This window comes from Oncorhynchus masou, chromosome 32 (genome assembly GCF_036934945.1).
Source record: "Oncorhynchus masou masou isolate Uvic2021 chromosome 32, UVic_Omas_1.1, whole genome shotgun sequence".
Classification (NCBI taxonomy): Eukaryota; Metazoa; Chordata; class Actinopteri; order Salmoniformes; family Salmonidae; genus Oncorhynchus; species Oncorhynchus masou.
In genome coordinates, this window is record NC_088243.1 from 24,957,440 (window position 1) to 25,029,528 (window position 72,089).

The following is a 72,089-nucleotide window of genomic DNA, read 5'->3' on the forward strand; positions in this document are numbered from 1 at the left end:
CAGTCGGAAGCTTAAATCCTGCCTGATGTTACTGCTGTTCATGAAACCATTGACATAAATTAGCCTACTGTAACCACACACAGAGAGGATGTGTGTGTGTGTGTGTGTGTGTGTGTGTGTGTGTGTGTGTGTGTGTGTGTGTGTGTGTGTGTGTCTTTCTCTTGAGTGCTAAGACTTGAGACTTACTTGTGACTTGTAAAACAATGACTTGGTCCCACCTCTGGTATGAATTGTCATGGCGTAGAGCAAATGACATGAATCATTATGTCATGTTGATTGATCCTCTTTAATATGCCTGAATGTAGAAGTCAGGCCAGGGTCTTGGTTGTTGTAAAAGATGCTTTAGCATTCCAGTCACTCAACCAGAACAGCTGCTTTGGGGTATCTGAGAAAAATGTTAGATTTCATAAAATGTCAACAAATGTCTATGGAAGGACCACCAGGGGGCAGGCTGATCCCCCAGATAGTAGCCCAGCCCGGCATGTGAGTCAAGGTGATCAGAGGCAATTAAGCACAGCTGACAGTACTAATGACCTATTCTCTTCCCCCTACAAGAAGTGGGGGAGAGAGGAGTGAAAAGGCAGTGGGGGAGAGAGGCGGGAACCGGCAGTGTGGGAGAGAGGCGGGAACCGGCAGTGGGGGAGAGAGGAGGGAACCGGCAGTGGGGGAGAGAGGCGGGAACAGGCAGTGGGGGAGAGAGGCGGGAACCGGCAGTGGGGGAGAGAGGAGGGAACCGGCAGTGGGGGAGAGAGGAGGGAACCGGCAGTGGGGGAGAGAGGCGGGAACCGGCAGTGGGGGAGAGAGGAGGGAACCGGCAGTGGTGGAGACTGGAGAAAAGAAAGGAGTGATTGCTTCTCCAAAGGTGAGGACTTCCCAGACGAAAGGGAGAAGAAGAGGACAAACTACCTATTGGGAATGACAACCATGGATCTGCACCACAACCCGAAGGGAGCTCTCCACGAACAGATAGTTAAGGCGGGAACACACCCGTATTTTAAGTAGTAGTTAAGTTACTCACCTTGTGTTCCTTGTTCCTGTATAGAAGAAGATTTGTGTTTTCCTGTTAAGATCATCCTTGCTTGTGTGGGATTGTTTGAGAAGAAAGAAATATCTCAATAGAGAACTTTGTTCAATGTAAGAAAACCTGCTCCCGACTCGTTTGTTCCACCTTTATGCTTTACAAATTTGGCCAAACGAAACAGCACGTTTCCCCTTTTGCAATAATTGGACTAATCGGAAAATTATTCAGCAGCAAACTTAGCACACCAGCTTTTTGGTATAGTGTGTGAAACAGTCCAATAATTAAGCAAAGCACCAAGTCCCATGAAAGTGCAGAGCTGTAGTAAAGGAAGGAGTAATAAACACATGAGAAACAGAATCAAACTATTCCTAAATGTCTGCCTATGGCGTTGAGAGTAGGTTCAGGCGGAGGGAATAGGGCATCTGAACTGCCTGAACACATGAGGAATCAGCTTCTTTGTGTCTCACTGGGACTCACTAAAGTATGCGTGGTGTGCCAGATACGTTGAATGCTGTGTGGGGAGTTACTTCTATGATATTTATACTCTTATACTTCATATGAACTAAGCTTAAATAAAGTAATACAGTTTGGAAGTCAGACAAGAGCCTCCACATCCCATGGGTCCACATAACTAGGATTGAAGAAAACGGCTGTGGAATAAAAATATATATATATGATTTCCAACAAAAATCTTATATTTGTCTGGCATGAACTTTGAGGTTTCATTGTACTGCTTTCCTGTGCTTGGCCCTCCTATGTTGAACATAATAAACGCCTCTCTATCCACCGGATGTGTACCAAACTAACTAAAAGTGGCAGTAATAAAGCCTCTCTTGAAAAAGCCAAACCTTGACCCAGAAAATATAAAAAACTATCGGCCTATATCGAATCTTCCATTCCTCTCAAAATTTTTTGAAAAGGCTGTTGCGCAGCAACTCACTGCCTTCCTGAAGACAAACAATGTATATGATGCTTCAGTCTGGTTTTAGACCCCATCAAAGCACTGAGACTGCACTTGTGAAGGTGGTAAATGACCTTTTAATGGCATCAGACCGAGGCTCTGCATCTGTCCTCGTGCTCCTAGACCTTAGTGCTGCTTTTGATACCATCGATCACCACATTCTTTTGGAGAGATTGGAAACCCAAATTGGTCTACACGGACAAGTTCTAGCTTGGTTTAGATCTTATCTGTCGGAAAGATATCAATTTGTCTCTGTGAATGGTTTGTCCTCTGACAAATCAACTGTAAATTTCGGTGTTCCTCAAGGTTCCGTTTTAGGACCACTATTGTTTTCACTATATATTTTACCTCTTGGGGATGTCATTCGAAAACGTAATGTTAACTTTCAATGCTATGCGATGACACACAGCTGTACATTTCAATGAAACATGGTGAAGCCCCAAAATTGCCCTCGCTAGAAGCATGTGTTTCAGACATAAGAAAGTGGATGGCTGCAAACGTTCTACTTTTAAACTCGGACAAAACAGAGATGCTTGTTCTAGGTCCCAAGAAACAAAGAGATCTTCTGTTGAATCTGACAATTAATCTTAATGGTTGTACAGTCGTCTCAAATAAAACTGTGAAGGACCTCTACGTTACTCTGGACCCTGATCTCTCTTTTGACGAACATATCAAGACCTTTTCAAGGACAGCTTGTTTCCATCTACGTAACATTGCAAAAATCAGAAACTTTCTGTCCTAAAATGATGCAGAAAAATTAATCCATGCTTTTGTCACTTCTAGGTTAGACTACTGCAATGCTCTACTCTCCGGCTACCCGGATAAAGCACTAAATAAACTTCAGTTAGTGCTAAATACGGCTGCTAGAATCCTGACTAGAACCCAAAAATTTGATCATGTTACTCCAGTGCTAGCCTCCCTACACTGGCTTCCTGTCAAAGCAATGGCTGATTTCAAGGTTTTTCTGCTAACCTACAAAGAATTACATGGGCTTGCTCCTACCTATCCCTCTGATTTGGTCCTGCCGTACATACCTACACGTACGCTACGGTCACAAGACGCAGGCCTCCTAATTGTCCCTAGAATTTCTAAACAAACAGCTGGAGGCAGGGCTTTCTCCTATAGAGCTCCATTTTTATGGAACGGTCTGCCTACCCATGTCAGAGACGCAAACTCGGTCTCAACCTTTAAGTCTTTACTGAAGACTCATCTCTTCAGTGGGTCATATGATTGAGTGTAGTCTGGCCAGGAGTGGGAAGGTGAACGGAAAGGCTCTGGAGCAACGAACCGCCCTTGTTGTCTCTGCCTGGCCGGTTCCCCTCTTTCCACTGGGATTCTCTGCCTCTAACCCTATTACAGGGGCTGAGTCACTGGCTTACTGGGGCTCTCTCACACCGTCCCTGGGAGGGGTGCATCACCTGAATGGGTGGAGTCACCGATGTGATCATACTGTCTGGGTTGGTTGATGTGAGACAGAAGCCATCAGAGAGAAATGAATCCTCTACACCACATATGTCAGAGTCAAGGCCCGCGGGCCACATCCGGCCCGCGAGAAGGTTTTTTACGGCCCCTGGGATGATCTTGATTTATTATTAGAACCGGCCCGCAGACCGCAGCAAGCCGGCAGCCCGCAGATCTTTTACACGCACCAATACTACATTTCCCACAATGCAACGGTGACGCACCGAGCAGTAGGCTGCTTCATTTCAATATTTATTGGCACAGCAGTCGTCAGCATCACAGTAAAATTAACTTTCAGATACCCATCAAAAATGGCAAAACGGAAGGTGGACACTGAGAACCGGGGGTTTCAAACAAGGTGGGAGTCGGAGTATATGTTCACGGAGGTAGCTGGAAAACCTGTGTGTCTTCTGTGTGGAGAAAGTGTGGCGGTACTGAAAGAGTATAATCTGAGACGACATTATGAAACGAAACACGCGGACAAAAACAAGAATATGGACATGGAACAAAGGCTACAAAAGGCAGAGGAATTAAAACGAGGCCTCAAATCTCGACAGGCTCTGTTCAAAAAAGCCAAATCACAAGGCCAGGCTGCTGTCAAGGCCAGTTTTATTTTGGCAGAAGAGATCGCTAAATCAGCCCGGCCATTTACGGAGGGGATTTCATCAAAAACTGCATGATTAAAGTTTGTGACGAAGTTTGCCCAGAAAAAAGGCAACTCTTTTTAAATGTGAGTCTGAGCAGAAACACCATTGCCGAGAGAGTAGACCAGTTGTCCATCAATCTAAAAGAGCAGCTTGTGAAAAAGGGAAAAGATTTCATTGCATATTCCTTGGCTGTGGATGAGAGCACCGACATTTCTGACATTGCCCAGTTGTCAATTTTCATCCGCGGAGTGGACTCCAGCCTAAGCGTGACAGAGGAGTTTTTGGCTTTACGTCCTATGCATGGCACAACTACGGGGCATGATTTGTATGAAGAGGTGTCAAGATGTGTAAATGAGATGGAGCTGCCTTGGGAAAAACTCGTGGGTTTGACAACCGACGGAGCACCTGCGATGTGTGGACACAGGAGCGGACTGGTGGCGAAGATACGGGAAAAGATGCAAGAGGAAAACGCGACAGGTGAGCTGACAGCTTATCATTGTATCATACACCAGGAAGCGTTGTGCGGTAAAGCCTTGAAAATGGAGCATGTAATGAGCATCATCACGCTCACAGTTAACTTTATCAGAGCCAAAGGTTTGAATCACCGCCAGTTCAAGGCATTTCTGACGGAGTTAGAAACGGAGCATGGTGATTTGCCTTATCACACAGAGGTGCGATGGCTAAGCCAGGGAAAGGTGCTTCAAAGATGTTTCGAGCTTCGTGAGGAACAAAGTGTTGTTTTTGATTAATAGATTTTTGCACTTTATTTTATTGTATTTCAATCCAATTATATTTTAAAAATATTTCAGTTGAGTGGATGATAGAAAATTGCTATTATTGTTTTTTTCTTTGAAGTAAATTTAGCCCACTTTTGCTAAAATAGAAAATATAGGCTACTGATGGTGCCTTGAATACCGGTTTCTTTCATTTAATGTTCATGTTATGGGGATTTTTATATAAAGGAAATTTGTCTTTTGTGTCTGTTGAAAATTAAAGATTACTGACAGAGCCATAAGAAAATATTGCTTTATTTATCTGATCATATTGGAATATATTTGTTAGGTTTTCAGTAGGTTCAATTAGGTTCACTAGACTATATGCGTCATTTAAAAATTTTTCAATGAACATTCGAACAGTCCGGCCCTCGGCTTGTAGCTAAATTTTTTATTTGGCCCTCCGTCCATTTGACTTTGACACCCCTGCTCTACACAATACCTTCTATAACTCATGTTTCATGCATCAGAAGTGAAAGCAGATTTTTCTGTGGGTGCAATATGTAGCAAGATCATAACAATTTCTGTGTTGACCAATAAAAGCATAGATTAATCATAGCCGCACTGTCATAAAGCCATATTAATTGAAGGTGCCTTCAGAAAGTATTCATACCCCTTGACTTATTCCACAATTAGCTGTGTTAAAGCCTGAATCCGAAATGAATGAAATTGATTTATTTATATTTTTTTTATCTCACCCATCTACACACAATACCCCATAATTACAAAGTGAACTTTTTTTCTTTTTTTTTTACTTTATTGAAAATTAAATACAGAAATATCTCATTTACATAAGCATTCACACCCCTGAGTCAATACATATTAGAATTACTTTTGGCAGTGATTACAGCTGTAAGTCTCTAAGAGTTTTTCACACCTGGATTATACAATATTTGCACATTATTCTTTTTTAAATTCTTCAAGCTCTGTCAAGCTTGTTGATCATTGCTAGACAGCCATTTTTCAAGTCTCAAGCCGATTTAAGTCTAAACTGTAACTATGCCACTCAGGAACATTCAATATTGTCTTGGTAGGCAATGTCAGTGTATGTTTTGGAATATGTTTTATTCTGTACACGTTTCTTTTTACTTTGTCATTTAGGTTAATAACTACAATGTTGTTGATCCATCCTCAGTTTTATCTTATCACAGCCATTAAACTCTAACTGTTTTAAAGTCACCATTGGGGGTGGCAGGTAGCCTAGTGATTAGAGTGTTGGGCCAGTAACCGAAAGGTTCATAGATAAAATCCCTGAGCTTACAAGGTAAAAATATGTCATTCTGAGCAAGGTAGTTAACCCACTGTTCCTAGGCCATCATTGTAAATATTTGCCTAGTTAAATTTTAAAAATTGGTATCCCTGAGCAGTTTCCTCCCTCTTCTGGCAACTGAGTTAGAAAGGACGCCTGTATCTTTTTAGTGACTGGATGTATTGATACACCAAAGTGTAATTACTAACTTCACCATGCTCAAATGGATATTCAATGTCTGCTTTTTAAAATTTTAACCCATCTACCAATAGGTGCACTTTTTGTGAGGTATTGGAAAACCTCCCTGGTCGTTTTGGTTGTATCTGTGTTTGAAATTCACTGCTCGACTGAGGGATCTTACAGATAATTGTATGTGTGGGATACAGAGATGAGGTAGTCATTTAAAAACATGCTAAACACTATTATTGCACACAGAGTGAGTCCATGCAACGTATTATGTGACTTGTTAAGCGTAATATTACTCCTGAACATATTTCGGCTTGTCATAATAAAGGGGTTGAATACTTACTGACTCAAGACATTTCAGCTTTTCATGTATTATTCATTTGTAAAAATTCATTAAACTTTGACATTATGGTGTATTGTTTCTAAGCCAGTGACACAAAATATAAATTAAATTCATTTTAAATTCAGGCTGTAACACAGAAAAATGTGGAAAAGATTTCTGAAGGCACTGTGTATGGATATCGAGACAATGTTGCTCAATATTCTGTGTGCTCCACAGACAGATAAGCATGCTAGGATTTGTAGACAGACGCAACGGATATGATTGGAAAGAAATCAGATTTTATTAAATGTTCGAAATAGATTAGGTAATTTACAATCATAAGGCCCTAAAGCCCTCATAATAGTATCACTAACATTACATATATTACTTTCAGCTATTCACCATAAACAAAACTAGATACTGAATCATGTCATATTTAGATACATGTCGGATGTTATTAGATGTATACAGTGATGTTATTAGATGTATACAGTGATGTTATTAGATGTATACAGTGATGTTATTACTTCATAGACCCAACATCTCCCAAGCTGCCTTTCCTGCAGCTCAAATCAGTTGTGACATGTTCAGTGCTGTATACACATTTCTCCTGAGGGTAAGAAGCCTTTTGCTTATAGGGTCAGACTGAGAATCTTATCCTTCTGCATTAATGGAATCAGGAACAGACACGGATTGAGGGAATTTCCCTTTCAAATAATTCCTCAGGGTGAAAGGTGTAATCTATAGCAATGATTTGAGTGCCTTGTATCGCACTTGTATCGAATTGTAATCACACTTCTGCAACAGTGTCACAGCCACGACTTGTTTAGGCTACAGTAATTTGAGCATTCGCTTACAGTAGTGACAAAAAAGGTGAAGCTGTAAATGTCGAGTGCAGAATCTATTGTTAGCTTATTTCAGCTCTGCCATGGACTGCCATAGCATTCAGAGAGACAGAGTTTGAGGCAGATTCTAGGTCAGCATTGACTCATATGCACGTCTCTAATGCCACAATTTTGATCGCATATGTTCCTAAGTAGTTTGTTGTGCAGTTTGATTTGGTAGCCAGACAAATACATTTACATTCCAATTTATTTTCACCCAGGTAAGCGGGGACAGGGGCTGGGATTAAATATATATATAGGACAAAACACGCATCATGACAAGAGAGACACCACGACACTACAGAAAGAGAGACCTAAGACAACAACATAGCATGGCAGCAACACATGACAACACAGCAAGGTAGCAACACAACATGGCAGCAGCACAACATTGTAACAGCACAAAACATAGTACAAACATTATTGGGAACAGACAAGAGCACAAAGGGCAAGAAGGTAGAGACAGCAATACATCACGGGAAGCAGCCACAACTGTCAGTAAGAATGAACATGATTGAGGCTTTGAATGAAGAGATGGAGATACATTGGAAGATGGAGTTTGCGTCACTGAGCAAGAAATAATTAAATCAAATTGATGGATGTTTCCCCCCCCCCTCCAATCTAAATCAAACATGGATGCCACAGCTGTGCAGTGGCAGCATGCCCTCGCCTCTAGACAACTGTCTGTACTCATGCCACTTCCCGTCTGTGGTTCACCAGCACAAACCTCACAAAATTGGAGCAGTGCTGCCACCCACTGCTCACCAAAATAAAATATATGTGTATCGCAGCCACTGCAGAGGTCAAATAGTCCGGTGGCCATTTGATGAATTGTTCAGCAGTCTTATGGCTTGGGGATAGAAGCTGTTAAGGAGCCCTTTGGTTCTAGACTTGGCACTCCAGTACCGCTTGCCATGCGGTAGCAGTCTATGACTTGGGTGACTGGAGTGACTGACAATTTTATGGGCTTTCCTCTGACAACGCCTATTATATAGGTCCTGGATGGCAGGAGGCTTGGCCCCAGTGATGTACTGGGCAGTACGTACTACCCTCTGTAGCGCCTTATGGTCAGATGTTGAGCAGTTGCAATACCAAGTGTGATGCAACCGGTCAGGATGCTCTCGATGGTGCAGATGTAGAAGTTTTTAAGGATCTGGGGACCCATGCCAAATACTTTAAGTCTCCTGAGGGGGAAAAGGTTTTGTCGTGCTCTCTTCATGACTGTCTTGGTGTGTTTGGACCATGATAGCTCATTGGTGATGTGGACAACAAGGATCTTGAAACTCTCGACCCGCTCCACTACAGCCCCGTCGATAAGAATGTGGGGGCCTGTTGGGCCCGCCTTTTCCTGTAGTCCACGATCAGCTCCTTTGTCTTGATCACATTGAGGGAGAGATTGTTGTCCTGGCACCACACTGCCAGTTCTCTGACCTGCTCCCTATAGGCTGTCTCATCATTGTCGGTGATCAGGCCTGCCACTGTTGTGTGGTCAAACTTAATGATGGTGTTGGAGTCGTGTTTGGCCATGCAGTCGTGGGTGAACAGGGAATACAGGAGGGGACTAAGTACACACCCCTGAGAGGCCCCCGTGTTGAGGATCAGCGTGGCAGCTGTGTTGTTACCCACCCATACCACCTAAGGGCAGCCCGTCATGAAATCCAGGATCCAGTTGCAGAGGGAGGTGTTTAGTCCCAGTGTCCTTAGTTTAGTGATGAGCTATTAGGGCACTATGGTGTTGAAAGCTGAGCTGTAGTCAGTCATTCTCACGTAGGTGTTCCTTTTGTCCAGGTGGGAAAGGGCAGTGTGGAGTGCAATTGAGATTACATCATCTGTGGATCTGTTGGGGTTGTATATTAATTGGAGTGGGTCTAGGGTATGCGGGAGGATGCTGTTGATGTGAGCCATGACCAGCCTTTCAAAGCACTTCATGGCTACCGACATGAGTGCTACGGGGCGGTAATCATTTAGGCAGGTTACCTTCACTTCCTTGGGCAAAGGGACTATGGTGGTCTGCTTGAAATATGCAGGTATTACAGACTCGGTCAGGGAGAGGTTGAAAATGTCAGTGAAGACACTTGCCAGTTGGTATTTGCAGGCTTTGTGTACATGTTCTTGTAATCAGTCTGGTCCCGCAGCTTTGTGGACATGTCCTGATATTCAGTCTGGTCCCGCGGCTTTGTGAACGCTGACCTGTTTAAAGGTCTTGGTCACATCGGCTACCGAGAGCGTTATCACACAGTCATCCAGAACAGCTGGTGCTCTCGTGCATGCTTCAGTGTTGCTTGCCTTGAAGCAAGCATAAAAGGCATTTAGCTCGTCTGGTAGGCTTGTGTCACTGGGCAGCTCGCGTCTGGGTTTCCCTTTGTAGTCCATAATATTTTACAAGCCCTGCAACATTCGATGAGCGTCAGAGCCGGTGTAGTAGGTGTCACGTCTAATCAAGGTGGGTGGAATCAGGCGCAGAGAGCAGATAGCGATATGAAAGTTTATTCTCCGGTGAACAAGAAACACGGTCAACCCAATACACACAGGGTGAACAATCCAACACAGGATAAAGACGAACCAGAGAATATGAACACAAGATACACCGACTGACATGAATGACAAATAAACAATCCCGCACAAAACAAGGGAGGGACAACCTACTACATATACAGACAATAATTAACTAAACAACACACAGGTGAAACCAATCAGACAAAACCAACAGATACACGAAAAGGGATCGGTAGTGGCTAGTAGGACGGTGACGACGAGCGCCGAGCACCGCCTGAACAGGCAGGAGAGACAACCTCGGCGGAGGTCGTGACAGTACCCCCTGACGCGCAGCTCCCGCAGCGCGCCGCCACCGTCCTCGAGGACGGACCGGAGGACGAGGTGCTGGGCGATCCGGGTGGAGGCGGTGGAATTCTATCAGGATAGAAGGGTCCAAAATGTCTCTCACCGGAACCCAGCATCTCTCCTCCGGACCGTAACCCTCCCAATCCACGAGGTACTGTAGGCCCCCCACCCGGCGTCTCGAATCCAGAATGCCTCGAACTGTGTACGCCGGGGACCCCTCGATGTCCAGAGGGGGCGGAGGGACCTCAGGCACCTCACCTTCTTGCAGGGGACCAGCCACCACCGGCCTGAGGAGAGACACATGAAACGAAGGGTTAATACGGTAATACCTAGGAAGTTGTAACCTGTAACACACCTCGTTTATTCTCCTCAGGACTTTGAACGGCCCTACACACTGCGGCCCCAGCTTCTGACAGGGCAGGCGGAGGGACAGGTTTCGGGTCGAGAGCCAGACCCTGTCCCCCGGTGCAAACACGGGTGTCTCACTGCGGTGCTGGTCAGCGCTCCTCTTCTGCCGTTCTCCCGCTAACCGTAATGAGTCCTGAACGGCTTTCCAGGTGTCCTTGGAGCGCTGTACCCATTCCTCCACCGCAGGAGCCTCGGTCTGACTCTGATGCCATGGAGCCAGGACCGGCTGGTAACCTAACACACACTCAAAAGGAGACAAGTTAGTAGAGGAGTGGCGTAAGGAGTTCTGGGCTAGTACGGCCCATGGAACATACCTTGCCCACTCACCAGGCCGGTCCCGACAATAGGACCGCAGAAACCTGCCCACATCCTGGTTTACGCGCTCCACCTGCCCATTACTCTCGGGGTGAAAACCTGAGGTTAAGCTAACCGAGACCCCAGTCTCTCCATAAACGCCCTCCACACTCTGGACGTGAATTGGGGACCCCGATCAGAGACGATGTCCTCAGGCACCCCATAGTGCCGGAAGACATGGGTAAACAAAGCCTCAGCAGTCTGCAGGGCCGTAGGGAGACCGGGCAACGGAATGAGACGACAGGACTTAGAAAACCAATCCACAACGACCAGGATCGTAGTACTTCCCTGGGACGGGGGAAGGTCGGTAAGGTCGTTGTGGAACGGGGAGGGGTTGTAATTTCCCTCTAGGCAGGTGCCGAGGAGCCTTGCTCTGAGCACACACTGAGCAGGAGGAGACATAAAATCTCACGTCTTTAGCCAGTGTGGGCCACCAGTATCTCCCTCTCAGACTCTGCACTGTCCTCTTGATACCAGGATGACCCGAGGAGGGAAGAGTATGAGCCCACCGAATCAGCTTGTCCCGGACCACCCTCGGCACGTACTTGGTCCCTACTGGACAGTTAGGAGGAGCCTGCTCTGACCGTGAGGCCCTCTCTATCTCAGCGTCCACCTCCCATACCACCTGTGCTATGAGACATGACGGTGGAATGATGGGAGTTGGCTCAACTGACCGTTCCTCGGTATCATAGAGACGAGACAGTGCGTCAGCTTTGGTGTTTTGGGAGCCTGGCCAATATGTGAGGGTAAACTGGAACCTGGTAAAAAACATGGCCCATCTAGCCTGACGTGGATTTAGTCTCTTAGCTGCCCGGATGTACTCAAGATTACGATGGTCAGTCCAGATGAGAAAAGGGTATTTAGCCCCCTCAAGCCAATGTCTCCACACCTTCAGAGCCTTGACTACAGCTAACAACTCCCGGTCCCCCACATCATAGTTTCGCTCCGCTGGGCTGAGCTTGCTCGAAAATAAAGCACACGGGCGGAGCTTGGATGGCACGCCCGAGCGTTGGGACAGCACGGCTCCAACCCCAGCCTCGGACGCATCCACCTCCACTATGAACGCTAAAGAGGGGTCCGGATGCGCCAACACAGGCGCATTGGTGAACAGCTCCTTCAGACGACTGAAAGCTCTGCCCGCCTCTGCTGACCAGCGCAAGCGCACCGGTCCTCCCTTCAGCAGTGAGGTGATGGGAGCAGCCACCTAACCAAAACCCCAGATAAACCTCCGGTAGTAATTGGCAAACCCTAAAAACCGCTGCACTTCTTTCACCGTGGTCGGAGTCGGCCAATTACGCACGGCTGTAACACGATCATCCTCCATCACCACCCCGGAGGTGGAAATACGATACCCCAGGGAGGAAACGGACTGTTTGTAAAACTCACATTTCTCCGCCTTGCAATACAGGTCATGCTCCAGTAGTCGCCCAAGTACCTTACGCACCAGAGATACATGCTCTGCGCCTGTGGCAGAATAGATCAAGATGTCATCAATGTACACTGTCACTCCCTGCCCGAGCAGGTCTCGGAGAATCTCATCTACGAAGGATTGGAAAACGGCTGGAGCATTCTTCAACCCGTATGGCATGACGCAGTACTCATAATTACCAGAAGTAGTACTAAATGCGGTTTTCCACTCATCTCCTCCCCGGATACGTACCAGATTATACGCGCTCCTCAGGTCCAGTTTTGTGAAGAAGCGCGCCCAGTGAAATGATTCCATTGCCGTAGCGATGAGAGGTAGTGGGTAACTAAACCCCACAGTGATGGAATTTAGACCTCTATAATCAATGCACGGACGCAGACCTCCATCCTTCTTCTTCACAAAAAAGAAGCTCGAGGAGACGGGTGATACGGAGGGCTGAATGTACCCCTGTCCCAGCGATTCAGAAACATATGTTTCCATCGCAACTGTCTCCTCCTGGGACAATGGATACACGTGACTCCTAGGAAGTGCAGCGTTTTCCAGAAGGTTTATCGCGCAGTCCTCTCGACGATGAGGCGGTAATTGGGTCGCCTTCCCTTTACTGAAGGCAATAGCCAAATCGGCATATTCAGAGGGAATGCGCAATGTGGAAACTTGGTCTGGACTCTCCACCGTAGTCGCACCAAAGGCAACTCCTATACACCTACCTGATCACTCCTCGGACCACCCCTTAAGAGCCCCCTGTCGCCAGGAAATCACCGGGTTGTGTTGAGCTAACCAGGGAACCCCCAACACCACTGGAAACGCAGGTGAATCTATAAAGAACAGGCTAATCTGCTCCTTATGATCACCCTGCGTTACCATGTCCAGCGGCACCGTAGCCTCCCTAATTACTCCTGACCCTAATGGTCGGCTATCTAAGGAGTGCACGGGGAAAGGTCGATCTAACGACACCAGGGGAATCCCTAGCCTTAACGCAAGCCCACGATCCATAAAATTCCCAGCTGCGCCTGAATCGACTAGCGCCTTATGCTGTAGAGAGGGGGAAAACCCAGGGAAATAAATCAATACAAACACATGACCGACAGGAAGCTCTGAATGAGTTTGGTGCTTACTCACCTGGGGTGATCGAGCAGTGTTCCGCCTGTCCTCCCGACTCCTAGACGAGTTCCTCCAGCACCGGTCGGACGTGTGCCCTCGTCGACCACAACTGGTGCAGGAGGACACTCGTCCTCCGGTCCCCCTCAAAGCCGTACCTCCTAATTCCATAGGGATAGGGACAGGGGGGCAGGGGATTGGAAACGACAGGACCTGATCCGAAAGCCCGCGAGCAGCCAGCAGGTTGTCGAGACGGATAGCCAGATCGATAAGTCCATCCAGTGTGAATGTGGTGTCCCGACCTGCCAGCTCCCTGCGGACGTCCTCACTGAGACTACATCTGAAAGGATCAATCAAGGCCCTGTCGTTCCATCCTGCTCCTGCTGCCAAAGTCCTAAACTCCAAGGCAAAATCCTGTACGCCCCTCGTCTCCTGACGCAGGTGGAACAGCCGTTCACCCGCCGCCCGACCCTTGGGTGGATGGTCAATAACAGCTCGGAATTGGCGGGTGAACTCTGGGTAATTATCCTTAGCCGAGTCCGGACCATTCCACACTGCATTGGCCCACTCGAGGGCTCGCCCAGTCAAGCAGGAGACGAGGGCGCACACGCTCTCCTCTCCAGAGGGTGCAGGACGCACGGTAGCCAGGTATAGTTCCAGTTGAAGGAGGAAACCCGTGCACCCAGCCGCCGATCCGTCATACTCCCGTGGGAGTGTCAGCCGAAGAGCCACAGAGCCAGATGTGGTCGCAGAAACAGGAGGTGCTGGAGAAGGGGTTGCTAGAGATGAGGTGGGGAGGCCACTCCTCTCCCATCGATCCATTCTCTCCATCATTTGGTCCATAGCAGAACCAATCCGGTGAAGCACGCTGGTATGATGGAGGACCCTCTCTTCCATCGATGGGAGAGGATACGCTGCTGCTCCTGCTGATTCCATGGCGGGTGCGGGATTCTGTCACGTCTAATCAAGGTGGGTGGAATCAGGCACAGCGAGCAGATAGCGATATGAAAGTTTATTCTCCGGTAAACAAGAAACACGGTCAACTCAATACACACAGGGTGAACAATCCAACACAGGATAAAGACGAACCGGAGAATATGAACACAAGATACACCGACTGACATGAATGACAAATAAACAATCCCGCACAAAACAAGGGCGGGACAACCTACTACATATACAGACACTAATTAACTAAACAACACACAGGTGAAACCAATCAGACAAACCAACAGATACACGAAAAGGGATCGGTAGTGTCTAGTAGGACGGTGACGACGACCGCCGAGCACCGCCTGAACAGGCAGGAGATCCAACCTCGGCGGAAGTCGTGACAGTAGGATTCATTCTTAATCCTGTATTGATGCTTTGCTTGTTTGATGGTTCTTCTGAGGGCATAGCGGGATTTCTTGTAAGCATCCAGATTAGTGTCCCGCTCCTTGAAAGCGGCAGCTCTAGCCTTTAGCTCGATGAGGATGTTGCCTGTAATCCATGGCTTCTGGTTGGGATATGTACGTACGGTCACTGCGGGACGACGTCGTCGATGCACTTATTGATCAAATCAAATCAAATCAAATTTATTTATTTAGCCCTTCGTACATCAGCTGATATCTCAAAGTGCTGTACAGAAACCCAGCCTAAAACCCCAAACAGCAAGCAATGCAAGTGTAGAAGCTAAGAAAAACTAACAAGAAAGGCCAAAACATAGGAAGAAACCTAGAGAGGAACCAGGCTATGTGGGGTGGCCAGTCCTCTTCTGGCTGTGCCGGGTGGAGATTATAACAGAACATGGCCAAGATGTTCAAATGTTCATAAATGACCAGCATGGTGAATAATAATAAGGCAGAACAGTTTCAACTGGAGCAGCAGCACGGTCAGGTGGACTGGGGACAGCAAGGAGTCATCATGTCAGGTAATCCTGGGGCATGGTCCTAGGGCTCAGGTCCTCCAAGAGAGAGAAAGAAAGAAAATTAGAGAGGGCATATGTGGGGTGGCCAGTCCTCTTCTGGCTGTGCCGGGTGGAGATTATATCAGAACATGACAAAGATGTTCAAATGTTCATAAATGACTAGCATGGTTGAATAATAATAAGGCAGAACAGTTTAAACTGGAGCAGCAGCACGGTCAGGTGGACTGGGGACAGCAAGGAGTCATCATGTCAGGTAGTCCTGGGGCATGGTCCTAGGGCTCAGGTCCTCCGAGAGAGAGAAAGAAAGAGAATTAGAGAGAGCATATGTGGGGTGGCCAGTCCTCTTCTGGCTGTGCCGGGTGGAGATTATAACAGAACATGACAAAGATGTTCAAATGTTCATAAATGACTAGCACGGTCGAATAATAATAAGGCAGAACAGTTGAAACTGGAGCAGCAGCACGGCCAGGTGGACTGGGGACAGCAAGGAGTCATCATGTCAGGTAGTCCTGAAGCCGATGACTGAGGTGGTGTTCTCCTCAATGCCACTGGATGAATCCCGGAACATATTCCAGTCTGTGCTAGCAAAACAGTCCTGTAGTGTAGCATCCGTGTCATCTGACTACTTCCGTATTGAGTGAGTCACTGGTACTTCCTGCTTTAGTTTTTGCTTGTAAGTGGGAATCAAGAGGATAGAATTATGGTCAGATTTGTTGGGTGGTTCTTTGCAATGGGGGATGTACGTTGCTGTTAACAATCAGTCTTCCAGATAGATGACACAGACACTGGAACCTTGGCATAAAACTCTTTAGTAATAAAATGCAATTGCAGACAGAGATTCACATACAGAATACCTCAGTAGTCTATAGTAAAGATCTGTGTGGCGAAACAGGAGACAACACTCTTTTTTACAACCTACCGTCAATCATATCTTAACATTGTTTCATTGGATTAGATACAAAGTATCTAAGATGAAAAAAACATGTCTAGACTGTGGTTTCTCACTCAGCTATCTCAGCCTTGAGGCTGCGTGACTATCAGCAGGTGCTTTAGTTCTCAGCCTGAGAACTAACGCAGTACATATCCATTTACCTAGTACTTTTCCATCCCTGCGCTTTGCCAGCATACAAAGGTTATCACATACTGTATATACAGTAATCATGGCATTGGTGTAGTCCCACACCCGACTCCCAGGGTAACCCCCAACAGATCTGCCAAATGGAAGGCAGGGAAGAGCTTTGTATGCATCTCTGTGTGTGGAGTAAAGGTGGCCTAGAGTTTTTTTTCCTCTGGTATGTGACATGCTGGTAAAAATGTGGTCTTCTATGATGGGAATTGTTGTTCAAAAACAGGCCTGTTGAGATAGTGAGTGACCAAACGTAATAATACTTTTGCATTTTTGTTGTTGTAACCCATGGGACCCAACCTCTGCAGTGTCTGTTGTGGTAGGTCATTGTGACCCCACATTCACACCTAATGTAGATTCTCAGCTGGAGCCTGGCAATCCCCTAAATGACCCTCTTTTCAACAAACATGCTTTCCCAGACGTCAGATGGACACTGTGCTACAGTATGCTCTTTCAGGAAGCTCATCTCATCTCCTGCAAAACTTCAACTTATTCTTCCCAGGCCCCTGTCTCACCCCATAGTCCATGTGCGTTAATTGCCCCTTCACTTTCTCCTGCTGGGCATGGCAAACTCTGCCAAAAATACATTATGAATAAAGCAGAACAGAATGTCCCCAAACCCCTCTGTCTCCGAGAACAATTATTGGCCTATATTCTCAATAACACTCCCCATTGTATGCAGCCTTTCGGGTGCCCTAATTGATATTTGGTCGGGCCGCCCCCACCTCAAGGGCAAAATATATTCATGTTTATTAGCCAAAGACTTTATCTTTGAGGTGTGTTATTCCCAGCCTTTCTCACATATGTAGTTGATATTACAGGCACATACTGTCTGAAAGCCTAAACAGACACAGTATTACCTTCACCTTACACTCCAAATCCAATTACATTATATGAGAGTTGTGCATTTCATTGGACTGTTAGGCTTTTCATGAGTTGAATTGTGGTCATATGATTTAAGTGTTATTTATTTGATTTGATCTGAGCATTTGCTCATTCAATAGACTGGACTACAGTGTGCGTGATTTGAATTTAATCTTGCTCATTTCATTTCAATTTTTGTGTTTCACACCTCTTATGCTCAAGGTCTGAAAGTGAATAAAAGTGCTAGTATTTATTGTGTAAAAGCTCAGTGAGTATGAGATGTGTCATTATTATTAACTGTCAATACTTGCTAAAATGATGCTAAAATGATTTTGCATTTGAATTATTTAGGAAGTGACTATCATCATGAGTTAGTTATATCATCAATGGAGATTATTCAATCACATGGACATTATGACATTAATTTACATAGGAGCTACACTCCTCTTCAGAGTTAGCTGAGCACCAGCTATTTATTTTTCTCCATCACTGAGTAGCCTAATGTCCCCCTCCTCCATTTTTTCAGTCATTGTATCAACTATTCCACTACTTTATATTTAAACATACATTTATTTAAACAATTTTAAAAAAACTTTCCCACATGAAAGCACACATTTAATCGCTATTGCATGGTGACTATAATGTCGTCTTGAAAATAAACTGAACTCTAACAACGTGTTGCAAATCTAAAAGACAAGGCCAGAATTCGCAGGCGGTGCATAGGTTTACTGCATATAGGACATACAGTATACATTTCTGAGGTAAGTGACGCCGCGTGTGAGCGCATCAAAAGTGCCGCCCATAACATCTTCGCATCTTTCCAGCTCCACTTAATAAAACCAGTTCTAGTTTCTACACGGGTAGTGATGCGATTTTGGTTGCAGAGAAAGCAGCTTTTACAGCACTTTCATCCATTTAATTTGATATAAAATCTGGGATTTATTCTGGCGGTCAATGCGTGGAAGCTATAAATAGGACCTAGTACATCTGTTTTGCTCGTCTTCATCAGACTTTCGAGACACACGGAGTTGGGCGCGCGTGTGCATGGTTACAGGTTATAGGCGGGAGCCAAAAACGAATTTATCCGGGAACCCCGGCACTTGTATACGAGTGGACAGTATCTACAATCGGTGTTTTGGATTCCCAAAATCGCAAGGAGATCCCTCGCACTAGTCAGGTTGCCTTGTTGTCAACCCGCCTTATTGTTTTGCTGCGACCAAAGCGACAGTTTCCTTGAAGGTTTGGAGATTTCCAAAACGTTTCCAAAAATCTAGTTGCTCCTCATTCCAGTAAATAATAATGGAGTTTTCAATAACTTCAATAAGTTATTTAAAAATGTATAGGCCTATTGTTTTTTTATGAAGTGGTTGAAATAATTTTTATTTGCATGTTGCCATCAACTTTGAAGTATGCATGTAGGCTATAAAGCGCACGATTACTTTAGATTTTGGAAAGATTTTGCGCACGATTACTTTAGATTGTCGGATTTGGGATTTTTTTAAATATAAATCGTTTACACGAATTTGTTAACAAAGGGCAATAATTCAGGATTAATGCCACTGCACAGCATTTGAATCGAATATCTTCATGAATGGAATTTCGTGCTCTGAATATTACCTTTAATTGGGCATCCGATTCTGTAGGTTTGGATTTCAGCAATGAGAGAGCGATGGGATTTATCGCATTATCTAGCGGTGTTCTTCTCGTTGATGGTACTGTGGCAGTCAAGGTAAGTTTCGTTTTATTATCAAATATATATATATACAGTATAGAAATCAGTAGAAAACAACAATACACAGTGATTGTGCGTACTAAGAACACTGTTGCACATTAGTCTGCGCGTTCTATATCGCCTCGATAGCTTTTCACCGATCTAAATGGTTCTTAGATTGGAATATAGCTGTTATTGCCGTGAAAATGCTATTTTGCACACAAAAAAGCGTGATAACACGATGGCACAATTTGTGTGGAGAGCTGAAACATCAATTTGCGTGGTGACGTGTAAATGAGAGGGTAAAGATTACGCACAGCTCCAGGGAGTTAGAAGGTTGGTATTAATCGGAATGGGGGGGAAATTCAGTGATTTGATAATTTGATTGACGCACAATTCCTTGGTATCTTCCAGTTTCTCTTCGGAAATGCGCAGAACTTTCTTTGGCGAAGTGGAACTGTCTATTCCATAATGAACTAATGAGAGTGAGGATGGTTGTCTTTGTAAGAAACAAACTGAGCCACATGAATTAAATAACACACACAGTGATCTTATTAAGAGGAAGTTGGCAGAGAGGTTGACTGAATTACATATTTGTTACTTCAATTAATTTCCCCCACACATCTCTCTCACAATAATTTATGTTTCTTCTACTTAGATCAATAGTGGAATCGTCTGCATATGCTTCAGAGGCCTTCAAAAACAACATCACTCTGTTCACCCGGATCTTGGACCGCCTTCTGGATGGCTATGACAACCGATTACGACCTGGACTTGGAGGTGAGCAGCTAACATGTCATACTTATCGTATCAAATCAATTGAAATGAAGCGTTTTTTAAAGTGCTTTTAAATCTCAATCAACTTTGGAACAGGGATGGCCAACCCTCTTCCTGGAGAGATACTGGGTGTGCAGGGTTTTACTCCAACCCTGCTCTTACACTCCTGATTCTGCTTATCATCTGCTCAGCAGGACCTTGAATCAGGTGTGTTCGAATAGGGCTGGAATAAAAGCCTGCCTACCCAATAGCACTCCAGGATATATTTATTCAAAGTTTTACATTACTTTGAGATTAAACATTTTCTTTTTTCAAGCTTGTTTATATACTGTATATATATATATATACAAACATATAACTTGTCTGGCATGTCAGAATACGTTTGAGCTTGCATGTGCATCCCCTTTGTCACCAGGACAACCTTACAGACATACTGTATTATCTGGTAAACAGAAGAGATAAGAGCTATTAAGTGTTTTGTACACTCAGTCAGTGTGTACCTCAATGGCTCCCAGGAGAGGTTCCCTTTGTTCCAGTTCTGATGAGCAGTATAGACACTGGACAAGGTGTACACAGCTAAGTCTATAGTCTTAGTCACATCAAGGGAGTTCTGTTATAAAAAAAAATAAACTAATGTACAAATGTGATTGACATGATGACAGTCGTTAGGCTTTACTGAAAATTCCCATCCAGAAGTAACAAATTATAATATTTTAATAATAATAATTATGTCCTCCCACTTCTAAAACCAAATTTGTGCCCCTGATTGATAGGCTTGGCTACATTACATTTACATTTAAGTCATTTAGCAGACGCTCTTATCCAGAGCGACTTACAAATTGGTGAATTCACCTTCTGACATCCAGTGGAACAGCCACTTTACAATAGTGCATCTAAATCATTAAGGGGGGGGGTGGTGAGAAGGATTACTTATCTTATCCTAGGTATTCCTTGAAGAGGTGGGGTTTCAGGTGTCTCCGGAAGGTGGTGATTGACTCCGCTGTCCTGGCGTCGTGAGGGAGTTTGTTCCACCATTGGGGGCCAGAGCAGCGAACAGTTTTGACTGGGCTGAGCGGGAACTGTACTTCCTCAATGGTAGGGAGGCGAGCAGGCCAGAGGTGGATGAACGCAGTGCCCTTGCTTGGGTGTAGGGCCTGATCAGAGCCTGGAGGTACTGCGGTGCCGTTCCCCTCACAGCTCCAATGCTACTTGGCGAACGCATTGGGCAGGACAAAAAAAAACACCCATCACTGAGGGAATGGGCACATCGCCACTCTTATTACCGCTAAGACCTGCTCTGCATGAAATTGTCACTTTTGTGCATGTTTTCAAGGACACACCTCAAATATTTCCACCCCTCCCACCTCAGTGCAAGTGACCTGATCCTAGACAGGCAAATTGCTGAACCTGGCGCATGGGGTGGAAAATGCCAGAACGCCAGTTCTTACATGTTTAAATGGCAAACTAACGTGTTTGGAACTTGCGCCAGCCGAAGTATATCCCAAGGTGTGAGTGGTGTCATTTATAATATCTGGTCCGTTAAAGATGACCGATGATGGTTATACTGTAGCCTCTCACTGTTCCCAGTACAGCCTACACTGAAGGCGTTGGTGTGGCTGAATATGCTTCCTTGGCTTGTTTAATGAGGATTTAACTTAATGCTGTTTTAACTTTTCATGGATCCTTGAAATAGCCCACAAGGTGCTATGATTTATGTTGATGTTTATCTAGTTGTAGATATTATTTAAAGATGATAGAAGCATTAGAGTTAGGCAGTAGAGTTATTTGGTCTAATGGGAATCTGATTGAAGACAGATTCACCAGGTGTGTACTGGGAAAGTACTGATTTATTTATGGAAAATTTTCTTTTTTTTTCACTGAGAGTTTTTAGAATCAGTTTAGGTCCCAGTTTTGGAGTTAGCTTAAATCAAGGCTGGTAGTTGTAGATAATTTAGTGTAATTCGAAATACATTGCTTCTGTTTGTTTTTTACTCTTGACATCAATTCTTAATTAAGAAGAAATTTTACAAACTCAGTAAATTACTTCATAACAGACAGAAAAAAGGCATTAATTCTGGGGCATTGAGATTACAAAGAATACAAAAAACAAAGTTATAATGGGATTCAAAACACTGGTTGAGGTAACATAAGGCTCCACTGATGTTACACCCTGTCCACACATTCACAAGTGTAAACTGAAACATGATTTCATTGGATAATACTGTGTAATCCAAACAGCATCCTGGTATAATTTTTTTCCCTCACTGGAGAAACCTACGGATTTTGGTTTAAATTGAATAGGGCCCTATAGAAAGCTTGATCTGAAACTGATTTACTAACACTCAAAAGTTGTATAGCCACAAGTCATTCCCATTTCCAACTAGTTAGCTAGTGGTTGATGACATGCATTTTTCAGCTTAATTAGGAGTAATGGTCAATGTTCTTCATAGAGAATGGCAATATAAGACTGGAATGTTGAGGGGGCTATACTCAATAGGACTACTGTCAAGCTCAGTAATAGTGTGGATGGTGGTGTAGCCTAACTATGGCCTGTCAAGAACTCAGTAGCACTTTTACTCCACATGACTCATCATTGGGGTGCTGCTTGAACACTTTTCCTTTTGGCAGTTGCTTGCTGTTCCTTCCCCATATTCTTTGTGGGTGTGGCTGTATTTGTGAATGTGTGGCCTGAGTTTTCGTGGACACTTGCGTTTCTATAAGTTTCTATTAATGATGTTAGTAACAGAGTATATTGTGTTTTTCACTAGGTATCAAATGTCAGCCGGAGTGAGCCTTTTCTGGGCTATTGCTTTTAGATTATATAGGAGTGCATTAATTCACCCTACCCACCATTAATATGTAGCTCCCACTTGGTAGACATCCACTATTGCTTTTACTGATATTTATAAAGATGACAAAAGCATTAGTGTCAGGCAGTAGAGGTCAGATTCATTCCTAGTGTATGGAGAGTTGGACACCAGGAAAGGAGGCCACTTTAGCCAATTGAGATACTCCTAAAATGTCTGAAGGGCAGTGAGGAGAGGGAGTGTGATATCTCACTCAGATTTAACAGGAGTGTGTGTTCCCTTGGCACCATCCATGGGGGAGTCTGAGGAAAGAGGACGAATGTACTGTAAATGTGGCATCATGGATAAAGCGTTGCCATGACAGCAGTCATCTAAAATTAATGTGAAATCATGGCTTTCAGTGACTGGATTGTTCTCAACCACATCTCTTTCCAGATGTACGTCACAGTTCTCAGAAACATGACATTTCTTAACATGGGATTTGCGAGTGGATGCCTTGTTAATGTATGAGCAGATATACCTACAAAGATGCATATAAAACATGAATGAAATATTCAAAAGGGTTGTTGCAATTTAGTGAAAAAAATATAATATGAAACAAGATTAAATCTGTGTATATTTTACAGATCGGGTGACGGAGGTGAAGACGGATATTTATGTCACAAGTTTCGGTCCAGTGTCAGACACAGACATGGTAAGTGTTATACTAGGTATTGTACATATGAACTACTGTGACACAGCCTTTAGTAAAATACATTCAGCTTGTTTTATTTATGAACACAGTATTTCATTATTTATTTAATTGTTTTGATATAAGCTTATGTTTAACTATATACTGTATATTGATATACAGTTGAAGTCAGACATTTACATACACCTTGGCTAAATACATTTAAACTCAGCTTTTCACAATTCATGACATTTAATCCTAGTAAAAATTCCCTATCTTAGGTGAGTTAGGATCTATTATGATCAAAATAGATCCTATTTTGTGAAGTGCACCAGTCCCTCCTGCAGCAAAGCACCCCCACAACATGATGCCTCCACCCTCGTGCTTCATGGTTGGGATGGTGTTCTTCGGCTTGCAAGCCTCCCCCTTTTCCCTCCAAACATAATGATGGTCATTATGGCCAAACAGTTTTTAAAACAAACTATTTTTGTTTTATCAGACCAGAGGACATTTCTCCAAAAAGTACAATCTTTGTCCCCATGTGCAGTTGCAAACCGTAGTCTGGCTTTTTAATGGTGGTTTTGGAGCAGTGGCTTCTTCCTTGCTGAGCAGCCTTTCAGGTAATGTTGATATAGAACTCGTTTTACTGTGGATATAGATACTTTTGTACCTGTTTTCTCCAGCATCTTCACAAGGTCCTTTGCTGTTGTTCTGGGGTTGATTTTCACTTTTCGTACCAAACTATGTTCATCTCTAGGAGACAGAACCCTTTCTCCTTCCTGAGCGGTATGACGGTTGCGCGGTCCCATGGTGTTTATGCTTGCGTACTATTGTTTGTACAGATGAAAGTGGTACCTTCAGGCGTTTGGAAATTGCTCCCAAGGATGAACCAGACTTGTGGAGGTCTACAATTATTTTTCTGAGGTCTTGGCTGATTTCTTTTGATTTTCCCATGATGTCAAGCAAAGAGGCACTGAATTTGAAGGTAGGCCTTGAAATACATCCACAGGTACACCTCCAATTGAGTCAAATTATGTCAATTAGCCTATCAGAAGCTTCTAAGCCATGCCATCATTTTCTGTAATTTTCCAAGCTGTTTAAAGGCACGGTCAACTTAGTGTGTGTAAACTTCTGACCCACTGGAATTGTGATACAGTGAATTATATGTGAAATAATCTGTCTGTAAACAATTGTGTCATGCACAAAGTAGATGTCCTAACCAACTTGCCAACATTATAGTTTGTTAATAAGAAATTTGTGGAGTGGTTGAAAAACGAGTTTTAATGACTCCAACCTAAGTGTATGTAAACTTCCGACTTCAACTGTATGTAATATATTTCACATACATTTTATGTAGGACAGGGACTAACCCTTTAAATTGAGGTTGTTCCATCAACATTTCATGTAATTTTGGGGTAGCATCGCTACTGCTTCTGTCTTTGTTGCCATTGGAAACCCAGGTGCACTATAATGGGAAAATTATTTTCTTAGATAGCATCCAGCTAGATTAATTCAGAGGATCTTTTTAACTCAAGGTGGAAAATTTCACTCTTGGGCCATCACTCTGCTTTGATAGTGTTTTTCTGATAGTGGTGTTTCTCTGTCTCTCTGTCTCTGAGTGTGTGAGACACAACTAACCATTATTACTATTGTACTAGAAATCTCTAGACTATAAAACTTTTTAATTTGCCTGACCAGGTGATAAAAGTGGATTTCATTCTAATTATTCAAAACACATGCAGCTGTAGGTTTAAATATGTTTTAATAACACCCTCTGCCATTCCAGTCTCTTCATTACATATTGTGATGGAAGTGGGGGGCATTACCAAAACCCTAACCTGTGCTACGGTCTTTTTTCCTCTTCTCTGTGTCAGGAGTACACTGTGGACGTGTTCTTCCGTCAGAGCTGGATTGACGAGCGGCTGAAGTTCAACGGGCCCATGAACATTCTGCGGCTGAACAACCTGATGGCCAGTAAGATCTGGACGCCCGACACCTTTTTCCACAACGGGAAGAAATCTGTGGCTCACAACATGACCATGCCCAACAAACTGCTCCGGATCATGGAGGATGGAACACTGCTGTACACCATGAGGTATCCTTAGTTTCATTAGAGAGCTAACAGTGCTGTCCTCAGGTCTCAGACAAGGTGATGTCAGTGCAGCAGCCCACGCCAGCATCGAGATCTACTTGCTTTTGTACAGGCAGGCAGAGTCACCCTATGAAAACCACATGTACAATACATGGTCTCAGCATGGCCTGAAAACAAGGAGTGTTGAGGCCATTCAAAGGAAACAAGGTTGCATAATAAAACAACAACACTGTGAGAATAGCTGTGAGGTTCTGGTGTGATGTGAACTCTTGTGTTGTTGTATATTTACTCAGGTTAACGGTCCAGGCAGAATGTCCCATGCACCTCGAAGATTTCCCCATGGATTCTCACTCCTGTCCACTGAAGTTTGGCAGCTGTAAGCTTATCTCCCCATTTTTGCTTTTATTTTACTCTGTAAAGAACCGATTGAGCTAGCGGCAGAACATTTTTTCTTGCTGTAGCTATGTTTAGCTGCTTGTAGCTATGTTAACTGGTTGTAGCTATGTTTAGCTGGTTGTAGTTATGCTAACTGGTTGTAGCTATGTTTAGCTGGTTGTAGCTATGTTAACTGGTTGTAGCTATGCTTAGCTGGTTGTAGTTATGCTAACTGGTTGTTGCTATGTTTAGCTGGTTGTAGCTATGTTAACTGGTTGTTGCTATGTTTTGCTGGTTGTTGCTATGTTTAGCTGGTTGAAGCTATGTTTAACTGGTTGTAGCTATTTTTAGATGGTTGTAGCTATGTTTAGCTGGTTGTAGCTATGTTTAGCTGGTTGTAGCTATGTTAACTGATTGTAGCTATGTTAACTGGTTGTAGCTATATTTAGCTGGTTGTAGCTATATTAACTGGTTGTAGCTATGTTTAGCTGGTTGTAGCTATCTTAACTGTTTGTAGCTATGTTTCGCTTGTTGTAGCTATGTTTATCTGGTTGTAGCTATGTTTAACTGGCTGTAGCTATGTTTAGCCGGTTGTAGCTATGTTAATTGGTTGTAGATTTATTAACTGGTTGTAGCTATATTAACTGGTTGTAGTTATGTTTAGCTGGTTGTAACTATGTTAACTGGTTGTAGCTATATTAACTGGTTGTAGCTATATTTAGCTGGTTGTAGCTATGTTTAGCTGGTTGTAGCTATGTTTAGCTGGTTGTAGCTATATTAACTGGTTGTAGCTATATTAACTGGTTGTAGCTATGTTTAACTGGTTGTAGCTATCTTAACTGTTTGTAGCTATGTTTCGCTTGTTGTAGCTATGTTTATCTGGTTGTAGCTATGTTTAACTGGCTGTAGCTATGTTTAGCCGGTTGTAGCTATGTTAATTGGTTGTAGATTTATTAACTGGTTGTAGCTATATTAACTGGTTGTAGTTATGTTTAGCTGGTTGTAACTATGTTAACTGGTTGTAGCTATATTAACTGGTTGTAGCTATGTTTAGCTGGTTGTAGCTATGTTTAGCTGGTTGTAGCTATGTTTAGCTGGTTGTAGCTATATTAACTGGTTGTAGCTATATTAACTGGTTGTAGCTATGTTTAACTGGTTGTAGCTATGTTAACTGTTTGTAGCTATGTTTCGCTGGTTGTAGCTATGTTTAGCTGGTTGTAGCTATGTTTAACTGGTTGTAGCTATGTTAACTGGTTGTAGCTATATTAACTGGTTGTAGCTATGTTAACTGGTTGTAGCTATATTAACTGGTTGTAGCTATGTTTAGCTGGTTGTAGCTATATTAACTGGTTGTAGCTATATTAACTGGTTGTAGCTATGTTTAACTGGTTGTAGCTATGTTAACTGTTTGTAGCTATGTTTCGCTGGTTGTAGCTATGTTTAGCTGGTTGTAGCTATGTTTAGCTGGTTGTAGCTATGTTAACTGTTTGTAGCTATGTTTCGCTGGTTGTAGCTATGTTTAGCTGGTTGTAGCTATGTTTAACTGGCTGTAGCTATGTTTAGCTGGTTGTAGCTGTCTTTAACTGGTTGCCTGTGAGACTGAAACATCTAGTTTTGTCAGGTTAATTGGATTCATTCTGAGTTCACAAGTCAAGTTCCACTATAAAAAGCTAGTGCGGGTTGTTGCTGTACAAGAAAAGGTCAAGAAAAGTCTGACCTTTAAACGGCTGAAAATGTGGTCCAGACCTTCTCTTTGCCAGGATTAAGGGAAAGCTTCATTATATCGGGATTTTCATAAACAGCAATATCATGTGCCTCTCTACAAAGACCTACCTGCCAAGTTCTATCGATCTTCTATCAGAAAATATTGGCTGTTTTGCATTTCACTGTGATTGAAATTCTCTCCTATGTGAAATGTAATTTTCAAATTTCACACTAACAGATGTTGATTATTATATTTGCGTCAACATGATCAGATGTAAAGTATACCCCATGTTGTGCTGAGCACATGGTTGTGCATAATGACATAGTTGAAAGCCTACTATTCTTTGTAGATGGGGAGTTATTCTATTCACCTCTCCTTCTCTAGAGGCCCTCATAATCACTATCTGTCCCTTGTTATGTAGTGTGAACTGAATGGACATTTATTGTCTGCAGATGCCTACACAATGGCCGAGGTGACGTACATTTGGACCCGAAACGCATCAGCGTCAGTGGAGGTAGCACCAGATGGATCCAGACTGAACCAGTATCGCCTTCAGGGACAAACTGTGGGGACAGAGACCATTAAATCAAGCACTGGTAAGTCTAGACCAGAATGATCGAGATTTAGCATTCTCAAATCAAATATTCTTTAAATAAAACTCTTTGGGTGAAGGGTTGGAAAGGCAAAACAACTGGAAAATGAAAAACCACACTCACTAGTAATAGTATTTTGACTCTTAGCAGTGAGTGTGAGTTTTCGAGTTATATTTTCCTGGTATTTTACATATGTTCCATCCTGAGAATGAATCACTGTTCTCCCGGGGAACCCGGTATTTCCCGCCAAAACCGAAAGTGTCATTCAAAAGCATTATAAAGCATATTAATAGGCCTATGTTTGGATTTGATTAGAGCTTTGATCAAAAATTCAAGCCTGATGCTACCTGAGCCTGATGAGCTATATACAGTGCCTTGCGAAAGTATTCGGCCCCCTTGAACTTTGCGACCTTTTGCCACATTTCAGGCTTTAAACATAAAGATATAAAACTGTATTTTTTTGTGAAGAATCAACAACAAGTGGGACACAATCATGAAGTGGAACGACATTTATTGGATATTTCAAACTTTTTAACAAATCAAAAACCGAAAAATTGGGCGTGCAAAATTATTCAGCCCCTTTACTTTCAGTGCAGCAAACTCTCTCCAGAAGTTCAGTGAGGATCTCTGAATGATCCAATGTTGACCTAAATGACCAATGATGATAAATACAATCCACCTGTGTGTAATCAAGTCTCCGTATAAATGCACCTGCACTGTGATAGTCTCAGAGGTCTGTTAAAAGCGCAGAGAGCATCATGAAGAACAAGGAACACACCAGGCAGGTCCGAGATACTGTTGTGAAGAAGTTTAAAGCCGGATTTGGATACAAAAAGATTTCCCAAGCTTTAAACATCCCAAGGAGCACTGTGCAAGCGATAATATTGAAATGGAAGGAGTATCAGACCACTGCAAATCTACCAAGACCTGGCCGTCCCTCTAAACTTTCAGCTCATACAAGGAGAAGACTGATCAGAGATGCAGCCAAGAGGCCCATGATCACTCTGGATGAACTGCAGAGATCTACAGCTGAGGTGGGAGACTCTGTCCATAGGACAACAATCAGTCGTATATTGCACAAATCTGGCCTTTATGGAAGAGTGGCAAGAAGAAAGCCATTTCTTAAAGATATCCATAAAAAGTGTCATTTAAAGTTTGCCACAAGCCACCTGGGAGACACACCAAACATGTGGAAGAAGGTGCTCTGGTCAGATGAAACCAAAATTGAACTTTTTGGCAACAATGCAAAACGTTATGTTTGGCGTAAAAGCAACACAGCTCATCACCCTGACCACACCATCCCCACTGTCAAACATGGTGGTGGCAGCATCATGGTTTGGGCCTGCTTTTCTTCAGCAGGGACAGGGAAGATGGTTAAAATTGATGGGAAGGTGGATGGAGCCAAATACAGGACCATTCTGGAAGAAAACCTGATGGAGTCTGCAAAAGACCTGAGACTGGGACGGAGATTTGTCTTCCAACAAGACAATGATCCAAAACATAAAGCAAAATCTACAATGGAATGGTTCAAAAATAAACATATCCAGGTGTTAGAATGGCCAAGTCAAAGTCCAGACCTGAATCCAATCGAGAATCTGTGGAATGAACTGAAAACTGCTGTTCACAAATGCTCTCCATCCAACCTCACTGAGCTCGAGCTGTTTTGCAAGGAGGAATGGGAAAAAATTTCAGTCTCTCGATGTGCGAAACTGATAGAGACATACCCCAAGCGACTTACAGCTGTAATCGCAGCAAAAGGTGGCGCTACAAAGTATTAACTTAAGGGGGCTGAATAATTTTGCACGCCCAATTTTTCAGTTTTTGATTTGTTAAAAAAGTTTGAAATATCCAATAAATGTCGTTCCACTTCATGATTGTGTCCCACTTGTTGTTGATTCTTCACAAAAAAATACAGTCTTATATCTTTATGTTTAAAGCCTAAAATGTGGCAAAAGGTCGCAAAGTTCAACGGGGCCGAATACTTTCGCAAGGCACTGTATTAAAGACATTTAATGAGCCCTACTTTAAAGACCTTTAATGAGCCCAAGCCCCAAAAAAGCCCAAATTATTGTGTCGTTATCCAATATATATACAGAGCCAGTCAAAAAACTATGAAATAACACATATGGAATCATGTAGTAAGCAAAAAAGTGTTTAACAAATCAAAATATATATTGTATTTGAGATTCTTCAAAGTAGCCACCCTTTGGCTTGATGACAGCTTTGCACAGCTTTGCACACTCTTGGTATTCTCTCAACCATCTTCATGAGGTAGTCACCTGGAATGCGTTTCAATTAACAGGTGTGCCTTGTTAAAAGTTAATTTGTGGAATTAATTTCCTAATGAGTTTGAGCCAATCAGTTATGTTGTGTCAAGGTAGGGTTGGTACACAGAAGATAGCCCTATTTGGTAAAATACCAAGTCCATATTATGGCAAGAACAGCTCAAATAAGCAAAGACAATCGACATTCCATGAAGGTCAGTCAATGAGGAAAATTTCAAGTACTTTGAAAGTTTCTTCAAGTGCAGTCACAAAAACCATCAAGCGCTATGAGGAAACTGGCTCTCATGAGGACCACCACAGGAAAGGAAGATGCAGAGGATAAAGTTCATTAGAATTACCAGTCTCAGAAATTGCAGTCCAAATAAATGCTTCGGAGTTCAAGTAACAGACACATCTCAACATCAACTGTTCAGAGGAGAAAGCGTGAATCAGGCCTTCATGGTCGAATTGCAGCAAAGAAACCACTACTAAAGGACACTAATAAGAAGAGACTTGCTTGGGTCAAGAAACACGAGCAATGGACATTAGACCAGTGTCTTTGTGAGACGCAGAGTAGGTGAACGGATGATCTCCCTTGAATGAGTAAGTGTGTCCAAACCTTTGACTGGTACTGTATAACATAGGCTACTGAACATTAAGCATGACAGAAAAACATAAAAGCTCATAGATGTAACTAACTATATGCTCTCCTGGGTAAATAAATTAAACTAGCTCCAGTAGGCTAATCTTTTTGAGTGTGAACTGTATTACTGTACTGTATTGTATTATACTGTATGTTAAACCATGATAAAGTAGAGGAGAACATGGGATTCTGGTGGAGCACATGGGGCCAAATATAGGATATCGAATTTGATTTGAATTTTGAAATCTAATAGGGCCTATTTGTACAATTCGTAGTCTGACACATATATCAAATCAAATGTGTCACATGTGTTTATTGCTGGTGTAGCGAAATGCTTGTGTTTCTAGCTCCAACAGTGCAGTGATATCTAAGTAATATCTAACAATACACACAATCTAAAGTAAAGGAATGGAATTAATGGAATGGAATTTGGATGAGCAATGTCAGATCAGCATAGACTAAGATACAGTAGAATAGGATAGATTACAGTATATACATATGAGATGAGTAAGACAACATATGTAAACATTTTTAAAGTGACTAGTGTTCCATTATTAAAGTGGCCAGTGATTTCAAGTCTATGTATATAGGGCAGCAGCCTCTAATGTGCGAGTGATGGCTATTTAGATAGAAGCTGTTTTCAGTCTCTCGGTCCCAGCTTTGATGCACCTGTACTGACATTGTCTTCTGTATGATAGCAGGGTGAACTGGCAGTGGCCCAGGTGGTTGTTGTCCTTGATGATCTTTTTGGCCTTCCTGTGACATCAGGTGCTGTGGGGGTGCTGGAGGGCAGGTAGTTTGCCCCCGGTGATGCGTTGGGCAGACCGCACCACCCTCTGGAGAGCCCTGCGGTTGCGGGCGGTGCAGTTGCCGTACCAGGCTGTGATATAGCCCGACAGGATGCTCTTAATTGTGCATCTGGAAATATTTGTGAGGGTTTTAGGTGCCAAGCCAAATTTCTTCTGCCTCCTGAGGTTGAAGAGGTACTGTTGAGCCTTCTTCAGCACACTGTCTGTGTGCTGTATTGTTGGCTGTATTGTTGGCACACTATTGGCTGCTGTATTTAACATTCAGCAAACGCGAGCTTGCACACCTCTTCAAATAATCTATTTTAATAAGAAATGCGAGAAAAATATATATATCCAGCAAGCTATTCTAGTCTAGCTTTTCCTCCATGGGACGCCAAGAGCTAAGCAGCATTTTTTAAGGAGAGGCCAGCGGAGCACAGGTGTTTGCGTATTGAGTAAGAGGAAGGCTATAAATTAGATGCTTATTATGCATTATCCATCATTAATTATATAAATATAAGGCTAATACTGCATTGTAAATAAGGTATTTATGTTTTGTATTATTCATAAATTTGCTCATCTTTCTAAGAACCTGTTTTCACTTTGGCATTATGGGGTATTGTGTGTAGATTATGGAGGAATACTTTTAATTTAATCTATTTTAGAATAAAGCTATGTAAAGTAACACATCTGGAAAAGTCAAGGGGCCTGAATAGTTTCTGAATGCACTGTACAGTATATCAATCTAGAACAGGATTATCTGTGATGCAATTTGAATGGATTTGATGGAGCGAGAGAAAGACTGCGAGAGAGTGCTCACGCGTGCACTGATTTAAAGCAATGATATTCGATTAATAGTCTATTTTAAAACTATTCAGCTGCAATAAAAAAAAACATCTTGACAATTAAAAAACAAGGTGACCACTGAAAGCCAGATGGAGATGGGTCAATTATATGTGCATTTGTTCTTTATATTATAGACTATGCTGCAGAAAATTTTGTCCTACCTGTCACAAGAAAAAAAGTTACCATGATGAGATAATAGAGATACGTGCATTGTGAACTGCCCTTCAATCTGAGGTGGGCTGTCTGTCCCCACCCTGAGCGTTGATGATTCATCATGCGGAGGTTGTAGAGAAGACCTTGCATATAATTTAACAGTTCCATTTCACATCATGCTGTTCATATAAATGATTTACCGGTTTCTCGCAGTTATTTAGGAGGGAGTGGTTTTGGGCAGTAAATCATGGTAAATCTCGGTAACCGGGTTCCCACCATTCAACCCTAGTCTAGACCAGTAGCCACTACTGGATCTGAGCAGAGACACCAAGCAGAGACAACAATCTCTTTAACCACTTGTGTAAAAAGATAAAATTATCACACATTCTCATCTGTATATTTTCTACTCATTCCCTCTCTGCAGGTGAATACACTGTCATGACGGCCCACTTCCACCTGAAGAGGAAGATTGGCTACTTTGTGATCCAGACCTACCTGCCCTGCATCATGACCGTCATCCTCTCCCAGGTCTCCTTCTGGCTCAACCGAGAGTCTGTACCCGCCAGAACTGTCTTTGGTGAGCACTTCAAATCATCGCTTTCAAACACAATTATTTACTCATAGCAGATAACAATTACTGCCACAAGATTTTGTCTTCTGTCAGGCAGTATATGTTTTCCTATGTAGTCAAGTAAAACCTATTCTTCCACTGTAGTGTCTGCTCTTTAGTGCTTAGGTCACGAGTGCTCCTCAACGGTCAGGTCAAACACATTGATGGTCAAGTCAAACACATCCTATGTTCCATTTTTCAAACAACGCTTGTTAGATGGTCAGGTCAAAAACCGACCTGTTACTCTACAGTCAGGTCAAAAACCTACCTGTTAATCTACAGTCAGGTCAAAAACCTACCTGTTAATCTACAGTCAGGTCAAAAACCTACCTGTTAATCTACAGTCAGGTCAAACACCTGTTCGTAGATCAGAGCCTGTTCAACATTTTTCTTTGATTTGTAGTCACATGATGCACATACTGTACAGAGAGCCCCATGAAGTGTAGAAGCTCAGACTGAACTAGTCTCTCGTAATTAGGGGTGTTAAATCTGACAGGGTAACTGTTTATGTAACGTCTTTCTTCTGTTGAAGGAGGAGCGGACCAAAATGCAGCGTGGTACTTTTGAGACATATTTATTGAAAGACGAAAAAACACGAACAATACAAAAACAACAAACGGAAACGTGAAAACCTAAACAGTCCTATCTGGTGAAGACACAGAGACAGGAACAATCACCCACAAAAACACTCAAAGAATATGGCTACCTAAATATGGTTCCCAATCAGAGACAACGATAATCACCTGACTCTGATTGAGAACCGCCTCAGGCAGCCATAGACTATGCTATACACCCCACACAACCCCAAGACGAAACACACCACAAATAAACCCATGTCACACCCTGGCCTGACCCAATAAATGAAGATAAACATAATAAATATAGACCAGGGCGTGACAGTTTATGTATTTATTTTTTATTTAACCTTTATTTAACTGGGCAAGTTAGTTAAGAACAAATTATTATTTACAATGACGGCCTGACAAAAGGAAACAGGTCTCCTGCAGGGATGGGGGCTGGGATTAAAACACTACCAGGGCATCACAGACGAGGGGAGCAAACCAAGAGGTCACACTGACGAGCCCTCAGCATGCTTATTATAAGAAGCCCAGTCTACCGCAAAGTTAAAAAAAGCCTAGACCCATACAGTATATCCCATTTAGACCTGAGGCCCGAGGTTTCTAACGAGGGGCTTCTATACACTATCTCTGTCTGCTCCATAATATAGATTCCCCTCATATAATCAGGGCTAATTATGTAAACACAGACGACAGGCGTATTAAGGATCACTTATTCTAAATTGGTTGCAACTAAACAGCCCCCATATAAAAAACAACTTTAACCATTTTCTCTTTATATGCTTTGATTTTGGTTTAAATTATTCTAGAATAGTTTCTATACGTTTCTGCAATTTTAAGAGATAGTCTACCCATTAATGGAACAGTTTTGTTTTCCTTTGAATACTTTTATATTATGAGCTTGGTCTTTTCTTATTGTTGACATTTTGGGGTCAACTCACCATACACATTCAACACCTGCAGGACTTTCAGTCTATTCTTTTAACCTGTTCACAATTCTCCCTCAGTTTTCCAGTGCATCGAACACATTGATTACTATTCTGAACATGTTCAGTGGTAATCCTCGTGAGTCACTCATTGAGACAGTCGTATCTATTCGTGCAAGGTTATTAAAGATTTCATATTCAGATACTCACTGGTAAATCCAGACATTTCTGAGGGGCCAAAGAACTGTGGCTGATTTCTCGTTCTCTTCATTGTGATTTGGTACGCATCTTCCTTCTCTCCCTTCCCATTCTACACCGAAAGAATGAACAGGTGTCATGAAGTTGTAATGAATATGCTATAAAGGCACACTCTGTAACTTGTCTCCTCCTGTGGTAGCTAGGAATGAATTACATAAACAATTGTGGCTAAAACAAAACAATTTCCTGCAAATGTTGTTTGACTTTCTCCTGTCAAATATCTCACAAATACACTGTAACAGGAAGGGCTCGATTCAATCCGTAGTTGTCACGGCTGGCTAGGTGTGTAGAGAGGAATCAGGCGCAGAGAGGTCCAGGGGAAAGATGCACTTTAATGCAGCACCAAAAGTAAATGCCCAACACGCAGGGCGCAAAACACTGACCAACCCAAAACAACGGGTAACACGGTCCAGAGCACAAACAACACCAACGACACAACGTGAACATCAAAATAATCCCGCAACAGAAAGGGGCGGGTTCTACACACTAAATAGGGAAGCAAATCAAGCAGACACAAAATAGGAACAGGTGTAACAAATGAGACAAAACTAACCGAAAAGAAAAATGGATCGGTGGCGGCTATTAGGCCGGTGACGACGACCGCCGAGCACCACCCGAACAGGCGGGGGAGCCAACATCGGCGGGAGTCGTGATAGTAGTGCTGAAGATCCGCGCTACAGCGCATTTTAAATCCAAAGGCAATGTTACCGTGTTCGCTGAGATTGCATTAATGGTAAACACTGAGTATGTCGAATCAATCGGAAAAAACCTTTACATTTCAATCACGCTATAACTTGGCCCTTTAGCACTGTAATGACCTGCCTAGATCATAAATGAACAATTGTCCAGACAGAGGCTTGAGTTTGCGAATTGACGGTTTATTAAACCAACTTTACACAGGCTACTGTTTGGGCCGTAGCACACGCCAAAAAGACGACAGATAACCCACAAGCCAATCGTGACCTTCTCTTGGGAAGCCCAGACGTAAGAGAGAGAGAATAAAGGCTGAACCTGGTCTTAACTTCCAATGCTCCACCCCCCTGCCCAACCCCCCTCCACGCCACTCCGCCAACCACCAGGATGCCCGGCATCAGAACATTCCAGGCATTCCCGTGATTGGCAGATAGCAGGTTGATTGACATGTCGGACCCCGCGAACACCGGGTACTGGTCAGTACAACACAACCACCTCCTAGCCTAACACATAACACACAGCTGTCTGTGCGGGTCGCTACACAGCCCCCCCACCACAAAGTCCCTCGTCCCCGAGGGAACAAACAAAGTCTCTGAAGCGACCCGGAGGTCTCCTTTGCCTGCGTGGCCGTGATGGTCGCAGAGTGCCCCTCTGGGAACCAGGGGATGAAGGCAGGGATATGGGGGACAAGGAAGTGGGAACGGGTAATACAGTCCGTGGCTCTGGGGAACCACGCGGTGACACAGGGGGAGTAGGCTGTCTGGAGCCTTGTCTGCGGCACCTGAGGGTGGGTGCCTGGAGAATGTCATTGCCAGAGAGGGGAATTGTGGGGGTTCCTGGGGTTTGGGGAAAAGAGGCCCCTCTGTATGGGGCTAACCTGCCCCGGTGCAGTGCCACCTTTCTCCCCCTGGGAGGAAGCTGCACCCGGTACACAACCTCCCCTACCCTCTCCAGGACACTGCAGGGTCCCACCCAGTGACTGTCCAACTTGGGGCATCTGCCTTTTTTCCTTAGGGGGCTGTAGACCCAGACCAGCTCCCTAGCCACAAAGTGCCTTCCCCGGGTGTGCACGTCATAGTTCCTTTTCTGCCTCACACCTGCACTCACCAGCTGCTCTCTGGTGAAGGTGTGGGCTGTCTCCAGGCGGTCCTGGAGTCTCCGGGCATACTCCGGCCCCGGAGGAACATGAGGGCTATCCAGGGGCCGACCAAACGCCATCTCGGCAGGGGTGCGGATCTCTCTCCCCAGCATGAGGAGGGCAGGCGTGCAGGAGGTGGAGTCTTGGACAGCGGAGCGGCATGCCATGAGGACCATAGGCAGGTGCTTGTCCCAGTCACGCTGGTGTTTGGAAGAGACGATGGCCAGCTGCTGTCCAAGCGTTTTGTTGAAGCGCTCCACAAGGCCATCACTTTGAGGATGGAGAGGAGTAGTGCGGGTCTTGTGCATACCCAGCCTCTCACACATGGTGGCGAACACACGGGACTCAAAGTTTCTGCCTTGGTCGCTGTGGATGGACTCTGCAGCTCCAAACCTGCTGAACATCCCCGCTGTCAGGGCGTCGACGATGGTCTCTGCCTCCTGGTCAGGCAGAGCATAGGCCTCGGGCCATTTTGTGAAATAGTCCATGGCCGTGAGCACCCAGCGGTTTCCACTGTCTGTGGTGGGGAACGGCCCAACTACATCCACTCCCACCCTCTCCATGGGAGCCCCCACTGGGAACTGTTGGAGCTGAGCATGAGAGCGGCCTGGGGGCCCTTTCTCGCTGTGCAGTTGTCACAGCGGCGACAAAAGTCCTCCACATCCCTCTTGTGCTGCCCCCAGTAGAAGCCCTGACGGAGACGGCGCAGTGTTTTTGTGACCCCAAAGTGTCCAGTCCCCACCCCCATGAGTACTCTGGAGCACAGCCTCCCGCAATGCTTTTGGGACCACCACCTGCCACCTTTCCTCTCCCGTAGCTGACTCCTTCCATGCCCGCTGTAGCACGCCATCAGCCAGCCGCAGTCTCTCAAACTTCGACCACAACCCTTTGGTCGCGAGTGAGAGCGCTGTCACCTCTTCCCATGGTGGCCTCACCTGCGCCTCTACCCACTGTAGCACTGGCTGTAGGTCTGTGTCCCGTCCCTGCTGCTGCCGCCATTCAGCCACGTCGACAGTCTGCAGCTCGCAGCAGACAGGCCCGCCGCCCGACACACTGTGGCACAGACACCCTCCTCTGCCCGCAGCTCTCTCTCCCGTCCCTCTCTCCGTTCACAGTGGCGGCAGCCGTCTGCAGTACAGGGCCGACGGGACATGGCGTCGGCGTTGGAGTGGCGTGCCCCTGCCCTGTGCACCACCGTGAAGTCATACGGCTGAAGCTCCTCCAACCAGCGTGCCACCTGCCCCTCTGGCTCTCTGAAAGACATGAGCCACTGGAGAGCAGAGTGGTCAGTCCTTACAGTAAAGGGCAGACCACCCAGGTAGTACTTGAAGTGTTTGACGGAAGCCACAACAGCCAAGAGCTCCCGCCGGGTGACACAGTAGCGGCGCTCATGTTTGTCAAATGTTTTGCTGAAGTATGCCACCACTCTCTCCCCCTCTGGCCCCACCTGGGCCAGCACCCCACCCATGCCCACATTGCTCGCGTCTATGTCCAGGATAAAGGGCAAGGTGAGGTCAGGGGGGGCGAGCACGGGGGCCCCGATCAGTGCACGTTTGAGGGTGTTGAACGCCTCCTCACACTCCACTGTCCAAGTGAAAGCCTTGTCCTTCGGCAGCAGGCGGTTCAGTGGAGCAGCAACGCTTGAGAAGTCCCGTACAAACCTCCTGTAGTACGAGGCCAGGCCCAGGAAGCTCTTCAGCTGACGCTGGTCGGTGGGGGTGGGCCAGTCTCTGACAGCCCCTACCTTGTCCTCCATGGTGCTGATCCCCTCCTTCCCCACTCGGTGGCCCAAGAAGGACACCTCTCTCCTCATGAAGTGGCACTTCTCGGGGTGGAGCTTCAGACCTGCGGCAGCCACCCTCTCCAGCACACGCCGTAGCGCCCCAGGGCTGACTGGAAGGAGCTGCCATGGGCCAGGATGTCATCGAGGTATACCAGACACTGCTGTCGGGGGATGCCATCCAGCACCCTGTCCATCAAACGCTCAAAAGTAGCTGGAGCGTTGCACAGGCCAAAGCACAGGACCTTGAACTGCCAGTGTCCTCTGTTAGTGGAGAACGCAGTTTTGGCTCTGGCCTCTGGGGAGAGGGGCACCTGCCAGTAGCCACTGCGGAGGTCTAGTGAGGAGAACCAGGAGGACCCCCTAACCAGGTCCAGCGACTCATCGATACGTGGTATGGGGTATGAGTCCTTCCTGGTTACGTCATTCAGCCGCCTGTAGTCCGCACAGAACCTCAGCTTGCCCCCCTTCTTCGGAACCATGACGACTGGCGCCGCCCAGGGGCTGTCTGAGGGCTCAATGAAGTCTGCCCGCTGCATCTCCAACACAGCCTTGTCTGCCGCCTCCTGGCGTGCCAGCGGGATACGGCGGGGACGCATCTTGATGGGTCAAGCATCACCTGTGTCGATCTCATGCTGCACCAGATGAGTCTGACCCACCTCTTCCTCACTCAACGCAAAGCTGTCTCTGAATTCAAACAGCAACTGCCACAACCGTTCCTGCTGCTTGGGGTCAAGACCAACACAGTTCCTCCCCCATATATCCCTCACTGCAGACAGTGTCCTCTCCTCTCCCATCTGGGGTAGCTGGGCTGGGGGGTTGTGGCCCGGGCTCACAGAGGGCTGTGTCATGGAGGTAGCTGGGGGAATGTAACACACCGCCGTAGGTGACAGGGGGACTGGGGAAAAGTCACACACAGCTGTGGGGGAGGGGGCGCAGCCATGAGTCTCTGCTGCTTTAACTGTTGGAGTAAAGGGTTTGTTGGGTTGAGTGAATGTGACATTAGGGGAGCCATGGTGACTTCCGTCCCTCCCTGGAAGCTCAGTGTGCCCCTATTTAGGTCTAACTGGCAGCCTGTGCTCCTAAGAAAGTCCAACCCCAGGATACAAGGGTCCTGCACAGCCGCCACCCACACAGGATGACGCACAGTCCTGCCCCCTACTGTCAGAGTCATTATTCCCTTCCCTTTCATGGGTGCCAGCTCACCTGTGACTGTACGGAGCTGCACAGTTGTAGGCTCACACTGAGTCCAACCTGGCACAATATCTGGCCTCACCAGGGTTACTGTGGACCCAGTGTCCACCAGGGCGGAGCAGGGCACCCCCTCCACAGTGACAGGGACATGACAAAAGTCCCCAACACAGGTCCGGCCCACCACAACAACAGGCTCCATCCGCTTGCCCTCCTCTGCTTCTGGGGGAAGTGGAGCCTTGCTTCCCCGTCTGTGCCGGTGGGCTCCTCCTGAAGATGATGGTGTTTGGGATAGAAAGCCAGGGGTCCGCACTACCCGGTCTATGCGGACCCCGAGCCGTTTCCCTGAGCTCTGGGGGACATGGGGCAATCTCGGCGCAGATGGCCTGGCTGGCCACAACCCCAGCAGACCCTGGGACCAGGGCTTGTGTTTCGTGCCGCCTGTAGCGACACAGCCCGAATGAGTTTTGTCATTTCGGCCACCCAAGCAGGCTTTTCCGGCTCCGGGCTGCTCTGCCCCCAGCTCGCACAGAGGGTGTGTCTCCCTGCACCCCCACCAAAGCCCCAGCTGAAGCCCCAGCCCACACCAGCTCCCTCTCCAAAGCCATCTCCAAGGCTGTCTGCAATGACTCAGGATGAGCCAGCTGGGTCTGTATGCGCAGCTCCGTAGGAGAGAGCGCCCGTATGAACTGGTCCCGTGCTAGCTCGCTCTGCACGGAGGGGGCATGTGAGCATATGCCCGCCGAGAGAGGCTCTCAATGTCATTAGCTAGCACCCGTAGAGGCTCTCCAGGCTGCCTGAGTCTATTACTCAGTTCGGAGCGCAGTAGCCCGGGCTGTACACACTGTCCATAGCGCCTCCTCAGTGCTCCCACTAAAGCACCATAATCATGCCTGTCCTCGGGGCTAATCAATATCAAACAGGCCAGAGCTTCATCCGTGAGGCATAAAGCCAACTGCAGTGCCCTTTCTTCATCCGACCACCCCTAAAATGAGCTAACAGTTCAAACTGAGCATGAAAAGCTTCCCAATCCGCCTTACCGGAATACTTCGGGGTCTTAACAGATACGGACGCAGCCGGGAACTGGGCGCCGCCATGTTTGTTTACATCCTGAGCCCCAGATTCCTCGTCACGCCGCGTCGACGTCGCCACTTCGGTCCGCCCACCAGAATCCGCGCGAAATACAGTCGACGAAGCACTCATGCCCGCTTCAGCCGCCATCGCTCTAACGTCCTCCCTCAAGCGGCCTCTGCGCTCCGACGCCCTGGCGATCTCCTCAGACAGAACCCGCGACGTCCATTCACACACACCTCCTTGGCCATTATCGTCCCCTACCTCCACCTTCACTTTCGGATTCCCTCGACGCATTTTCAATCCCCATTCTCACCTACGGTAGCTAGCCACATAAGTCAGCTAGCTAGCTGGCTAACTTGTAACAACGTTTTTACTTCTGACACCAATGTAATGACCTGCCTAGATCATAAATGAACAATTGTCCAGACAGAGGCTTGAGTTTGCGAATTGACGGTTTATTAAACCAACTTTACACAGGCTACTGTTTGGGCCGTAGCACACGCCAAAAAGATGACAGATAACCCACAAGCCAATCGTGACCTTCTCTTGGGAAGCCCAGACGTAAGAGAGAGAGAGAATAAAGGCTGAACCTGGTCTTAACTTCCAATGCTCCACCCCCCTGCCCAACCCCCCTCCACGCCACTCCGCCAACCACCAGGATGCCCGGCATCAGAACATTCCAGGCATTCCCGTGATTGGCAGATAGCAGGTTGATTGACATGTCGGACCCCGCGAACACCGGGTACTGGTCAGTACAACACAACCACCTCCTAGCCTAACACATAACACACAGCTGTCTGTGCGGGTCGCTACAGCACTATAGATTGATCCCTAAGTCTACCATCAGTATGCTAATAGATAACATTATGTCATGTATCATGTCATTTAGGTGTTAGGAATAGCTAGATAGGGCTTAACGCAAAGGCCATCTAAAGTAAAGTGTTTCTTTTAGAACTTGTTCCTTGTTGTCTCTGTTTTTTGATGTCGGACTGTGATATTGTCCTGGTTAAATTATTAATGCAGGTACCACTTCCAGCCTCTGAAACACATCCCCACAGGCTGTTTGATCCTCGCAATCGGGGGATTGTTATTTTATCCCGTTAGCCTGCTTGATGTTGTTTGATGTAGTTTCATGTTCCCTCAAATGGAATGAAAAAATAGCAAAAAAACGTATCCGTCAGCAGCCATGTGGGAAAAAATACCCCCATTATTTCACTTTCAGTGTCATCTTAGTCATAGAGGTTTGAAGGAGGAAATGACGGACAACTCCCTGTTTAATTATATGCGTGTGTCTGCTGCAAAAGTTTTCCAGGTTTGTTTGTTCTTTCTCCTTCTCCTGCAATGCAGTAATCTAAATGCATTTTTTCTTTCTCAAAATACCACAGAATCATCCACAAGAATAAGCTTTTTCAATGTGGATGGAAATACCATTGTCTTTTACACAATAGAAAAACAAGTACTACAGTACTTTTCTCTTACCGTAGATAGAATCACTATTGTGAATCATTGAAATTAATTTACTGTCAACATTTTTGATCAGCTTGTGATCTACATTTTCTAAGAACTGTTGTCTTTTGGTTTTCTTGTCCTGTAATGACACAGGTGTGACCACTGTGCTCACTATGACGACTCTCAGTATCAGTGCCCGTAACTCTTTGCCGAAGGTGGCCTACGCCACGGCCATGGATTGGTTCATTGCCGTGTGCTACGCCTTCGTGTTCTCTGCCCTCATCGAGTTTGCTACCGTCAACTACTTCACCAAAAGAGGCTGGGCCTGGGATGGCAAAAGTGTGGTGAACGTCAAGGTAACTATGGCAACCACACTGACCACTGACGTATTGTGCTTGGAGCTGTTCATTAAATTGAGTGTCACATGCAGTCCTGCATTTGAGTTAAGAACACTGCATCTTTATCACTCTACTGAAATTCACTAACCGCAGTTTCCATTTGGTGATGTGACAAGAGGCATGTGTAAAACAAGTGAACAACGGCTGTTAAGACAAATAACAATTTGAACAATATCATACATTCAGTTAATGTACAGATTAAATGTAAATGTAAAGGAAATGCACAAAGATGAAGCATAGAAATAGATGAATTAAACTCAAAGCAAGCTGTCAAGTACTCAGAAGTGTTCGCATCATTGAATATCCATGTTGAGATATTGAATCTAAAGCGGTATTTTATTAAAAGAGGGAGGGACAAAATAAATGGAAGATAAAAGGAGATGGGGAACTGCATGTGTGTGCTTCAAACGCAGAGGAGAAAGGCAGAAAGGATCTGTGATCTCTCAAGGAGGAGACAGTTGATACAGTTACAGTGCCTTGCGAAAGTATTCGGCCCCGTTGAACTTTGCGACCTTTTGCCACATTTCAGGCTTCAAACATAAAGATATAAAACTGTATTTTTTTGTGAAGAATCAACAACAAGTGGGACACAATCATGAAGTAGAACGACATTTATTGGATATTTCAAACTTTTTTAACAAATCAAAAACTGAAAAATTGGGCGTGCAAAATTATTCAGCCCCCTTAAGTTAATACTTTGTAGCGCCACCTTTTGCTGCGATTACAGCTGTAAGTCGCTTGGGGTATGTCTCTATCAGTTTTGCACATCGAGAGACTGACATTTTTTCCCATTCCTCCTTGCAAAACAGCTCGAGCTCAGTGAGGTTGGATGGAGAGCATTTGTGAACAGCAGTTTTCAGTTCTTTCCACAGATTCTCAATTGGATTCAGGTCTGGACTTTGACTTGGCCATTCTAACACCTGGATATGTTTATTTTTGAACCATTCCATTGTAGATTTTGCTTTATGTTTTGGATCATTGTCTTGATGGAAGACAAATCTCCGTCCCAGTCTCAGGTCTTTTGCAGACTCCATCAGGTGTTCTTCCAGAATGGTCGTGTATTTGGCTCCATCCATCTTCCCATCAATTGTAACCATCTTCCCTGTCCCTGCTGAAGAAAAGCAGGCCCAAACCATGATGCTGCCACCACCATGTTTGACAGTGGGGATGGTGTGGTCAGGGTGATGAGCTGTGTTGCTTTTACGCCAAACATAACGTTTTGCATTGTTGCCAAAAAGTTCAATTTTGGTTTCATCTGACCAGAGCACCTTCTTCCACATGTTTGGTGTGTCTCCCAGGTGGCTTGTGGCAAACTTTAAATGACACTTTTTATGGATATCTTTAAGAAATGGCTTTCTTCTTGCCACTCTTCCATAAAGGCCAGATTTGTGCAATATACGACTGATTGTTGTCCTATGGACAGAGTCTCCCACCTCAGCTGTAGATCTCTGCAGTTCATCCAGAGTGATCATGGGCCTCTTGGCTGCATCTCTGATCAGTCTTCTTCTTGTATGAGCTGAAAGTTTAGAGGGACGGCCAGGTCTTGGTAGATTTGCAGTGGTCTGATACTCCTTCCATTTCAATATTATCGCTTGCACAGTGCTCCTTGGGATGTTTAAAGCTTGGGAAATCTTTTTGTATCCAAATCCGGCTTTAAACTTCTTCACAACAGTATCTCGGACCTGCCTGGTGTGTTCCTTGTTCTTCATGATGCTCTCTGCGCTTTTAACGGACCTCTGAGACTATCACAGTGCAGGTGCATTTATACGGAGACTTGATTACACACAGGTGGATTGTATTTATCATCATTAGTCATTTAGGTCAACATTGGATCATTCAGAGATCCTCACTGAACTTCTGGAGAGAGTTTGCTGCACTGAAAGTAAAGGGGCTGAATAATTTTGCACGCCCAATTTTTCAGTTTTTGATTTGTTAAAAAAGTTTGAAATATCCAATAAATGTCGTTCCACTTCATGATTGTGTCCCACTTGTTGTTGACTCATCACAAAAAAATACAGTTTTATATCTTTATGTTTGAAGCCTGAAATGTGGCAAAAGGTCGCAAAGTTCAAGGGGGCCGAATACTTTCGCAAGGCACTGTATGTCATGTTCGTTATAAGGATCGGACCAATGCGCAGCGTGGTATGCGTACATTCTTATTTATTTAAAGAATGAACACTGAACAAACTAACAAAATGAACCGTGACGCTATACAAACAAGTGCTGACAGGCAACTACACATAGACAAGATCCCACAAACACCAAAGGAAAATGGCTACCTAAATATGATCCCCAATCAGAGACAGTGATAAACAGCTGTCTCTGATTGGGAACCATATCAGGCCAACATAGAATTACAAAAACCCCTAGACTTACAAAACCCTAGACATACAAAAACCCTAGACAATACAAAACTAGCGTACCCACCCTAGTCACACCCTGACCTAACTAAAATATAAAGAAAACAGATATCTCAGGTCAGGGCGTGACAAGATAAGCCAGATAATTATGTGACAGCAACAATCACATTCCGTAAGTAGTTCTGATTTCAGCTCATTCTTTTCCCAGCCTATCTGATAATTACACTTTCTATCCACAGCTCACATACTCATAGAAATGGGTGTGACATTGAAAGTGATGGCTGTGTTTTTACTTCAGAATAACTATTATTATCTGTGCTGGTTGTAGCCATACATATATCCTGCCATAATACATATTTGACAAGTGGGGCCAATTAAAATGGTCATGAGAGACTTCAAAGAGATTCACACTCCTTGAGGACCTCAAAGGTACTGTACATTTCAATCCAAATTGATATTCAGATGAAACCCATAAGGTTTAACAGGCAATTTAACAGATTAGACACTTTTTGATGGTTAATAAGGCAGAATCATAATAATTACTGTGAAGTAGCTATAGGCTACTTACTGTACAACAGATGTGCTCCATGTTCATATATGACTAATTATTACAGTGTCTCAGAGTGACATTAAAATCCCATTGTGAGGTATTGCCTCTCAAGTCAAGTAGATGTGGAGTGTTGTACTTTTGATCTCCAGTCCCTGTCTGACACCTTGTTGAGGTGACCTTGTTGAGGTTAGCTGTGTGAGAGGTACTGAGGAAACCATCACCATGATCTAGTAACAATCAAACACTTGAAGGATCAGGAAGTCGTCATAACACTGTCTCAGAGTATCATCTGCTTTTAGTGCCTCTCATTTTCTTGCAAACATCCCCAAAGTCTCTAATGTGTATTTTATTTCTCTCCTCAGCAGAAGAAGGAGGCGTCCGCCGTGAAGAAGAACAACGCCTATGCCGTTGCTGTGGCAAACTATGCCCCAAACGTCACCAAGGACCAAAGTGGTCTGCCCACCATCTCCAAGAGTGCCACCTATGACCCCAACAAGGCCAAGCCAGAGGTCAAGCCAGAGCAGAACAAGAAGACCTTCAACAGCGTCAGCAAAATCGACCGTATGTCCCGGATTATGTTCCCCGTGCTCTTCGGTGGTTTCAACCTGGTCTACTGGGCCACCTACCTGAACAGAGAACCAGTCATAAAGGACATGGTCCCGTCCAAATGAGTACAAAATATTTATTTTGCAAAGAGACAGGACTCACTTTATGCTGCCGGCCCATGACTGAGGATCTGTGTGTGAGTTAGGCTACATGGAGCTGTGGCATGCACTGGAGTCAGTATGATTGCTTTCTATTGCAGGTGCATTCATTACAAGGAGATAGGCGGGTAAATTTTAACAATTTTCTAGTTAAATTGTCATTTATACTTGTAAAAGAGGTTAACATTAACTTTAAAGTGGTGTAAGGATTTTATATTTATATAAAGAAAGAAACCTCTGATGCTTTATCTAACTTCTATTTGAGGTTCTGATTAATGAACCTTAAAGAAAACAACTGCCATGATTCAATCAACACGAGAACTAGTGACCAAATCCTTATTATAACCCTTTATTGAAGACTCCTGTATTAGAAAGCACAGACACCAATTTCCTGTTTTTGTTCCATTATTAACCCTCACCATGCCCATCATATCTTACATACTGTACATGTTCACGTTTGAGCTTTTCTTTGTTTATTGTCTCAATTCACACATTGGAAGGAAATGTTGCACCATTTTATCATCACACAGTGAACACAGGTACACACAAGTGAGTGTTGATCCTGCAGGTCCCTACAGTACACCGCTAGACTCACCATGAGTTCAGGGATGGATGAAGGCTCACTGTTCTTATTGTAGCTTTTGTAATGACTCACAGGCTCTAAGACACTGACAGAGGGCAGTGAATGGACACAAAGTGTAAGTGAAACTTGCAGGAATGTACTGTGTGTCAATATGTTATATCATATGTAATATTGATGTTTTGTATTTACAGATTAATTTAATGACTTTATCAAGTACGTGATTTCCTGTTGTTTCCAATTTCATGAGCAATGTAGCCTTCTTCTCTGATGTAGATCAAATGACCCAAATACATCACGTTAAATGCTTTACATTTGGTGATATCAAGTCCATCAAGTAACACTTTATTTAGTATTGCATAGTTTGTTAACAATTAAGCTAATTCATGGGTTCTTATTTTTTTGTATATTTTGTGTGATTGAGGGCATCAAGGTTGTCTCTATTGATCACTCTTTTAACTCCATCATATGATCACATTTCTGTTTTAGCCATGGGTGAGGGCACTATACCATGGCATTTCTGTTGTAAGTAAATATGTAGTTTAGTGGAAATTGTTACTGTGTTGTACACAAATTTGGTATATTTAAAGATGTGGCAAAATAGAAAATAAAAAAATACATGTTTATTGTCACACACCAGCTAGGTGCAGTGAAATGTGTTGCTTTACATGGTCAGCCATAGTCCCCTTGAACTGAACAGGTGTTTCTTGCAGTGTCCCGTGAGTTACCATTACCATATTAATGGCATTTCAGTTTGACATGGCAGCGATAACAAAACAAATCCAATGAAAAATACCATGAGCTGTAACAACTAGATACCCTATGTTGTTGTCTTATGTGTCTATTTATATTGTGTTGTGGTGTCTCTCTTGTCGTGATGTGTGTTTTGTCCTAAATTGTATTTTTAATCCCAGCCCCCAGCCCCCATCCCCCATCCCCGCCCGAGGCCTTTTGCCTTTTGGTAAGCCGTCATTGTAAATAAGAATTTGTTCTTAACTGACTTGCCAAGTTAAATAAAGGTTAAATAAATAACAAATCAAAATTCTTCAATGGTAATTAGGTGCCAAATCGTGGAGATTTTCCAACCGTAACATTTCAAATAGATATGATACAGAAACGTTAGAAATGACTCAATGAATGGTGGTGAATTGAGCTCCCCTATTAAGGATTTAGTCAGCGTTCTCACACAGTAGCCTGGAGCTTCCCTCTGATTAATCAGATAACAAGACATGTGAGGACATCCTCCTTTAAACTATTGGCTTCAGTTAAACAGACAGTAGTTATTTTTCACTTGACTTGAGGAGGCCGTACACAGAGCCTACATAACACTGCCATACGAGTGGCATAATGCCTGACGATTGATAATGTCATACTTCTGCCAGTAGACATATAGTATGAAGCAGGAAAATATATTCAGAAAAAATGTCTGAGTTCATAAGACTTTAATTTGAAGCTGCCTGAAGGGAAGTGTTAACCTATAGCATGTCCAATAATATGACCTGGTGTTACCAGCCTGACCTCTGCCCTTGACTGTTACTGGCTTCGTGTCACTTCAAGCCCGGGGGAGTGGCTGAATCACAGATCAATCATTTCCCTTACTGTACCTCACCAACACATCCTTTCATAAAGCATATATTTCATACTGTACAAACCCTCCAAATGCTCAAATTAAAGGGAAATGGAAATGGAAATGTACAGACACACACACCTCCCTTAGGCAGCCTCAGCACTCCCAGAACCAACACACGACAGACAGCAGTAGGACATCTGGCACCCAAATCCCAGCACTCCTAAAATCCTAACACTGCCGAAATCCCCACATTGCTGATACCCCAACACTGCTGAATACCTAGTGTTGCTGAAATCCCCACACTGCTGATACCCCAACACTACTGAATACGTAGTGTTGTTGAAATCCCCACACTGTGATACCCCAACACTACTGAATACGTAGTGTTGTTGAAATCCCCACACTGTGATACCCCAACACTACTGAATACATAGTGTTGTTGAAATCCCCACACTGTGATACCCCAACAGTACTGAATACCTAGTATTGCTGAAATCCCCACACTGCCGATACCCCAACACTACTGAATACCTAGTATTGCTGAAATCCCCACACTGCCGATACCCCAACACTACTGAATACCTGGTGTTACTGAACTTTCCGCAATTTATATAAGAGCAGACTATACAGTACAGTGTTCTAAAGAAAACAGCAAGCATTGCACAGTATGTCAACAGAATTCCCTCACTGTGTGAATCTTCATTTCTGCTCGCCCTTAATCCTCAAATCGTCTCTCTACCTATTTGTTTCAGGTTTTGTCTGCTTTTGAATGTGTCGAACTGCAAACTCCAATAAGATAAACCTCCCTAGAAACCCATATAGTCCTAAATATTATCCATAAATTGATATTATACCTAAATTGATTAAGTAACTGAAAGTCAGTTGTTGCATTCATGACCTTTTCAGATGAACTGTACGGTACTCTTATATCCTATGCTTGCGTTGGAAAGTAAAATGTTGCTTGACGAGGTTGTTAATCCATGGGCAGTGAGTATAGTGCAGGCCCTCTATATAACACATCATTCATGTGGCGGTTAAGTTAGGGTGATAGAAGATACCAGACTGTTGTCTACAGTCGAAATTCTACAAATTCTCTGACACTTTCACATGCACCCAGGGTGCCTTCAAACTAGACAAACTGATGCGTAAAAACAGAACAACTCAATGTTTTCAATTGGGGCAGGGCCTATTGTTGTGTTGCTCTGTTCATCAGAAAGTTACAAGGACGTATCCGTCAACCAATTGAAAAGGTAGAACAGCGTTTTAAAGAATCATTTCTCCCCACCCCACTATGTTTTTATTTGAAGGCACCCCAAAGCATAAGGACAACATACAGTAGTATCCAGGCTCACAGACATACTTTACACAGACACACACTAACACATAACCCCTCTATGGCAGTACAGCTTACATTTGTCCACACATACATACCATGCCACCTGGCCTTCAGGGGAAGCATAAACTCTCTTCCCTGATCTATTTTAAGGTGGACCTCTAAAGGCCAGCCCATTGCCAGTGGGCAGAACTGTCGAGTGTCATTAGAACTTTTATCTCCACTACCGCATCCCACTGTGCCCCCTTAACCAGTCAGCCTGTCTCTGTCTGCAGATGTCAAGGGAGCTTGTCTTTATCTCCTTGCTATATGAGCTCAAAGGCATGGGTGTCTTAGACTGAAAATACACAACGGCTTGGAAAAGCTCAAATACGTGCTGGTTACAGTAACAGGGGCTTGTCCTATCAGCTTGATGTAAATCAGGAGTGTAAAACTCAAATCTTGGAGGGCTGAGTGGCAGCTGGTTCTGTTATTTATTTTCAATTCCTATCCAATTAAGTACTAGGCATTCATTTGAGGGGAGTTACTATCTAAGCAATAACCTTGATTGATAAATCAATTTGGGGGTCTAGGCTGGGTTACTGAAAAACACTTTGTCACAACTGTTCTGTTTGGAAGGTAGAGGTTGGAAAGTTAATGAATGGTTTCTGTGTGCTTGTTTGCACAGTCTTCATGTGTGCAAAAATGTAACAATCAAGTAGTCTTTAGATTTTTGAGCATGAAATGAGTCCACTGTATTTTTTCCTATATAAATGTTGATCTTTTTGGGGGGAGGTTAAGGTGAACTTAGTCCTCCAATAAAGTAAGTCACATTTCACTGTATGGTTTATGCACAGATTTGCTTAAACTGAGGTGAGGTCACATGGGTTTACCACAATCACAGCACCAACCACAACAAACCATAGCATCCACATAATGCACAGACTGAACACAATCGCAAACCTCCATGACCACAGTAAACATCCATACCAGCCACACAGCGAAAACAACATGAGCGCAGGCCACATACCAAATGTAATTCTGCCTCAGCTCTCTTTGTCGACAGGCCATAGACACAGTGCAGTATGATCCATTTGGGACAGGATCCTGCCAAACATAATCAACAGACTTCGTTGCCAGAGGAGACAAAGATGAGTAACCATGGCTTGAGAGAGCTCAATGCAGTCTGTTTGTGTACCTCCTACCGTCTGCCTAGCCCTCTGGGAAACCCTTCTTTTGAAGGAAAAAAAGTGTATAAAACCAAACAGAAAATTCATTTTAGGAGTCAACATCAACCCTTTGCCTTTTTGTGTGAAAACAGCAAATGTATTCAGAATATGCATCTATATAGTCTCTTATGTACTTGTTTATTTGTAGCCAAGGTCACAGCAGAGTCGACTCATTTAGATGAATTAGACCGTGGAGAAGTTTAGAATGTGAACTAAGACTTAGGCTATCTGCCTTCCCTCCCTCTTGCCTTGTACTATCAGTCGCTTTATATTTCCTCTCTGGAGATGGGCGTTAGGAGTTGCAGAAATGCAGACTTCATTACGGTCTTCCCGAATACTTGGTTGGCAGCCATTTTACCCTGAAGTTGAGAATGAATGGAATTGGACTGCGTTGGTGTTTGCATGTGAGGCTTGGCTGTCCTGATATAGAAAGCATAAAGTATTATATTTGAATGAGGTCTTCTCTCACAGGTCTCCTAACGGGTTCACAGAAAGACACAGCTCTGGTGAACAGAGAAAAAGGGGAAACAGTGAAGGAAAAAAACAGCAGATGTGAGATTCCCTTTTAAAGGCACACCAGTCAAGCTGATCAGTGTGTTGATACAGTTGCCTAGCAACAGAGAATAGGTCTTCTAACAGATGATTTGATGTTGAAAGTACGTGAACACCCCCTTTGAGTCGGGATTGCGTGTCTGGATTATCATAGGATCATTTCATAAAACAAGACACGTGAGAGGCAAAAAGTCAACCATCCAACAGAGAGGCTTCACTTTGACTGCTGAGTGGGTATAGAATAGTCCTCCTAAGACAGCCATGGTGATGTCAGCTACTCTTATCTTCAGAGGACTTGTTCAGCCTTTTATTTATCATGGCCTCCCTTTCAGGGTCATCCTCAAAGGAAATTAGACATCCATTAAGATGGATGTTTTTTTGTTGGAACATACATCTCATTGGACCATTGGTGTCAGAACCATTTCAAAAGCAGATCTGATTTTCTATAGGAAATCACTGTATAGAGGCACGTAAACAGAAAAGGAGAATGGATAACATGCCAGCTGACATTTTAATAGGCTGGGGTCAGGACCACCTCCTGCTCCCCTTTTATTTGTCCATACCCAGGGGGCCTAGTGTAGACGTACATGTACCTGTTGGCCAGACATCAGTAGATTTGTTTGGCGTGGAGATACTCAGAGCAGTTTGGAATGCTAATGAGTGGCATTACCATGGTGACATGCAGTTCTATCCATAGAGATCCTATTCCTAATTCTATGGTTCTATTCATGTTATTGCACTGACACCTTCTGGAGTGCGTCTGGCTGCATACTAATTTGACTAGCGTTTTACTGTCCCCTGCCTCAGCAGCACATATTATTCCTCACTGCGATTGGCTACACAAGGCAAGACCCAGATACAGACACAGGAGGCAGATGGTTGGAGTCTTACATTGTTGATTAATCCAAAAGGAGTAGGCAAGAGAATGGTTGTGAACAGGAAAAAAGGTGAAAACCAGATCAGAGTCCAAGAGGTACAGAGTGGCAGACAGGCTCATGGTCAAGGCAGGCAGAATGGTCAGGCAGGCGGGTACAGAGTCCAGAAACAGACAAGGGTCAAAACCGGGAGGACTAGAAAAAGGAGAATGCAAAAAGCAGGAGAACGGGAAAAACGCTGGTTGACTTGGAAAAACATACAAGACGAACTGGCACAGAGAGACAGGAAACACAGAGATAAATACACTGGGGAAAATAAGCGACACCTGGAGGGGGTGGAGACAATCACAAGGACAGGTGAAACAGATCAGGGTGTGATATTGGCAAAGAAAACCACAGTAATATTAGGTTACTGTTTGATGTCTGATGTATAATGCAATATTTGTGGCATAGCCTATCATTAATGACCTGGTTCACAATTGACTGTCATGGTTAAAGAATTGTTATATTAAAACATATTTGTTGGATACTGTCCAATGTAACCAGTGGAAAATGTGCTTTAAGGCAGATGTATCATTACTATTGCTTGTGTTGTCGGCTGGGATTTCAAAGAAATGGAGAAGTACATTTTTGCTTACAATCTATTCCCTATTATTTACAATTCTAAGGTTTGTTTAAAAAAAAGTCAATATGACTGAAAAAGGCTGAACAGATAGGTGAGCCTCACGGTTCCAGGCTTCTAGGCTAATCACTGCCTGGTTAGGCTGGCCTTCCTCCATTTTCAGGGATTCTACTGGGGATGGCTATAGCCTGGTCAAATATTTGTTTCTAGTATCTTGCTAACTCCTTCTCAATCATTGTTTAGCTTGACAATTCCATAAGGAGTTGGCAAGAGAGTAGAAACATACTGGCACCCAGGCTGAATGGCTGCCCCTCAAAAAGTCGTTGTCCACTTCAGTGGTGCTGAATCGCTGATCGCTGCTATTCCAACTTGTTTATTTAATCAACATCTGATCTTTTACTCTGTCCTGTGGCAAAGTGCCGCATAGGGATAGTCATCAGCTTGGCGGGGTTGTGGGAACATTGAAGTAGAGTAATTTACAATAAATTGGTTTATGGGAACATTGAAGTAGAGTTACTCATTATCCATAGGTTGGTTTGTGAGAACATAATCCTGTAGGTTGGGTTCAGGGGTTGTGGGAACTTTGATGGAAATGTGTTAAATAGCATTGTTTGTGGAAACATTGAAAGATATAGGCTCGCAAGTCACTCTATACATTTTGTTAATAGAAATAATTTTAAGGAGCTGTATCTTCGAAGTCAATATAGGCAAGCTAAGTCATGGCAGGGTTGGAACATAGCCTACTGATACACCTACTACTGATACTTCTATGCATATCGTTGTTGAAGCATACACAGTTGAAGTCGGAAGTTTACATACACTTAGGTGTACACATACACTAGTTTTTCAATCACTCCACACATTTCTTGTTAACAAACTATAGTTTCGGCAAGTCGGTTAGGACATCTTCAAGTCATTTTTCCAACAATTGTTCACAGACAGATTATTTCACTTATAATTCACTGTATCGCAATTTCAGTAAGTCAGAAGTTTACATACACTGAGTTGACTGTGCCTTTAAACAGCTTGGAAGATTCCAGAAATGATGTCATGACTTTAGAAGCTTCTGATAGGTTAATTGACATCATTTGAGTCAGTTGGAGGTGTACTTGTGGATATATATCAAGGTCTACCTTCAAACTCAGTGCCTCTTTGCTTGACATCATGGGAATATCAAAAGAAATCAGCCAAGACCTCAGAAAAATAATTGTAGACCTCCACAAGTCTGGTTCATCCTTGGGAGCAATTTCTAAACGCCTGAAAGTACCACATTCATCTGTAAAAACAACAGTACCCGAAGGAAAATCACCATGGGACCACGCAGCCATCATACCGTTCAGAATGGAGACGCATTCTGTCTCCTAGAGATGAACATATTTTGGTGCAAAGGACGTTGTGAAAATACTGGAGGAAACAGGTACAAAAATATCTATATCCACAGTAAAACAAGTCCTATATTGACATAACCTGAAAGGCCACTCAGCAAGGAAGAAGCCACTGCTCCAAAATCGCCATAAAAGATCGTACTTTTTGGAGAAATATCCTCTGGTCTGATTAAACCAAAATAGAACTGTTTGGCCATAATGACCAACGTTATGTTTGGAGGAAAACGGGGGAGGCTGTCACGCCCTGGTCTTAGTATTTTGTGTTTTCTTCATCTATTTGGTCAGGCCAGGGTGTGACATGGGTTTTTGTATGTGGTGTGTTTTGTATTGGGTTTTTTTCACATGTATTGGGATGGTAGCTTAGTGGGGTGTTCTAGGTGAATCTATGGCTGTCTGAAGTGGTTCTCAATCTTAGGCAGGTGTTTATCGTTGTCTCTGATTGGGAACCATATTTAGGCAGCCATATTCTTTGAGTGTTTCGTGGGTGATTGTCCTTATGTCCTTTTCCTGTCCTTGTTCGGTGTTAGTTTACCCCAGTATAGGCTGTTTTCGGTTTTCTTGTTACGTTTGTTGTTTTTGTATTTTGATTCGTGTTTACTTTTGTTTATTAAACATGGATCGCAATCTACACGCCGCATTTTGGTCAGACTCACCTTCGCACATAGAAAACCGTAACAGAGGCTTGCAAGCCGAAGAACACCATCCCAACAGTGAAGCACAGGGGTGGCAGCATCATGTTGTGGGGTGCTTTGCTGCAGGAGGGACTGGTGCACTTCACAAAATAGATGGCCCAGTGAGGGAGGAAAATGATGTGGATATATTGAAGCAACATCTCAAGACATCAGTCAGGAAGTTTATGCTTGGTCGTAAATGGGTCTTCCAAATGGACAATGACCCTAACCATACGTCCAAATTTGTGGCAAAATGGCGTAAGGACAACAAAGTCAAGGTATTGGAGTGGTCATCACAAAGTCCTGACCTCAATCCTATAGAAGATTTGTGGGCAGAACTGAAAAAGCGTGTGTGAGCAAGGAGGCCTACAAACGTGCTCTGTCAGGAGGAATGGGCCAAAATTCACCCAACCTATTGTGGGAAGCTTGTGGAAGGCTACCCGAAACGTTTGACCCAAGTTAAACCATTTAAAGCGAATGCACCAAATATTAATTGAGTGTATGTAAACTTCTGACACACTGGGAATGTGATGATAAAAATAAAAGCTGAAATAAATAATTTTCTCTACTATTATTATGGCATTTCACATTCTTACAATAAAGTGGTGATCATAACTGACCTAAAACAGGGAATGTTTACTAGGATTAAATGTAAGGAATTGTGATAAACTGAGTTTCAATATATTTGGCTAAGGTGTATGTAAACGTCCGACTTCAACTGTATTTAGACTGTGTAGTATTTATTATCTTTTATTCACAAAACATTTTTTGTTGTTGATCTTTTTTTAAATAGTGCAGATCAGTTAGTAGACTATACGGCCCGTCAGCGGGTTAGAGATTCAAGATGAGCGTAAAAGAACCACTGGGGCAGCAATCGAAGAAGACCTTTTCATCTGGAAAAGAGTAGGCTACCCTATCATCGCCCACCTTACTGGAGCACAACACCAGAAAGATAATGTACGCATCACTCAAATGCATCGATTTGCAGAATTGACCACCAATTCGGAAACATCTGTAACCCTACCTATACGCGTTTAATAACGAATGGGGAACAATTGCGGTTTTATTATTTTCTAGACCTAGTTCCTATTATTTTTTTTTTTAAATTGACAATGAACTGTGGGATTTCCGCAATATGTGCGAAGCTTCTGGTGCAATATGTCATAGGTAAAGCGATGAATGCGTGGCTGTTCCTCGCTCTTCTCGGAGTCTGGTCAATTTGAACTGGACTAGAGAGAATATGCATGACCAAAAAGCTTTCGGTGGTTCTGAATTAGTGCAGTCTGTGACTGGACCTTTCTGGTACTAAACAAGGGTGAAAGAGTTGAAGATGACAGGCCTACTGGTGGTTTTTAATTAGCTGCAACCCGTAGTATCTATGCAAAGGATTCGTGCGCGGTTGTCACTGTCCAGACACAATCTTGGTCTACCCAATTTCTTGCAATATTGTTAATTTAGAAGCATAGAACGGCAAACCCTGGTCTGGCCTAATTTGTTAAGTGTAAAGGATTCCCCACGTAATATCCTACCCTTACAGCATGTAGGGAGCATACAGTATCTCCTTGTATTTCAGCGGGCAATGTCACTTAAGTCAGGCTATTGCATCTAATCGTTTTCATTCTAAATGGAACACGCAATATTAATTAATTTTTTCAAGCAGCAAACGTTATTCTAAGCCTCAGCATCAGAATGTCCACCATCTACAGTACTTCACATAGAACATGTAATTGTTTCGCTTTGAGTATAAAAGGTGAGATACTGTGCATTTTGTTTAATATGTTTCATGTAGGCTATACCCTTGCCTTTAGAGCAGATATCACATACATGCTTCAAAATGGACCTTAATCTGAGTGTCTTCATGGCAATATCATCTGTCACTCCAAGAGCAAGATATATGATTTATGAGTTTGATCCTTAAAACGAATGGTCAAATATATCTCTGTTGGCCATAAACTAATTAAACTCAAGGTTAAAGCACACAGTATGTATAACAGTTATCTGTGAATTTAGTGAAGGAATGCATGGATTAATGGATGACTAAATGAATGAATGAATATATTGAGGTATTATGGCACTACTGTTGGCTCTGTCCCTCTTATTGATAACAACCATGAAACTTTTTTAGGCATAATGGTATCTCTAACTTCCCACTGGGCACAGATTTCAGTTAAAAGTCTAGTTTTTTACATTTGGTTGAGTTTTCAACTAATGGGAATTCAATGTGAAATTAACAAAACATATCAACATGTCACTGGATTTATGTTAAAAGTTTGGTGAAAAGAAGTTGGACTTTGACTTTGATTTATTGTCATCACATAGATTGTTTTGGTTGAAATGACTTGGAAACAACATTAATTCAACCAGTTTTTGCCCAGTGTGCTTGCATTAGATTGGTTCAGCTACAGTAGTTTGCATCAACATTGCATGGCTTTGATCAGCACAGTGTATTTGTCCTTAATAATGTCTGATGGTTGAGGTTTTCGTATTTGCTTGTACTAGTGAGTTATATTGATTCAACTCACTGTTTTCCAGTACAATGACCCTGGCCACTGATTTATTAATCCCTAGGGTTCCCACGAGCATTCAGCTCTGTTTTCCCAGACCTGTTTTCCTCATCTTTTCTGGCATCCAGCTGGAGGGTTAGGCAAATACTGGTGAGCCTTCTGCTGCCGCTACTGAAATGGAAGTTTCAAGACAAGGTTGCCCCTTAGTGCTGGTCTAGGGTCAGTTCTGGGTGTTACAGCTCTGTTAAATTGGCTCCAATCAATGGATCAATCAATATGCCTGTAGCAGTAGTCCAGCCCACCTGTTCCAGCCCAGCACCAACACACTTTCAACTATTCAACTTTCCATCGAAACCTTCACGAGCTATTGGATCAAAAGTCTGCACAACCATTAACCCAGGAACAGTGGGGTAGAGTAAGCTAAACCTAGAGCAGTGTTTTGGTTGTGACACTAAATGCTCACCCCACATTATTGCAGCCCTCAACAATATGCTACCATAGAATTTGCATAATTAAAGTGTCGTGGTAGATTTATGAGCTCACATAAAACATGATGTGGGACAAACTTGTTTGACATGTTTATATTATTTAATATATGATAGGATTTATAGAGGATTTACTAAGAATTCCTACTGAGCACAAACTGGTTAAATCAACGTTGTTTCAATGTAATTTGTCAACTTATTGTGACGTGGAATCTACGTGGAAAATACATTGGATTTGAAAAAAGTAATCAACCGTTGTTTTGAGGGTACCATTTCAAACACAGGATTATGTCGTCATTGTAATCCATTTTCAACACAGACAAACCTTGTTTGAAATATGTTGAATTTGTACCTTTGAAACAACGTCGGATCTTCAACGTAATATCCACTATAAGAAAAAAACGATAGGCTGGGCAGCATCTCCTACTGGGGAGTTGCTCTATCTACAGCTATCCCTTCAGTCTCCCATCCAGGGTTTCAACCAAGCCCAACTCTGCTTAGCTTTGATATTTGTCACTAACTACAGTATAACCAATGTGCTATCATGAGAATGATTGTTGAGAAATCTCCACTTAATAGATTCACTGTTGCTATCGAAGTCATTCCAAAGGGTAGGTTCAACAGAGCAAATGAAATGTAACCTTAATTTACCAATCATATATCATCAATGATGCTATTTCGGGTCTACATAGCTTTTGGGAAGTCATCAAGAGCTGTTGTTCAAGTTCAGCCCAGGATTCAACTTAAAAGAGACAATACATATAGGCCGAGGGTTTCACGCTTTAGTTGATTTCAAATGTAATCTACAACTTAACAATACATGTGTTGGATTCACATCTCCATCTCAATCAAATATCTGAAATCAAACTGTATTTAAAGTGCATTTAAAGTTTGATTTGATTTGGTCCCAAACTTTCACTTAGATTGTTGGTTGAAATGGAGATCCGAGTCCAACAAATCATTATTCATTTGTTAACAAACTGGAAAGAAACATCTCCTTCAAAAGTTGATATTCTGTTACTTTTCTAAGACAGTAAATAGCTATCTTACAAACTAATGTAACAGTATTTATTCAACCTTAAAATGTGTAACACCTCCATGGCCACATTGAGGTTACTGTAACAAAAAATGTCTTCATATGTAATCATAGAAAGCGTGCATGTTCAGGGTCACATGTCTGTGGAAATCTTCACAATTGCTATAATTATCTACACAGAATCTCAAACGGCATTGATCACTTGCACTATGTGCTTTAATGTAATCTCAACTGCAATCCAGGTCATTTGGTTGCACTATTAGATGAAAAACAGTGATATCACATTGTTATAAATAAATAAATTATCTGACATTGTTTTCCCATTTGAACTTGTGGTTTTAAAGTGCAGTGATAACTATCAGGAATCAAGGTAAGACCCAAGTGCAGACTGTGTGAATTAACAATGTTTATTGTAACAACAGGGACAGGCAAATGACAGGTCAAGGCAGGCAGGGGTCGACAATCCAGAGTAGAGGCCAAGGTACAGGACGGCAAGCAGGCTCAGGTCAGGCAGAGGTCGATAATCCAGAGGTGGAGCAAAGGTACAGGAAGGCAAGCAGACTCAGGGACAGGCAGAGTGGTCAGGCGGGTGGGTACAGGGTCAGGACAGGCAAATGTCAAAAACCAGGAAAACGAGAAACTGGAAAAAGCAGGAGCTGAGACAAAAAACGCTGGTTGGCTTGAACAAACAAGACGACCTGGCCCAGACAGAAAACATAGGTATCAATACCCAGAGGATAAGTGAAGATGGGCGACACCTGGAAGCGGTGGAGACAAGCACAAGGACAGGTGAAACAGATCACGGCATGACAGATAACACATTTAGGTGACAACTAAACCAAAAAATGTAGATTTTTGAATTAGAATTTGGTTTTGCTTTTAAATGTTTGAAAGCATAGTGATACTACATTGGGCATTTATAAAACTTTGGGCTCTCTTTTTGAGTGTGTGAAAATAGGTTGGAATCTCATTATATCTCATTGCCTTCAGACAGTACTCATACCCCTTGACTTATTCCACATCTTGTTGTGTTACAGCCTGAATTCAAAATAGAGAAAATAGATTTTCTTTCTCACCCATCTACACACAATACCCCATAATTACAAAATGCAAATATATTGAAAATGAAATATCTTATATACATAAGTATTCAACCCTCTGAGTCAATACATGTTAGAATCCCCTTTGGCAGCGATTACAGCTGTGAGTCTTTGTGGGTAAGACTTTAAGAGCTTTGCACACTTGGATTGTCCAACATTTGCACGTTATTCTTTAGAAAAATCTTCAAGCTCTGTCAAATTGGTTGTTGATCATTAATAGACAGCCATTTTTAAGTCTAGACATAGATTTTGAAGCCGATATTTAGTCAAAACTGTAGGGCACTTAAGAACATTCAATGTCATCTTGGTAAGCAACTCCATTGTTATTATTTTGCCTTTTTTTCCGGTTATTGTCCTAATGGAAGGTGAATTTGACTCCCATTGTCTGTTGGAAAGCAGACTGAACCAAGTTCTCTATGATTTTGCCTGTGCTTTGCTCTATTCCCTATTTTATTTATTATTATTTTACTCTCTAGGCCTTGCCAATGACAAGGATACCCACAACATGATTCAGCCACCACCATGTTTGAAAATATGAAGAGTGGCCCTCAGTGATGTGTTGGATTTGCCCCAAACATAAGGCTTTATATTCAGAACAAAGTAAATTATTTGGTACTACATTTTTAGCAGTTTTACATTTGGACACTATTTAGGTTTTCAATCTGTCGTTCAGGTTAGTATTGTGGAGTAACTGCAATGTGATTGATCCATCCTCAGTTTTCTCCTATCACAGCCAATAAACTCTGTAACTCTGTTTTAAATTCACCATTGGCCTCATGATGAAATCCCTGAGCGGTTTCCTTCCTCTTCGGCAACTGAGTTAGGAAGGACGCCTGTATCTTTGTAGTGACTGCGTGTATTGATACACCATCCGAAGTGTAATTATTAACTTCACCATGCTCAAAGGGATATTCATTGTCTGCTTTTTTTTTACCCATCTACCAATATGGGCCCTTCTAAAAATCAAATTAGTAAAATACAAAATATTCATACAAATCTGTCAATTTAAGCTAGAAAGATATCTGTTTTTTTGCACTGGATGCGTCTCAATCCACCTCATCTGCCTATGTAACACTTCCGTATATGCGGTGAAAGTTGATAGAGCTAGAGCTGTGTTTGTCAGACCATGAGACATCTCTGTAACGTCCGAACGGTTTGGCCTACAAGATGAGACTCACAAACACAATGGTGTTCTCCGTTTTGCTCTAGCCCACAAGCATCTTGGGACTCATCTGAAGTCGGTACAGCCAATCTGCAAACTTCTGTCTGTAGCGTCCGAACAGTTTGGGCTACATATATGACCCCTCTATGGAAAAGTGAGACACTCACGAACACGTACAGTACATGTCAGTTGTTTTGCTCTATGACATCCACAGGCTTCACAAGGTCCCCCGGTACCAGTTGAACAAATTAATAAACGTATACTGCATATGAGACTGTTTAGTGTCAAAAATGTGGGGTTAAATACTTTCAAAAATATATATGTTTCCTGATTTTTCTTATATGTTTCAGATGTAGGACAGAACAAACATCCTTTAGATGATATGGGGGACTATCTGTTGTTCCATGTTGTGAATCTGTTATTCAATATGTTTATTTGGGCCAATAGCATAAAGGCCCAAAATAAAATTTGAACAAATATTTTTGGGATATATTATTTTGATACTTCAATGGGTTGTAAATCCTGTAAATCCTGTAAATTCTAAATCAAGTAGCAAAATGAGCCTTGCTATGATCTTCTTAAAACAACCCCCCCCCAGCCTTAGACAGGGTTTAGGCTCTTATAGATTAAGCACATTTTTACTCCTGAGATTATTTAGGCTTCCCATAACAAAGGGGATGAATACTTATTGACTCAAGACATTTCAGATTAGCGTTTTATATTAATTTGTAAACATTTCTAAGACCTTATTCCCCTTTGACATTATGGGTTGTTGGGGGGGGGGCAGTCACCAGTGCTAAGTTACGCTTCATCTCTTCTACGGCCTGGGTCTGGCCACAATACTTCGTCCACATCACAAGATACGTTTTCTCTTGCCAAACATTGAGGGAAGTATCTCCTAGCATGGCGTATCCAACCTTGGACAGAGGCAACCTCTATGTCCCCACATGCATCCTCCATTGCCTGAAGAAGGGGCATGCGGGCATAGGGTTGACGATCATACACTTTCCAGCGCCAGGCTGAGAAGAATTCCTCTATGGGATTTAGAAAAGGTGAATATGGGGGTAGGTACAAAACTACAAATTGTGGATGGGTGGCAAACCAGTTTTGGACCAGAAGAGTCCGGTGAAAACTAACATTGTCCCATAAAACGACAAATCTAGCAGGCTCCTGATCTGGAACAGGGACAAGCATTGTGTAAATTGCATCCAGAAAAGTGAGCATATGGCCGGTGTTGTACGGACCCAGTGTGACATTGTGATGGAGGACCCCGTTTTGATTGATGGCAGCACACATATTACCCCCACGCTGTCCAGGGACATTGGTAATTGCCCCCTGTCCTATTACATTTCTTCCGCGCCGCCTGGTTTTGGTGAGGTTGAAGCCAACCTCATCCGCATAAATAAATTAATGGCGAATTACATGGGCATCCAGCTCCAATACTCTCTGTAACAGACAAAATGATATACAGATGAGTAAAGATGGTATGTATGAAGTACTGGAAGTAGTGTTGCATACATACCTCTACAAAGTCATGTCACATATTCTTGACTCTGTCACAGTTTCTCTCAAATGGCACCTTGTAAAGTTGTTTCATCGTCACTCGGTGCCGTTGGAGGATGCGTTGTATGGTCGATAGGCTTACAGCATTGATGTTGTTAAAGTTTTTTTGGATTGCTTACACACTAAAATTAAAAGTAGTACACTATTAGCAAAACCTTACACTCAAGAAGCAAAACATCAGCCCATATTTGCCACAACTATAAGCACATTGTCAACCTCACACTTGTTGCAAAACTCTACACACAGTGATTTGCAAAACACTAAACACACTTAACATACATTACACACAAAAATCTATCGTGAAGTCACATCCTTGCAATACCAAAGCACTGACTGTCAAATTACCACACCGTCCAACCAATTGGTTCAACACAGTATTCAGGTGTGCAAACACTCGTTTGCTTAATTGTAGACACACCTATCAGGTGTATAAGCACTATAAAAAGCAGCAGGTGAGTTCATCGGTCTTGAAACACAATGGAAAGAGTCAGAGAAAGAGTAAGACGAGGAGGAGGACGAGGAGGACGAGGAGGAGGAAGAGGACGAGGAGGAGGAGGACGAGGAGGAGAACGAGGAGGATGAGGAGAACGAGGAGGACGGCGAGGAGAACAAGGAGGACGAGGATGAGGAGGAAGGGGAGGAAGACAAGAAGGTGCTCAAAGAGGACTGAGTCTGACAAATGAGATCCGCGCAACATTGGTTGACCACGTTGTCAACCACGGCCTGACGCTGAGGGAGGCTGGACTGCGAGTACAGCCAAATCTAAGCCGATATACAGTGGCAAGTGTGATGAGAACATTGCCTGGAAAATAGGTATTGTAAAAATATCATCATATCAAAAACATCTGCACGGTTTCAGTAACTGCTTACAGAACTGTATTCTATCCACTATCAGGACTTCTGTCACCTTTTCCTGTGAAATTACTGTACTATTGTATACCTTTTTTTTCTACATAGGATTGAGTGTCAGGGACGACAAGGGGGAAGGCCTCCTATGTTCACAGAACAGCAAGAGAGGGAGATAGTAAACATGGTTTTGGCCAACAATGCTATAACACTCAAGCAGCTCCAAGCTAACATTGTCAGTAACCACGCCATTTTCAACGATATCCATCAGGTCTCAACATCAACACTGGCAAAAATCCTAAAAAAACAACATATTCAAATGAAGCAAATTTATCGAGTGCCTTTCGAGCGCAATTCCAAAAGGGTGAAACGACTGCGGCATGATTATGCAGAGGTATGTATTCACTTTAGCAGTGTGATGTTGCATACTGTCTCATCTTTTACTGTACTGGAATATGTATACTAGATCTACACGGAACTGCACAATTTTGCCTGACACTGTTTTTCAGAGTTTTACGAATGGATGGAGAGGAGATCCAGCATGAGTTCATTTACGTAGATGAGGCTGGGTACAACCTGACGAGAACACGAAGGAGGGAAGAAGCATCATTGGCCACAGGGCTATAGTCAATGTCCCAGGGCAACGTGGGGGTAATATAACACTCTGTGCAGCCATTACACAGAATGGGGTCCTCCACCGCCATGCCCATATGGGCCCTTACAACACAGCACTCATACTAACATTCTTGGACCAATTGCACAACATAACAGCAGTAAATCAAATCGATCATATGCAATACATTGTTGTCTGGGACAATGTGTCTTTCCACCACTCTGGTCTGGTTCAGATCTGGTTTCAGAAACATCCACATTTCACCGTCCTATATCTTCCACCATACTCTCCATTCCTCAACCCTATAGAAGAGTTTTTCTCGACATGGCGGTGGAAGGTATATGATCTCCGTCTCCAGGCTGAGGTACCCCTCATCCAAGCCATGGAGGAGGCCTGTGACCAGATGGAGGTAGCAGCAATGCACGGATGGATTCGTCATTCAAGATGTTTCTTTCCAAGGTGTCTTGCTAATGACAACATTGCCTGCGATGTTGATGAAATTCTCTGGCCAGATCCAGCTAGGCGAAGAGACAATGTCTAGGTATTTATATATATATATATTTTTTAACTTACAATATGTAAAGTGACGTTTGGTTACAGTATTATGAATCTCCATGTCAACATTTTGGTCGTGTTGAGAAATAAATGAGTTTCTTCAGTCTGCAACATTGGTCTTGTGTAGTGTTTGGTGAATTTACATTATATTTGTACTTTGTTGATAGTAACCTACTCTAATCATAGGGAAGTAGAAGTGCTAAAAGTGTTTTAGGTTTATCACAGCAGAGTGTAACTCGTGCAAACAGAGTATAGTAATGTGAAACGTGTGTGTTTCATATGGTAACAAAGTGTGGTTTTTAAAAAGAAGTGTATAGTTTTTACAAGAGTGTTTAATTTTGCAAAGGATCTGTAGTGTTTTACTAATTGGGTGTGTGGTTTTGCTAATTGTGTGTAGTGTTTTGAAAACACGGGCCTGTTTTGAAAATCGTGCTTAAGCAATCAAAAAAAACTGTAAATATGGTGTCATTATTCAAGATATGCTCTCTTAACTCTCGAATCCTAATTGCATTGTTGGCCAAAACCATATTTATAATTACACTTTTTTGTACATCTGTAAACAAGCGTCCTTGTCCTCCATGATGTCTTTGCCTTTCCACTCTGTACAGAATTCAAACACAGTATGTGTTCAGCATAGGAACTGTAAACAATGTACAAAAAAAGGTAGTACAGCATGATAACCATCCTCGTTCATTCAATGCAGTGCAGTAAATGGATGGCTTAGAGTTACAAATGTTTATGCAATACTATGCAGTCATACATATTTTACAGTACATTACTGTAATGCTAAAATAGTCATTATATCGTTGCATACCTGTTCTAATTTCTGAAGGTTCGAATTATGGACGCCACTGTAAATCGACTCAAGTTGGGCTGGACTCTCAGGCCAGCCTCTCTCATGGTCAAACCGTGGTTGATCACATGATCAACAAGTGTTGCCCTAATCTCATCAGAGATGGCTCTCCTTCCTTCTCTTCTTTGCCCTCGTCCTCTTCTTCCTCTCCCTCCTACTCCTTTTGCTCTATGTCCATTGTTGGCATCCATTGTTCAAAACAGGTAATCTGACCTTTGACCTTATAGGCCTATACTACAGTAAAGCAGTGATTGGTTAGTGATTAGTTAAGCTATTAGTGTTTGCACATGTGAGGAGTGTGTGTGTGACCTGGTGAATAAGTGTAGCATTTTGATTGGTTGTGTTTGGAAAAGGAAAGCAAGTCACTTCCTATTAGATTTTTGTGTTTTAGGTAGAGAATTGTGTGTAGTGTTTTGAAAAAAGTGTTTTATGCAATCGACAACTGAGTCAAAGGCTGAGAAATAGCTTATGGTTTTGGATATTTAGTGTGTAGTTTTGAACTTTGATTGAGAGGTTTCAAAAATTGTGTGGCATGAAAAGATTGTGTGTAAGCAGTTGGAAAAACTGTAAATCGATTTCTTCAGGGCTATGACAACAAACTCCGCCCTGATATTGGAGGCACGTAGTAGCAGCCAGTGGGAATCTGCTTTCTTTTTTTGAATAATACATTTTAGTTCCCCAATAATTATGTAAACTGGTGATACGTCATAATTTCATTATTACCTTACTTAGCATTGTTTAGCGTTACCAGTAATCTTCAGGTGTATATCAACGTAGAATAAATTGTATCTGCAAGCATATCTCAAAATCAGGAGTCGGCCCATTGCCAGTTTATTACCAGTTATTCTTAAAATAAAAATCCAGGTCAATGGCCTGTATTTGCTATGTGCAGGCCAATGTGAAGTTATTTAAGCAGATTGATAACACACGGTGGTTAGAATGCAACTGAGCCAAATCATGATTGAGCGCAAAGCTCTGGGTCGTTGTTAGGAGTTCAGTTCACAAAAAAATGTTTTATACACTGACAGGGAGGATCAAATCAAATTAATATTCAACTTCTAAACATAGTAGCCTAAATTATTTTCATGAGTTTGAGATGTACAATACCGTTCAAAGGTTTGGGGTCACATAAAAATGTCCTTGTCTGAAAGAAAAGCGTTTTTTTTGCCAATTAAAATAGCATCAAATTGATGTGTGTTGAATAAATTGTAAATGACTATTGTAGCTGGAAACGGCAGATTTTTTAAATAGCATATCTACATAGGCATACAGAAGCCCATCAGCGACCATCACTCCTGCGTTTCAATGCAACGTTGTGTTAGCTAATCCATGTTTAGCATTTTAAAAGGCTAATTGATCATTAGAAAACCCTTTTGCAATTATATTAGCACAGCTGAAAACGGTTGTGCTGATTAAGGAAGCAATAAACTGGCCTTCTTTAGACTAGTTGAGTATCTGGAGCATCAGCATCGGTGGGTTCAATTACAGGCTCAAAATGGCCAGAAACAAATAACTTTTTTCTGACACTCGTCTGTCTATTCTTGTTCTGAGAAATGAAGTCTATTCCATGCGAGAAATTGCCAAGAAACTGAAGATCTCGTACAACGCTGTCAACTACTCCCTTCACAGAACAGCGCAAACTGGCTCTAACCAGAATAGAAAGAGGAGTGGGAGGCCCCGGTGCACAACAGAACAAGAGGACAAGTACATTAGAGTGTCTAGTTTGAGAAACAGACCCCTCAAGTAGTAGCTTCATGAAATAGTACCTGCAAAACACCAGTCTCAATATCAACAGTGAAGTGGTGACTCCGTGATGCTGGCCTGTACAGTTAGGCTATATACATAAAGGTGAAAGGTGTTGTGTATTTTGTTTCTGTGAGGCCCACAGTGATTGAGACAGCGGTGTATGTCCACAGCATCGGACCAGTCGATCCCACTAACATGGTGAGCCTGGTGGCCTGGCTGATGTAGCGGTTTAAGCCACTGCCTCAGGAGCACATGTACAGTCAGTGGCGATTTTAGCATGTAAATCTTGGTCGGGCAAACTCCCCCCAAACATTGTACATGCGTGCCAGCAAAGCCACTACACAACACTAAACAATTAATTGCACTATAACGGTGACAAACAGTGCCCACAAACTGTTAGGGCCAAATAAAATTGTATTGGTCACATACACATGGTTAGCAGATGTGTTAATGTGAGTGTAGCAAAATGCTTGTGCTTCTAGTTCCAACAGTGCAGTAATATCTAACAAGTAATCTAACAATTCCCAACAACTACCTAATACACACAAATCAAACAAGTAATCTAAGAATTCCCCGACACAAATCTAAAGGGGTGAATGAGAATATGTACATATATGTATATGGATGAATGATGGCAGAGCTGCATAGGCAAGGTGCAGTAGATGGTATAAAATACAGTATATACATGAGTAATGTAAGATATGTAAACATTATTAAAGTGGCATTATTTAAAGTGGAAACGTTTAAAGTGACTAGTGATCTATTCATTTAAGTGTCCAGTGATTGGGTCTCAATACAGTACATACAGTTGAAGTCAGAAGTTTACATACACCTTAGCAAAATACATTTAAACTCAGTTTTTCACAATTCTTGACATTTAATCCTAGTAAATATTCCCTGTCTCAGGTGAGTTAGGGTCAGAATAATAGTAGAGAGAATGATTTATTTCAAACTTTATTTATTTCACCACATTCCCAGTTGGTCGGAAGTTTACATACACTCAATTAGTATTTGGTAGCATTGCCTTTAAATTGTTTAACTTGTGTCAATCGTTTCTGGTAGCCTTCCACAAGCTTCCCACAATAAGTTGGGTGAATTGTGGCCCATTCCTCCTGACAGAGCTGGTGTAACTGAGTCAGGCTTGTAGGCCACCTTGCTCGCACACGCTTTTTCAGTCCTGCCCACAAATTTTCTATAGCATTGAGGTCAGGGCTATGTGATGACCACTCCAGTATCTTGACTTTGTTGTCCTTAAGCCATTTTGCCACAACTTTGTAAGTATGCCTGGGGTCATTGTCCTTTTGGAAGACCCATTTGCGACCGAGCTTTAACTTCCTGACTGATGTCTTGAGATGTTGCTTCAATATATCCACATAATTTTCCTTCCTCATGACGCTGTCTATTTTGTGAAGTGCACCAGTCCCTCCTGCAGCAAAGCACCCCACAACATGATGCTGCCACCCCCGTGCTTCAAGGTTGGGATGGTGTTCTTCGGCTTGCAAGCATCCCCTTTTTTCCACCAAACATAACGATGGTCATTATGGCCAGACAGTTCTATTTTTGTTTCATCAGACCAGAGGACATTTCTCCAAAAAGTACGATCTTTGTCGCCATGTGCAGTTGCAAACTGTAATCAATTTTTTTGTGGTGGTTTTGGAGCAGTGGCTTCTTCCTCGCTGAGCGACCATTCAGGTTATGTCGATATAGGACTCTATTTACTGTGGATATTGTTACTTTTGTACCTGTTTCCTCCAGTATCTTCACAACGTCCTTTGCTGTTGTCTGGGATTGATTTGCACTTTTCGGCACAAAAGTACGTTCATCTCTAGGAGACAGAACGTGTCTCCTTCCTGAGCGGTATGATGGCTGCGTGGTCCCATGGTGTTTATGCTTGCAAACTATTGTTTGTACAGATGAACATGGTACCTTCAGGAATTTGGAAATTGCTCCCAATGATGAACCAGACTTGTGGAGGTCTACAATTTGACAGATTTTTTTTTAACCCATGATGTCAAGCAAAGAGACACTGAGTTTGATGGTAGGCCCTGAAATACATCCACAGATACACCTCCAATTGACTCAAATGATGTCAATTAGCCTATCAGAAGCTTCTAAAGCCATGACATCATTTTCAGAAAATTTCCAAGCTGTTTAAAGGCACAGTCAACTTATTGTATGTAAACGTCTGACCCACTGGAATAGTGATACAGTGAATTGTAAGTGAAATAATCTGTCTGTAAACAATTGCTGGAAAAATGACTTGTGTCATGCACAAAGTAAATGTCCTAACCGACTTGCCAAATCTATAGTTTGTTAACAAGAAATTTGTGGATTGGTTGAAAAACGAGTTTAAATGATTCCAACTTAAGTGTATTTAAACTTCGAACTTCAACTGTACATGTGGTATGAGTAATGTAAGATATGTGAACATTATTAAATGGCATTATTTAGAGTGGCATTGTTTAAAGTGACTAGTGATTAGAGGTTTACCGATTAATCAGAATGGCCGATTAATTAGGGCCGATTTCAAGTTTTCATAACAATCGGAAATCTTTTTTATTTTATTTTTATATCTTTATTTAACTAGGCAAGTCAGTTAAGAACACATTCTTATTTTCAATGACGGCTTAGGAACGGTGGGTTAACTGCCTTGTTCAGGGGCAGAACTACAGATTTTCACCTTGTCAGCTCAGGGGAACCAATCTTGCAACCTTACAGTTAACTAGTCCAACGCACTAACCACCTGCCTCTCATTGCACTCCACGAGGAGCCTGCCTGTTACTTGAATGCAGTAGAAGCCAAAGTAAGTTGCTAGCTAGCATTAAACTTATCTTATAAAAAACAATCAATCAATCATAATCACTAGTTATAACTACACATGGTTGATGATATTACAAGTTTATCTAGCGTGTCCTGCGTTACATATAATCGATGCAACACTGGGGGATGATTTAACAAAATCGCATTTGCGAAAAAAGCACAATCGTTGGACGACTGTACCTAACCATAAACACCAATGCCTTTCTTAAAATCAATACACAGAAGTATATATTTTTAAACCTGCATATTTAGCTAAAAGAAATCCAGGTTAGCAGGCAATACTAACCAGGTGAAATTGTGTCACTTCTCTTGCATTCATTACACGCAGAGTCAGGGTATATGCAACAGCTTGGGCAGCCTGGCTCATTGCGAACTAATTTGCCAGAATTTTACATAATTATGACGTAACATTGAAAGTTGTGCAATGTACCAAGAATATTTTGACTATTTAGACAGGATGCCACCCATTAGATAAAATACCGAACGGTTCCGTATTTCACTGAAATAATAAACGTTTGACCAAAGGCTCGTATTTCTGTGTGTTATTATGTTATAATTAAGTCTATGATTTGATAGAGCAGTCTGACTGAGCGATGGTAGGCAGCAGCAGGCTCGTAAGCATCAGCTGGTGTAATCGATGTGAAATGGCTAGCTAGTTAGCGGGGTGCGCGCTAATAGCGTTTCAAATGTCACTCGCTCTGAGACATGGAGTAGTTATTCCCCTTGCTCTGCAAGGACCGCTGCTTTTGTGGAGCAATGGGTAACGCTGCTTCGAGTGTGGCTGTTGTCGTTGTGTTCCTGGTTCGAGCCCAGGGAGGAGCGAGGAGAGGGACGGAAGCTATACTGTTACACTGGCAATACTAAAGTGCCTATAAGAACATACAATAGTCAAAGGTATATGAAATACAAATGGTATAGAGAGAAATAGTCCTATAAATACTATATTAACTACAACCTAAAACCTCTTACCTTGGAATATTGTTTCATGTTAAAAGGAACCACCAACTTTCATATGTTCTCATGTTCTGAGCAAGGAACTCAAAAGTTAGCTTTTTACATGGCACATATTGCACTTTTACTTCTCCAACACTTTGTTTTTGCATTATTTAAACCAAATTGTACATGTTTCATTATATATTTGAGGCTAACTGTATTTTTATTGATGTATTATATTAAGTTAAAATAAGTGTTCATTCAGTATTGTTGTAATTGTCATTATTACAAATAAATAAATAAAAATCGGCAGATTAATCGGTATCGGCTTTTGTTGGTCATCCAATAATTGGTATCGGTACTGAAAAATCATAATCGGTTGACCTCTACTAGTGATCCATTTTCTAAAGTGTC

General features: G+C 43.1%; 1 protein-coding gene across 1 annotated transcript; it reads left to right on the forward strand.

The window, feature by feature from the left end:
• The first annotated feature begins 19,188 nt into the window (after positions 1-19,188).
• Positions 19,189-48,252, forward strand: LOC135525753 (gamma-aminobutyric acid receptor subunit alpha-2-like). The gene is made up of 9 exons (XM_064953568.1): positions 19,189-19,259; positions 19,900-20,021; positions 23,452-23,519; positions 25,370-25,590; positions 25,881-25,963; positions 28,120-28,263; positions 33,379-33,531; positions 42,805-43,007; positions 46,322-48,252. Exons 1-9 carry the CDS (start codon positions 19,189-19,191, stop codon positions 46,628-46,630), a joined length of 1,374 nt encoding a protein of 457 aa, XP_064809640.1. The 3' UTR covers positions 46,631-48,252.
• Positions 48,253-72,089: the final 23,837 nt, after the last annotated feature.

Coding starts and splice junctions, on each gene's coding strand:
- LOC135525753 (XM_064953568.1), top strand. CDS start 19,189: ATGAGAGAGCGATGGGATTTATCGCATTATCTAGCGGTGTTCTTCTCG. Junction 20,022..23,451: donor ATTACGACCTGGACTTGGAG/GTGAGCAGCTAA, acceptor TATATTTTACAG/ATCGGGTGACGGAGGTGAAG. Junction 28,264..33,378: donor GACCATTAAATCAAGCACTG/GTAAGTCTAGAC, acceptor CCCTCTCTGCAG/GTGAATACACTGTCATGACG.